The sequence below is a fragment of the Lactuca virosa genome, chromosome 9, assembly GCF_052849685.1.
Source record: "Lactuca virosa cultivar CGN04683 chromosome 9, Lactuca_virosa_CGN04683_v6, whole genome shotgun sequence".
Taxonomy (NCBI): Eukaryota; Viridiplantae; Streptophyta; class Magnoliopsida; order Asterales; family Asteraceae; genus Lactuca; species Lactuca virosa.
The window spans coordinates 93,116,556-93,188,644 of NC_136434.1; positions in this window are offsets into that span (position 1 = coordinate 93,116,556).

Here is a 72,089-nt window from a genome sequence, read left to right on the forward strand (position 1 = left end):
TACAATGAAAGGAATAATAATTATCAAGCTTACAGAGAACGATGCATGCATGCATCTTATATAGTAAACCCTAATATCAAAAACACGGCTGGACTGGCCCAGAACCGTGATAACAATGGACCGAGGTAACAAGCCCAATGACGCAACTCCTAGACTAAAAAATCTCCCCCTTTGCGTCAATTGAGGCGAGAGATCATTTCGGTTGAGTGAGAGTAGATTTCTTCACAGTCTTGAATAACTTCGGTATGATGGCGAGAAGAGTTTGGCGGAAGTCAATATACCACCGAAGCATATCCGGAATTTTTTTCTTATCAGCATCATTGTTTTGCCTACACCTGTGAATGATGTCAAGAATGTGCTCCAGACAAGAAGTGGAGAACAAGTGTTTATCATCAAGAGCGAACAAGCACTATTGGCCTTCGGCTCTGGTGAACATGACTGTGTGATTCTTCGGGTCAATCCTACCCATCTGCATCTTATTAACATTGCTTGCCTTCCCAATTGGTTTGATTATAGGCTTCTTCCTTAAGGCAGAGGCAATATCTTGATCCATCTTGGCAACCTCATGAATGTAAGAAACTAACATTCGCTTAATGTGATCGATGATAGGCTCGTACTGCTGTTGATCAGTTAGCAAAATGTTGTCCAGGAGGATCCAATCGTGTGGGTTTAAGTTCGGCAGATCAGCAAGAGATATCATATGAACCGAGTTGTCAGAGCCTCGGGTAACTTTGAACTTCACATTTATAAAATTCCCCGCTGAAGTTGGTTTCAATACCTTGACCGTTGTGATCTTTTGTGCGCTCCAGGTCAAGTATTGTGGTTGAGAGAATGCAAGATAGTAGTCAATTAATTCTCGGTCAACCTTTGGGTCAGGAGAAGGAACAGTGGCGATTGGTTCAAAGCAATGAAACATAAATTCCTTTCGGGTGATAGGCATGTCGAACTGAGAATCTCTCGAATTCTCACGATCAAACGAGATGATTGGTTCAAGCCAGTGAGTGCTAGGAGACTCGATTGCTTCTTTTAAGAGTTTCTCGAATGACCACAAAGGAAATAGAGTTTTTCTACTTTCCAATGCGTCATGAGCTTCTTTTCGTTTTCTTTCCCTCTCTTCTTCTTCTCTTGCGATGCGAAGATTTTCATTAAGCTCTCGGTCACGTTGCTTTCTTTTGAGAGCATCTTCTTCGGTTTCTTCCTCATCACTATCATCGATTATATTTTTGCTTTTTTCCTTCACACTAGAACCCGAAGCTTCATTAACCTTTGGTTTAGTGGTGAATTTCGGTTGTGAAGAGATTTGAATAGGTTTGCTTGTTGGAGGTTGTGGGGGTGGACCCTGAAGTGCTTCTCCCCCTTGTTTCGGAGGGACACCAGTCTCCGGAACACCTTCTATACAGCTCAAAATTTCAAGAGCAGGTCTCAGCTTCTCAGCAAAGTGTCGTCGGACGGTGAGAGTAAGAACCGAATCATGTGCCTCTAGGAGATTGGACAGAAGAGAGTGCACATCACTAACACAGCTTTTGATAACTGCTCTCTCAGACTTGAGATCATCAATTTCCTTGGTCGCCTGATTGAGCTTCATGGTCTGAGTTTTGAGCTGAGTAGTGCAAAGGGCCAGTTCATCCATGATTATGTTTTCCACAGCTAACCCAGTCTGGAGTTGATCAAGATGGGACTTGACTGAAGATACAAACTCTGCATTATCAGTTTTAATCCCCGTTCTAATGCTTTCAAAATGCTTATGCTCATCCTGAAGCGAAGTGGTGAGATTCTTAATAGTAGCATTCACCATATTAGCATTCTTTTCGGCTGCCGCCTGGAGAGAGTTCAAAAACACTTGAGCATCTGAGATTAGTTTTTTGACATTTTCGGTCGCTTTATTGCATTCGTTGGTTGATTCTTCAACAACGATGGTGGCTTTCTGGCAAGAGGAGGTGGAAGCTTCAATGGCTTTGGAAATAGAGAAGTCATGCTCCTTGACAAAAGTTGTCAACATAGCTTTGATAGCAGCCTCTGAGTAAGTCTCGCTTGGAGTGGAGGATGAAGAGGATATCAGCTTGTCAAGTTTCTCGTTATGATCCTTTAAATACCGTTTCGGTACAGAAGCATCATCATCATCATCATCGCTCTGAACTCTGTAGGGGCTATAATAGAAGGAATCAAAGTCAACATCCTCCCCACCGAGAACGGAGTCAGATTCGTTTGAGATAGGTGGAGATAGAGGTTTAGAGGTAATCGGGGTTTCAGTCCCTAAAGTTGGTGCCCCCGTATCAGATACGTTGACACGAACTTGAGGTTCGGTTGTAGTAGTGGTGGTGGTGGTAATTTTTGTGAATAGGGGGTTGGTATTGGTATAGAAGTTGCAGTTTGAGAAGAGATTGGAGGAGGACATGGAGCAATTGTAATAGGAACAAAGCGAGTAGGAGAGAAAGGAGGTGATTTTCGGTTACCCTGATGAGCTGGTGAAGTTGGAGTCGAATTTCCTCGGAGCGAACTCTCATCTTGAGAATGTTCACTGTCGCTTGACTCTCGTTCGGGCTGTTGGTCAGAGGGAACATAGTCTGAATCACTTGAAGACTGAGCCTTTGGCTTGGGTGCCTTCTTCTTGATCTTTCGCTTCTTAGGAGCGGAAGTAGCTGCTTGTTCTGACTTTCGCTTTTTAGGCGTAGCAGCTTTAGATGAAGGTCCTTCCTTCTCGCTTTTTCGTTGAACAACCTTCTTCCCTTGTTTCGCTGGTTTATCAGCGGCATCCAACGATCTTTGCATTTCAGGGGTTAGCTGCCTCGGTCCTGTAGGAGGAAGCTTATTGTATTCACTAATGAGCTTGCTTTCCCCAGAAACACAGTTGTACATTGTCTCAGGAATTGAACCAATGAACAAAAATTTGGTTGGATCAGCGACAATAATCTTTGTCGTGTGAAAAGTGGCGATTGATGACATCAAAGAGTCTGCCATTCCTGGAATGTGAAATTTCTCCATTGCCCATTGAGTAACTAAGGTCCAAAAACTGCCACATGAGATTTCAGAATAACGAGAAGCTGAGTTTAGGCTTTGTAGCAGTTGAGTCCAGAGAATAGACCCATAGTCCATGTTGATCCCATTGTAAAGACCATAGAGGAGAGTCATAAATGCTTTGCTTGCCCCGTCAGACCCTGTAACCCTCTCCGATAAGCCCTTGAAAAGAAGAGTGAAAAGACCATTCCATTGTGGAGGAAGGCATGACTTCTTGAAATTTGTCACTGTTGTAAGAACTTCGGTGTACCCCATATCGTTAAAAATGGTGAAAAGCTGAGTCGTGTTGATCGAGTCTGGGTTGACCATGGAGTCGTTGATGATTAGCCTTAGCAATTAGCAAAACCTAACCTTTGAAATCGAAGTATTCTGATCAAAAATCTCAAAGAAAATCCTTTCCTTAGCTTTATCGTATGAAGCCGGTGAATAAATCTGAGACAAGAGAGACATCGGAACAGATTCAACCTTGGTGAGGGCAATCACGAGTGGTGACTATTTGAGGCATTCAACCACCTGAAGCATGTAAGGATCATACTAAAAAGGAGAGAGTTCGATGATCAGGTTTTGATTCGGCTTGATGGTGAGAATTGAGGACTGTGCGCTTTGTTCTTGAACGGAGGATGAGTCATCCATTGTTGAAGCTTGAAGTGAAGAAGATGAACAGTAGAGAGAAATCGCCGTTTAATGATCGAGAGGATTTTGTAAGTGGTAAAGAGGTAAAAGTGAGGTGAGAAAACCCTTTATACGATTACCATGAGAGAGAAAAATAAGGAGTGATGATTGCACGATTTTCTGAAGCGACGCCTGAAAAAGCGTGATTTGACAACTATTACCCTGAAAAGTGTGTCCATCGTGTCAGGCGACGTGAGAAAAGGAAACGGTTCAAATTCACGCGTCTTTTAAAGTCTTATCCATTCACCGCCTCTTTAATTTTAAAACTGTTCAAATTCCCTTTGAAATGTGGACTCACCCTTTCGCTTTCATTGGTATTGACTAGCCTTCGCTCTCAAACATAGTCTAACATCATAACGTATTGAACCGAAACTATAGATATGATAAATAGCCATTAGTACCATGATTAAGACTTGTGGAAAATCATAAAGATCTTCGTGCAAGAGTGTTCCAAAGAAAAAGATATAAAACAAAGTATTTGTGGGATATAAGTGATGTCATTTAAGACACAAAACTGTGGATCCCGGACACGAATCTCTTCCTTCATAGTCAAGAGAGACTTAGAAGTGTCTGTGTGGTTTTCCGTTAAAATACGATCAAATGCTTATTAAGAAGCATTGAAAGGCTTCTTTTCAGTATAAGGTTATTAGGGTGGCTTTCGCTTCAATCAGACTACAGGACTTGATATAAGACCGAAAGTTGGATGAACTACTTGTGAGGCCGGTGTAGCCTATAAAACAAGTAGGTTTGATCAATTTTCAGTGACTTGGTGATATTGTAGAAATCTCAAAAACAAAAAATAAACTGGATCTTTTGGGCAGAAAAGTCTTGGTGTTAGACAATTTCATAAAGATCGCTCAAAAAATAAAAAGATATTTCTTGGTACTCCCACTAAAGTGGTTTCGTTAATACTTGGGTGAAAACTAGAACGTGTGATTGTTCACCGTCAATTCATTGTAGGTGTTGGATTTTGGGTTTCACATAGTACGTGGTGAAACGAAACTATGATCATGAACACAGATGCTGTGTAACCGTAAACCTCAGTGGCAAATTATGAGAGACTCAAGGGTTACGTTTATGAACCGAAATGTGATGGAGAAAAGTGTGAAGGTGGTTAAAGAACCGAAAGTACCTCTGCTATAACATAAGGACTGAGCAGAAAACTCTTAACTCAATATGAGAAGAGTAAGGTAGCTCATGACTTGAGTGATTTTAGCAGCCTTATTGGGAAGAAACAATTTGTATATATTGAATCAGTAAGGCTTCACTTAGAGTCGCCGGGGATTAGGACAACATGCAACAACATGCTTCTAGGAACACTTAGCTAGTACAAAGATAAAGAGAGTTATACCTGTTCCAGCTTCATCATTGGAAGTCGTCCATGAGACCTTTTAGTGTGATATTTTTGGTATTTTGATTTTATTTTGAAAAAGAAATAAAACTAAACACAAAATAAAATATTTTTGATCATTTTGATTTTTCTGAAAAATAACAATAAAAACAGAAAAGAAAATATTTTTGGATTTTATGATTTTTCTGAAAAGAAATAAAAACAGAAAAGAAAATATTTTTGGATTTTATGAAAAGAAATGAAAACCATAAAACGAATTTGAGATAGTGTAAAAAATATATAACCGAAGTTTCACCTTAGAAATAATGAAGCAAAATGGACCGAGCGTTCGGTTCATTCCGGTTCCCAAAAAATGTGGAACCGAAATAGACCGAGCGTTCGCTCTATTTTGCTTGTCCAATTTTAATGAGGCGAAAGTGGTTTCGGTACTGATTCAGCTTCCATCATTCCTAAGCCTTGGATTATTTTATTAAAACTTGCTTCTGGTAAGGCCTTCGTGAAGATGTCAGCTAATTGATCAGCGGATCGAACAAAGTGGATTTCAACGTTACCATCTTCTATGTGATCCTTGATGAAGTGGTATCTTAGTGCTATATGTTTCATTTTTGAGTGTTGCACTGGGTTGTGACATATCCGAATAGCGCTTTCTGAGTCACAATAGATGGGAATTTTCTTCATGTTTAGGCCATAGTCTCTAAATTGACTTTGTATCCATATGACCTGTGAAGTGCAAGACGCTGCGGTGATGTATTCAGCTTCGGTCGTAGAAAGAGACACACACGTTTGTTTCTTGGATTGCCAGCTAACGAGTTTTCCATCAAGGAATTGACACCCGCCAGTTGTGCTCTTTCGGTCTAGACCACATCCTCCAAGATCGGTATCGGAGAATGCTTGAACAAAGAAGCCTGATTTCGCAGGGTACCAAAGACCGAGAGATGAGGTTCGCTTCAAATATCTGAAGATATTTTTCACAGCCATCATATGAGGTTCACGTGGATTAGCTTGGAACCTGGCACAATAACAGACATAAAACATAATATTTGGTCTACTAGCTGTTAGATACATTAGAGACCCTATCATTTGACGATAGAGGGTCATATCAGCAGCTGGTTTCTCCAGAGATGGTGTTAGCTTCGTTCCGAATGCCATTGGAACATTTACTTTAGAATCTCCCATCATACCGAACTTCGCCAGTAGAGTCTTCGTGTAAGCCTCCTGATTAATGAATATGCCTTCTGGTCCCTGTCTTATGTTCAGTCCAAGGAAAAAGTTAATCGGACCCATTGAGCTCATCTCAAATTTAGTCTCCATCAACTTCCGGAATTCAGCCGTTAAGCTAGGATTCGTAGAACCGAAGATGATGTCATCGACATAGATTTGGACGATCATTAAATGGTTACCCTCTTTCTTGCGAAAGAAGATTGGGTCAACCGAACCTTGTTTGAATTTTGACATTTTAAGAAAGTGAGTTAATGTTTCATACCAGGCTCTAGGAGCTTGCTTTAGACCATAAACCGCTTTGTCCAGAATATAGCAATGATCATGATACTTCTCATTCACAAAGCCCGGTGGTTGCTCCACATATACAGTCTCTTCTAGTTCTCCATTCAAGAATGCACACTTGACGTCCATTTGAAAAACTTCAAAATTCTTGTGAGCAGCGTATTCCAGAAAGATTCGTACTGATTCCAACCTTGCTATAGGAGCGAAGGTTTCTTCATAATCTATACCTTCTTCCTGACAATATCCCTTAACCACTAGCCTTGCCTTGTTGCGTATCACGTTCCCTTCTTTGTCCATCTTGTTCCGGAATACCCATTTTAATCGAATCACAGATGCATCCTTTGGTGTAGGAATCAGTCTCCAGACTCGGTTTCACTCAAACTCATTGAGTTTGTCTTGCATAGCCTGTACCCAATCAGAGTGATCAAGTGCAGTGTTAACTGTTTTCGGCTCAATCTTGGAGACAAACGAATTAAACATGTAGAATTCAACTTGAGAGAATAGAGCTGTTTGCTTCGCTTTCAGTTGAGAGTGTGTAAGAACTCCCTCAGATGATACACCAATTACTTGAGTTTTCGGATGATCTTTTGTCCATTTTGTGAGAGGAGGGTAGTTAGGATCATAAGCAGGATCCAATTCGGCATTGACTTCTTCTTCAAATTCTGACTGATTGTCGTCATCATTCGTATTACCATTCTCCCCCTTGAATGATGAAACAATTTCAACATCAGGTTCAGAATTCTCCCATTCGATTGGACTTTCATGGTTCATTGTTGGAGATGGGTTCTCCCCCTGGAAAGGCAAATCTGGTAGCTTTGATGTAGACAAACCCTCCCCCTGGAAAGTGGTGCGGTAATTTGTGGGTTCGCTTGGACCTTGAGGTTCGCTAGGATCTTGAGGTTCACTTTCCATGGCTTTTGCAGCTTCGTTGATTATCTCCTTCAGGTTGTCAACCTTGTTATCAGTCGCTTTCGCTTCAGAGAGAATTGGATTCTCCGGTTCATCAAAGAGCAACATGTACTATTCAAACAGATTGGATATAGGAGCCGTGACTTGACCTGTTTGTGGAAAGATCTCCTCCATTAGACTTTTGCTAGATTGAAGTTTCTTCACGTAATTGTCATCAAATGTGACATAGTAGGTTTCTTCAATATTCTTTGATCTTTTATTCAGAACTCTATATGCCTTGGAGGTAAGAGAGTAGCCAAGAAAAATCCCTTCGTCTGCCTTCACATCAAACTTGTTTCGGTTCTCTTTAGAGTTGAAGATGAAGCACCTAGAACCGAAGACATGGAATAATTTAACATTAGGCTTGCGATTATTCAAAATTTCATACAGTGTGATAGAAAATCGCTTATTGAGAAAGGTTCGATTCTGGGTATAGCAAGTGGCAGAAATTGCATCAGCCCAGAAGTACAGAGGTAGAGAAGCGAAGCTGAGCATAGTTCGGGCGGCTTCACACAACGAACGATTTCGTCTTTCAACGACACCATTCTGCTGCGGAGTATAGGGTGCGGAGAAGTTGTGAGTTACTCCCTTTTCGGCCAGAAATTCTTCAAAGTCGTTGTTTTTGAATTCTAACCCATTGTCACTTCAGACATTTCTCACTATCTTTCTCAGCTTTACTTCCACCTGTTTTATGAAGTTTTTGAGTCGTGGAGTTGCCTCTGATTTCTGTTTAAGAAAGAAAACCCAAGTGAAACGTGAAAAATCATCAACAATAACAAGAATGTACTTATTAGCACCAATAATTTCTATGGCTGATGGACCGCATAGATCGATGTGTAGAAGCTCAAGAGGTTCGATGATCTTTGTGTTAACACGTGTAGGATGACTCTTCCGGCTTTGCTTTCCCATTTCGCATGCAGCACACAGATGTTCCTTGTCAAACTTTAGAAGTGGAAGTCCTCGCACATGATCACCAAGAACCAGCTTGTTGATGTCTTTGAAATTAAGGTGCGAGAGTCTTCGATGCCATAGCCAGCTTTCATCAGAATGAGCTTTCGTTAGAAGACATACAACAGGCTTCCCTCGTATCGGGTTTAGATTTAATGGATACATTTCGCCTTTGCACTGGGACTTCAACATAACTGTCTTAGTTTTCTTTTCAATGATCTCGGATCCTTCATCATCAAATGAGACCTTCAGGCTAGTCCCTACAACCAATTGCGAGACACTTATGAGATTGTGTTGTAATCCTTCCATGTAGGCCACCTTTCGAATGGAAAAATCTCTGTTCATTATCATTCCATAGCCTTTTATTGTGCCATATGAGTCGTTTCCATACTTGACACATCCACCATCTTTTAGAGCCCAAAACTCCATCAGCTCTTCCCGTCTCCCTGTCATGTGACGCGAGCAACCACTATCAATATACCATTCATCGTCAAACTTCTTTTCACTGATAACCTACAAAAATTAAGCAGATTTAGGAACCCAAAGTTGATTGGGTTCACGTGAGCCTTTTACAGATCAGGGAATAGAAATAGAAAGATCAACCAAATATGTTCGTTTTATTAAAGTGCTTTCGTCTTTCCTTTTGATGGTGAAAACCTTAATTTTGTTAGCTTTCATTTTATTTGAATCAGATTGTGGAATTTTATTTCGATTCTTAACAAAAACTTTCTTTTGTTTCCTAAGGTTAGCAGGCGTCTTCTTTTCTTGTTCTCCATAGTCCGAGACTAACTTTCCCTTCCCTTTAACATCCGTGACTGGATTCGGCTTCGGTTGATGTAGAGGGAGATGTGATTTAGGACCGGAACTGCTCTTTCGGTTCTTTTGACTACAAGAGTTGCAGTGTGAGCATTGACCTGAGTTTGTCTGTGAGCTTGCTTTCGCTTTTGAATTAGACATCTTTGCTTTACGAAAATAATTGGAGTTTTCAGACTGCCAAAACTGCTTTCGCTCATTGAGATTCTTTTTATATCTTCTGTTCCGCTGGCATTTTTGTTCAGCCTGCTGTTTTTGAGACTTGTGAATGTTTGCTTTTAGCTTCGGTCTTTCTGTATGAGTTTCGTTCTTCAATGAAGAGATTTCGCTTGCTGCCTTTACAAGTTCTCTTTGAATTTCTTTAGTACCACTTGTGCTTGGTACATCAAAGCTTGTCGGCTTGTTGAGTGGTTCTGCCACATATATTCCCTTGACTGTCCATGAGGTTCTCTCCGATAAACCGACTATTTCGTCTGCATTGTCAATTGGAGCAGACCAAAAATAATCATCACAGCCGCCTGCGTTTTCTTCGTTTACTAAGGCTGTAAGTTCGGCGGTGTGTTTCTGAGTAACTCCTGTTGTGGTGTATACCTGATTTGGTACTGTTTGTACCTTTTGATATACCACAGCCTTCTCTTTCAGAACTTTGAATTTGTCTTGGGATATCCGAGCGAACTCAACTAAATTTTCAGATATAAGACCTTTGGTAGATTCGCTTTTGACAAATTTTGAGCAGTCAACTACATCTTCTACAGATATTTCACTCATATCATTGTCCTCGTCAAATTCAGAAGTGTTTTCCGCATTTATTTTATTTTCTGAACTCAACTTGGTACTCAATGAGTCAAATTTCTGTACAGTTTCGGTCTTGATTTTTAATTTATCATTTTCGTCCAATAGGTTTTTAAGCATATCCTTATGGTCTTTGTACTTGATAAAGGACTCGATTTTGTCCAGACCGATTCTGTAGGCATCAGAGATCTCATCCGAAGAGACAATAGATTCACATTTATAACAATCAGCATCTATTTCGTCTTCCTTTAATTCAAGGAAAGACAAAATCATTTTGTGAATTTTATCTCCAATCTCACAATTTAAATACAACTGAGTAATATTGGAATAAAGACGTTTAGCAATTAAGCAAAAAATATTCCTTTGTTTCAAAAACTTTAAATTGTCACGTTGCAAATAAATCAGTTCATCTCTCTCCCTAACCAACTCTAATTCCTTCTTCTCTATCCACATCCTTCACTCCTCACTCTTGGAAGACACCTTGCTGAGTTGATCAGTTAGGTTAGAATTCGTGAGGCGAGTTTGTTTTAGACTACCACTTAAACTAGAAAACTTAAATTTTAATTCGTTTAATTCCTTTTCATAGTTATTAACTGGTATTTTCAGTGATTCGAGGATAGATTGTACCTTCTTGATCAACTGATCACATTCTTTGATCTGCTCACCCATCGGTTTGGCAGTGAAGCATCTGTCTTCTCTTTCCTTCGCCTCATCAGACCCGCCATCCGTTGTGTAGCCTCTTATTTGTGATACTCCAGCAGTCACCATTAAGCACCTTCCAGCAAACTCAGCATTATCTGCCTTGGCCACTCGCCACAAAAGCTCTGCCATGCGAGGGCTTGCAAACTTCTTCGTCCTCGGAGTCGGTAGACCAAACCTCTACTCCTCCGAACTCATCATCAACTAAGTTTTCCTGCACAATCAAAGCATTCATAGAATTGTTAGAAGTTTTCTTTTTCTTTATTTCCTCCAACTTGTGTGAATGGTATGCTTCATCATCTTCTCCATCCTTCTTCTCGGACAGCTTTCTCAACATACAATCTTTGGCAAAGTGATTTTTGCCGTTGCAGAAATTGCAGTCATATCCGGAGTCACCTACAAGCTTGTTCTTGCTGAGGAGCGTTTTTAACCTCCTCTTTCGCCTTTTCAGAACTGTAGCTCCCTTGCCAGTTTCGGCTCTTGAAGGTGGGAAACGTTTTGTGTGGCAACTGTCAAATTCAAGTCAAAGTCAAAGTCAACAAGTCAAACCGGTCAAACTTAACTAGCACTTGTATGATAAAATTTATCCTATATATAAAAATGTGCATTTGTATGTCAAGAATTCAAGTGTCTCGGAGAATTTATGTGGTTAATAATGTAAAACCCTAAGAAGGGAGTTAAATGCACCAAAACACGACTATGGACCCTTTTGGGGACTTAAAACAATCATAAACGAAGCATAACGGGGTTCACGAACCTTGCATTGCGAGATTATACACTAATAATGGCTAAAATTAAATCTCTCCCAAATCTCTCTCAAAATCTCTCTCAAAATCTCTCTCAACTTTTTATAGTCATCCGGGTCATCCCGACCCTTAATTTGGCCAAAAACTGCTTGAATCGGGGAGTTGTATTGAAAAACAGCTAAATAGGGCCGAAACCCCTAGGAACCGAACCCTTAGGGATGGAACCTTAGGGAACCGAACTCACCCCTTTTAGGACCGAAGGTCCCCTTTGAGAACCGAACTTAGCCTTCAGGACCGAAGTCACCAATCTCGGACCGAACCTCAAGAACACCCGAAATGAACCGAGCCCTCTGTCCATTTCGCTTCCCTATCACCTTCGGACCCGAGACCCATTTCGCTTATGTCACCTTCGGGCCCGAGCCTTCCCTTCGGTTCCTTCTCCCCACTTTCGGTCCTCATCTCCAAAGAACCGAACCCCTCGCAGGTTCGCTCCTTATGTCCGGTTTTCGACTACTTTCGCCTGTTAATCCTGTTTTTGACGGGGATTTTTCTCCATATTCATATTTTTACCATTTTAAACTCCCTAAACTCATATTTTATTCATTTCTCAAGGATTTATTAATTATAAATCATTATTTTACAATAAAGAAAATAGCTTAGATTACCAAGTGGGTCAAGTGTGCCCACTTGCCTTCCATGTGTCACCTCCTCATTAGCCCAATCTTATCCACATCACACAAACCAAGGCAAACATCCTATCAATCTTGCAAATTGCTCCATCAACCTCCTATATACAGAAATCCCTGGAGGATTTCTTTGTTTGCCTTGATCATTTCCTTCACCATCAAACACTTACACTTCTCTTACCCCTCAAGAAAGCCTCTTTTTTTCTCTCTACTTCTAGCCACTTTGTGGAGGTGTTCTTGAGCTACTACTTCACTTTTTGGTAACTATTCCATCTAAACTCAAGCGTTATACCATATTTTCATAACACTCTTGGATCATCTACACACATTTTAACACCAAAGATCGTTCTTAGGATCATCCAAGCTTTCACGTGTTCATCAAGTGTTCTTGACTTGATGCTCCTCGTCTTCGACCTTCCATTCTTCAAGAAATTACTCAAGGTGAGTTCATACCCCTATATTTTCCAGTTTTCTTTAGTTTTCAGGGGGGGAATACAAGTTAAAACACCAAAACATATTTAAAACTCAACTTGACAGCTTACAACAGAAAAGTTGAGACCTGTTCACGAACTATTTTACCCAACTTAAATTTAATATTTTTTCAAAACTATTTAATATGAAAATAGTTCAGGGTTATACCTTTAAAATGACTACTTCCACATCTCCATATGATTTTTCTACAATTTATGGTGATTTTTACAAAACTGTCTATCACTGCAGCAACAAAGTCGGACCAGGTTGTGAAGATGAACATTTTCACACTGGTTTGAGACCACCAAAAATTATATGAAAATTTGTGAATACATTAGACTCTTTTTCTAAACTCTCCGAGTTTACGGATTTAGTTTTTGACTTATGATGAGTTTTCTATAAATATTCTAAAACAGTGACAGTTAAGGGTAAAACTGTCAAAACAAGTTTAAGAGTTATTCACACTTTGTAACATGCTGAGCAAGGTGTGTAAGATTTACACTTAGGAGTTTCAATGTCATTTTTATTGAAATACAAAGTCATGCATATCAAGGTTTCATTGAATCATAACACACTACTGATAAACTATAATAGGTATAGTTTGAACACCTCATTTAACAAAGAAACGGTAAAACAATCGATTTACAAAACGGGTATTTCATTACAAACAATGTGAACTTGTTAATGAATAAATTTGTGAGACATTCACCTTCGGGGTACTCTTAAGTACCACAGAAAAGTCCTGTAGTTATAATCAGAATCTCTTGGAGGGAGAGCGTGATAGTTGTGTATAGATCTATATGTTGGGTTTTGAGCATTCTAACACTCTTATGGTGTACATGCAACCCTAAATACCTTGGATCTATGTTTTCTCTAATATACATGCAAATGCTAATATTCCAAGGTATTACCCTATCTAGCATACAATCATAGATACTTGGGTAATAATATAGATAGAATACATACCTTTTGTAGTGTAGCTAGACTCCATGGGGCTTGAGTGCTTAGTGCCTCAAATGTGACACCTCAAATGGCTCACACAACATCAAATGCTCTTGGAATAACTTAGAGAGAAATCCACACTTCAAGAAATCGGCTAGCCCTTCTTTTACACACACTAGTGGCCGATTTTGGTGAATAATATGATGCTTATATAGTATGTTACAATTAGGGTTACACCATGTAAACCCTAATTGTCATGACCTTTCATTTCCATGACCCATGGGTTAAGTAACCTCCATGGAGCATCCATGGAGCATCCTATGGGTTTAACCCAACTTGATTATCCATGGAGCTTTGGCCCACTATATAAGTTATGGGATGATTTACACAATCAACCCATATATTTAATTAGTCTTCTTTTGATCACATAATTAATTCTAAATTAATTCTTGATCAATACTAATTAAATATTATTATTCTTATTATTAATATATTAGAACTTATAATATATTAATAACCATAAGTGTCTTATTTCTCTCATTTAGTCTATCCAAGTGCATGATGCCATGCAACCCAAATGGACCATGCCTGGTCGGGTCAAGTACATACCAAATATAGTTATGGACTTAGACACTAATCCAACACTATATTGGGTCTGACAAACCCGCACCTAAGCTGCTTGCAACAGCTAGACCGGCAGGTCTGTGGTGACAAATGTCATAACATTCCGACGCCTGAAGAACGTCGAGTACGAAGCCTTCGAGTTTTAGCATGGTTATAACAACTAACAAGAGAATTAACAAAACACACAGTTCACGGGGATTTAGGAATTCCACAAGAAGGAGTTTTATTTAAATATAAAATCACACATAAGTATGACGATTTACTTACATATACCTAGTCTTGGTTCAGTTAAGACTACAACAAACCTTTTAGAAAATATTGGATTTTCTGGAAACAAACTTTAAGGAACAACATCCATTTTTCATTCATAAACTGCTTATGAACTCACCAGCTTTAATGCTGATACTCTTTCAAAAACAACTTGTATTCTCAGGTATTCAGTAATACATGTAACCACAAGATTTTTGAAGGCAAGACACTTAGGCGCATATTTCTTTTGAACTATTTTGACATCATATGTAATTTATCTGGAAACATGTATTTTTGCAACGATGTAACCTTTTAAATTATATTTATGATGGTTGTGTTTACTTTCTTCACTATGGTTATGATACTGAGCATGACGTCCTCCGCCCCCGAACGTTTTCGCCGTTCCGGTTTGGGGGTGTGACATTTTACGAGCAAACTTCTTGCGATTAGAGACCATTAATGCATATTCATCATTTGTCAGATCACATTCAGAGAGATCCAACTCTTCTTCTTTTTCAGCCATGTTCTTGCCCTTTGAGAGAAGAGCCAAAGATCCCATACTAGACACCACCTTCGTTTCCTTAGTCACTACATTTTCATGTGACTTGAGTATTCCCACAAGCTTCGCCAACGAATAGGTTTTGAACTGTTCATGAGCTTTCACAGTCAAAACCACAACCATCCATTCGGGTCTTAGGCCATTCATAAAAGTGACCTTCTGTTCGATCACTTTCTTCCAATTCCGTGCTTGATCATCTTACTGAGAAGATGATTGAAACGATCGAACGCCTGAATGAGTTTTTCTTATTGCTTTTGCTTGAAGTCACCGAATTTCGAAAGCAGAAGAGTTTGAATTGAATGCTCCAGATCCTCATCGGTGGAATATAGCTCCTTAAGCCTATCCCAGATTTGTTTTGCCGTCGTGCATGAACTGACCAGACGAAAAGTATCAGATTGCAAGGCAAATATGATATTCCTCATAGCTTTAATGTTGCTCATCAATTTGTCCTTCTCGTCTTGAGGAACATTCTCCACGTTGATCATTAACTGATTGTACTCCTTTTGAGTTGTGATGATTTTATTTGTTCTAGAGTGAGCAAACGGACCCAAGGTGATAGCCTCCCAGATTAGATACCCATTATCCTCTGAACCAATAACATAGTCTTCAAAGTGATGCGTCCAGACTTCATAATCTTGAGTATATAAAATCAGGATTCTCGTAGTAGATCGGATGTTTTTGGATATGTTGATGGGGTTTGTTTGTGAATCTTCGTGAGACATGATGTCCTGTTTTGAATATCTGTCAAGAACTATACTTGTAAAGGTTGAATTAGGGTTTTATCAAAAACGTGGAACAACGTCAATAATGAGATGACGACTCCAACAATTTCAACAAAAGCGAAAACTATAAAGAGATTCTTCCAACATAAGAGATGCGTATGAATTACACAGCCTCCCGCTTTGATACCAATTGATGAGAATTAAATTCTCTAAGATCGATTAGATTCGTAACAGATTTAGACAAACACAATAAAAGCAAAGAACACCAGACGAATCAAACAAGAGCTGAATGATTAATATGCTCCACCTCAGAAGAGCTCGATAAAGAACTTAGACTGTAGAGGTGTGCTAGGGTTACAGTAGAATGAAAGGAATAATAATTATCAAGCGTACAGAGAACGATGCATGCATGCATCTTATATAGTAAACCCTAATATCAAAAACACGGTTGGACAAGCCCAGAACCGTGATAACAATGGACCGAGGTAACAAGCCCAATGACGCAACTCCTAGACTTAACAATGACGATATAAGGTAATATATGATGCTGGTTTATCAAGAGAAGGTGTAAGTTTCGTTTGGAACGCCATAGGGACTTTGACTTTTGAATCACCCACCATTCCAAATTTAGAAAGTAATGCCTTTGTGAAGGCTTCTTGATTGATGAAAATACCTTCCGAACTCTGTCTTATATTTAAGACAAGGAAAAAGTTAATTTTTCCCATTGAACTTGAAAGATCCCCTTTCTAACTTTCGTATTTCTGAAAGACCCAAACTTTCATACTTCACAATATTGTTACTCCAAAACATGCTACATGCATATTTATAAATAATATTTTACATTGATAGTGGGATTACAAAAGACTGGATACAAACCGACTATTTAGACTATTACAAAGTGTTATATATTACATAACTACCCAGGATATTATAGTTTTATACATACGTAAACCCAAGTACAAAAGTAATAATATAAATTATTCTAAATCTTCCAACAATATATGACTATACTGGATTCTCATTTCCTGCAATTGTTAAACACTGAGAGGGGTAAGCGGTGACGCTTAGTGAGTTCAATAATAGATACAATATAACTCTATTCCATATACATATCAATATGACAGAAGCAAAGAGGGACAAAGAACAACAAAGGCAGATGAGTATCATATGACATGCTTTCCATATCAACGAATAATCTGATTCAAAGATTTACAATCAATGAGACATAACAATTTCAATACTTGATACACATCAATAAGACTTTTGCCCATATGGCATAGAAAAATAACCAATTTCTGAATAAACATTTTGCTAGAATACACAGGCTTTCATCCCTATCTTAGCATTCTGCCAATGCCAAAGTGATGCTTATGTCATACACTTCATGGCCAAAGGCTACATACCTGTACCCAAGTGATGCTTATGTCATACACTTCGTGGTCTAAGGTATAACTCATTATCATAATAACACGGGAAAGCACATTGAACATATAACACATAACATACAATTGTTCCTATATATTGAACTCACCGTGAAATAATCGATTGATAAAAATGATAATTTGGGCAGCACTTCGCCTCTAAATATGACTTTCTTTGAGATGAAAACGGGGAATTCTAGTTGAAAACCGGCCTTACGGGGGCAGAGTTTCGCCTTGAAAACATGATTTTCTCGGGAACTTCGGAGCGTCGGTATTTACTTCGGGTGTCGGGAATGATACCGGGACTTCGGGGGGTGTTAGGGTAAATTGAAAGAGAGTAGAAGGTGTAAAAGTATGAAAGAGATTGAAAATTATAACATAAATCCTGAGAGTCTCGCACCCTTTTATAGGTGGCTGCTGATCCCTCGTACGCTGGGCGTACCTTCGATACACAAGGCGTACTCGTATACAGGGCGTACTCCGAGTACGCTGAGCGTAGTGCGATACGTGGCGTTTGCTCGGTTCCCGGTCTCAGAGGTGTCAATCATGTGCGATACGTGGCATTACGCGAAGGAAGGGTCCACGTGGCTGGCTCCGGGTCGCATACGTGCGAAGTACGCTGGGCGTACGAGCTTCAGACGATTTCCGAAGTTTGTCCCCAGAATTTCAAAAATCCATATCTTTTGCATACGAGCTCCGTTTTTGACGTTCTTTATATCCACGTGTAGGTGAAATTATTCTCTACAACTTTTGTTTAGACTCCGTCGGCTAATTTCGAATTTATTTTTAATATTATATTTTTAACGGGCCGGGACAGGAAAAGTCCGTTAAAAATTCATAACTTCTTCATCCGATGTCCGTTTTCGTCTGTCTTTTTATCGTTGTACTACTATTGACGAGACCTTCGATTCTCTTTTAGGTTGCGTCGGCTAAAAATTACTCGATCTTTATTTCGAGTTTTTAGCTGTCTACTGCTATTCTGAAACTTAGAAAAATCATAACTTTCTCATACGAAGTCAGATTTGGACGTTCTTTTTATGAAAAATTGTCGGTTTAACGAATACTACGACTTTCGTTTAGATTACTAAAGCTAAAAAGTAGTTTATCGAAAACTCACTTTTTACGTCATACGGTGTCGTGTCGGTTCTGTCACGGATCTTCGATTGGTCATAACTTCTTCGTTATAACTTGGATTTCGATGAGGTTTTCGCCTAAATGTTTCTAAAAAAATTATCTACAACTTTCAATAATAAAATTTTACTTATTTAAAATTTTATATTTTCGTTAAATTTCAATATTTGACTTTTGATTGGAATCTCATAAGACTTCCAATATTTTCCGAGTGATTCTAAACATAGTTTTACTTCATTTCTAGTAAAAACTATATGTTAGAACTCAACGCTCAAATTCATATAATATTTCATTATATTTTTCACTTTTAAAATTACATAACACGATAACTGAACGTGTATGTTACAAATACCTCCTCCTTTTGAGGATTTCGTCCTCGAAATCATAACGATTTTTAGATATGCGGAGATTTCATTCTTATCTCATTCTTATTTTCCTAAGTATAATTTCATCCGGTGTCCGTTTTCGTCTGTCTTTTTATCGTTGTAATACTATTGACGAGAACTTCGATTCTCTTTTAGGTTGCTTCGGCTAAAAATCACTCGATCTTTATTTCGAGTTTGTAGCTGTCTAGTGCTATTCTGAAACTTAGAAAAATCATAACTTCCTCATACGAAGTCAGATTTGGACGTTCTTTTTATGAAAATTCTCGGTTTAACGGATACTACGACTTTCGTTTAGATTACTAAAGCTAAAAAGTAGTTTATCGAAAACTCACCTTTTACGTCATACGGTGTCGTGTCGGTTCTGTCACGGATCTTCGATTGGTCATAACTTCTTCGTTATAACTTGGATTTCGATGAGGTTTTCGCCTAAATGTTTCTAAAGAAATTATCTACAACTTTCAATAATAAAATTTACTTATTTAAAATTTTATATTTTCGTTAAATTTCAATATTTGACTTTTGATTGGAATCTCATAAGACTTCCAATATTTTCCGAGTGATTCTAAACATAGTTTTACTTCATTTCTAGTAAAAACTATATGTTAGAACTCAACGCTCAAATTCATATAATATTTCATTATATTTTTCACTTTTAAAATTACATAACACGATAACTGAACGTGTATGTTACAAATACCTCCGCCTTTTGAGGATTTCGTCCTCGAAATCATAACGATTTTTAGATATGCGGAGATTTCATTCTTATCTCATTCTTATTTTCCTAAGTATAATTTCATCCGGTGTCCGTTTTCGTCTGTCTTTTTATCGTTGTAATACTATTGACGAGAACTTCGATTCTCTTTTAGGTTGCGTCGGCTAAAAATCACTCGATCTTTATTTCGAGTTTTTAGCTGTCTAGTGCTATTCTGAAACTTAGAAAAATCATAACTTCCTCATACGAAGTCAGATTTGGACGTTCTTTTTATGAAAATTCTCGGTTTAACGAATACTACGACTTTCGTTTAGATTACTAAAGCTAAAAAGTAGTTTATCAAAAACTCACTTTTTACGTCATACGGTGTCGTGTCGGTTCTGTCACGGATCTTCGATTGGTCATAACTTCTTCGTTATAACTTGGATTTTGATGAGGTTTTCGCCTAAATGTTTCTAAAGAAATTATCTACAACTTTCAATAATAAAATTTACTTATTTAAAATTTTATATTTTCGTTAAATTTCAATATTTGACTTTTGATTGGAATCTCATAAGACTTCCAATATTTTCCGAATGATTCTAAACATAGTTTTACTTCATTTCTAGTAAAAACTATATGTTAGAACTCAACGCTCAAATTCATATAATATTTCATTATATTTTTCACTTTTAAAATTACATAACACGATAACTGAACGTGTATGTTACAAATACCTCCTCCTTTTGAGGATTTCGTCCCCGAAATCATAACGATTTAAACAAATGCGGAGATTTCATTCTTATCTCATTCTTATTTTCCTAAGTATAATTTGGCCCTCGATGGTGTTTCCACTTGACACGCACCAATTCTACTTCTTTATTATGTAATTCAATCGTTCTTTCGTTTACGATCTCCTCAGGCTCTTCTACATATCTTAATAACGAAACTATTTCATCATATATGCTTAAACATTTACGCAGATAACTTACATGAAGCACATCATGAATATCTGCCAACTCTTCCGGAAATTCAAGCGGTATGCTTGTTTATCAATTCTCTGGATGATTTTGAAAGGTCCAACAAATCTAGGATTCAATCTTCCTTTTTCCTAAATCACATAATGTCTTTCCGTGGAAATACCTACAATATTATGAATTTACTCACCTGGAGCTCTATGGGTCATCTTCTCTTTACTGCATAGGACTTTTTCCGATCCTGGGCCGCTTTCATTTTGTCAATGGTGTCTTGAATCATTTTAGGACCACCAATGACTTTCTGTCCTATAACATGTCAACATAATGGAGTATGACATTTACGCCTATATAGTGCTTCATATACCTTCAGTATATTTTCTACTGTTTGGATTATTCTCTCCGTTTGACCATCTGTTTGGGGATAATAAGATGTGTTGAGAGTGACACGAGATCTCAATTCACATTGCATACTTGTCCAAAAATAAGAAGTATAGCTACTATCACGATCGGAAATAATCTTTAGCGGCACACCATGTCTCGCAACAGTTTCATCCAAGTATACTTGTGCGTATTTCTCCATTGGATCTATCCGGTGTGGTCTAGGCAAATTTTCAGGGAAAGCGTCAGGATATTCGGGAATATCATTTACAGTTTTCTTCTCCTCTTTTGAGGTATCAACTGTATAGGCTAGATAAGTAGAATACCCCCTTCGATATAAGTTTACGGGTTTCTAGGAAATAGATTATTTTTAAGATTTTAAGTCTTTGTTTACCGTAGACATAAATAGGATTTTTCCCTTCGATAGGGTTGCGTACCATCTTTTCGTAACACAAGAGTTCTTTGTGGTTCTTTGACAACCAATTCATGCCGAGATGTGACAACCGTCAATTTCTGGTTAAGTCAAAGTAAAAAAAAAGTCAACAAGTCAAACCGGTCAACCCAACTAACCCTTGTATATTAGGGTTTACATTAGGTTTTCTATTGTACAACGCACCATCATAATGCAAAGTATCACTTAGAGTTTTCACGTTTTCAGAAAATCTAAACCCAAATCAAGGTAAGTGATGGAACTACTCGATAAAACACTGAAACATACCCTTCGGGGGTGTATAACACTCATACCAAGTGATAACGGGGTTTACAAACCTTGCATTTCGAAGTTAAACACTCGCAAAGGTCGCAAACAAAGCCTCTCTCAATCTCTCTCACTCTATCTCTCTCTATCTCAAATCTCTCTCAAATCTCTCCCAAATCTCTCTCATAACCTCCCTTAACTTTTTTTAATCATTTGGGACATCTCGACCCTTAACGGAGACAAAAACCACTCGAAACGGGAAGATAAACAGAAAAACAGCCCTAAAGGACCGAAACCTCTTAGGAACCGAAGCCTCCTAGACCCGAAACCTCTTAGAACCGAACTCCCCTTATAGGACCGAACTCCTCTTATAGGACCGAACTCACCTTCGAGTTCGCCTCCTTGTACCTTCGGTTTGGATTCCTGAAGCGCCTCTCGGTCCATTTCGCTTCTTCCGCCTTCGGTCTATTTCGCTTCCAAGCCACCTTCGGTCCTACCCTCACTTGATTACCTTACACCTCTTCACTCAAATCATGGGTTCCTTACACAAATATCATCATATTTGTTGCTAGATCTTCGAATCTTCAAGCATCTCCCAAGTGTTCTCGACTTGAAAACCTCTCTTCTTCCACCTTCATCTCAGGGAATAACTCAAGGTGAGTTGATACCCCCACATTTTCATCTTTTCTTCAAGTTTTAGGGGGAGAATACAAGTTAAAATACCAAAAACTTAACTAATCTCAAACATCAGCTTTCAACAGGAAGGTTTAGTTCCATTCACGGACTATTTTGACCATCTTAAACTTAATATCTTTCAAAAATGTTTAATATGAAAATATTTCAGGTTCATACCTTTATAATGACTACTTGCACATCTCCATACGATTTTTCTAGAATTTATGGTGATTTTTACAAAACTGCCTATCATTTCAGAAACGAATTCGGACCAGTCTGTGAATATGAACATTTTCACACAAGTTAGGGACTTCTAAAAAAATCATAATAAAAATTATGAATAAACTAGACACGTTTTCTAAACTCTTTGAGTTTACAGATTCAGTTTTCGACTTCGTATGATTTTTCTATGATGTTTTCAAAACAGTGCAGAAAGGTTAAAAACTAGTTACATAGCTTACTGTATTAACAACACTTTGTAGTATGTTGAGCAAAGTTCATAACAATAAGTTTCTAAATGTTGGATGTATTTCTTGTTAGTTTATCATCATAAAAAGAAATTAGTCATTCATGATAAGGTTTTCCATTCATTTCGAACACATATAATAAACTACAATAAGTATAGTTCATGGATTTTACGATAAAAACATACTACATGAAAAAGGTTTTACTCTCCAAACAAATGGGTTTTTCATATACTACATGATAAACTATAATAGTAATAGTTTATAGATTTCATATCACTAATTTATTTCATAAAGGGTGATTTCACTTCCACCACGGAAGAGGTTTTATATTCAAACTATATGTAAACTAGTTAACGTAAGTTGTGAGACAATTCTTCCATCGTACTATTAGAGTACGGGTTTAAATTCCTGTAAGTTATAACCAGAGTCTCTTGTAGGGAGAGCGTAATAATTGTGTATAGATCTATATTGGGATTGGCACCCCACACCTCGCTGCTAGCTACAGCAGGACCTGCAGGTCTACGGGTGACAAAAGTCATAGGATCTTGACGTCTGAAAAACGTTGTTGCAGGTTAATTCTCGTTATAGTATGGTGATAACGACTCACATAGGGAGTTAACAATCTTTCAAGTTTACGGGGAAAATTCTACTTTAAAAATGGGTTTTATCTATTTAAAACTATAAACATTATAAGTACAAAACACACACATATTCTCGGTCTTGGGATTTAAGGCTACATAACTTTTTATAAGGAAAATAAGGGATTTTTCTTGAAATATACATTATAAAGCACCGGGTTTACACAAAACGGCTTTCATGACATCAAAACTACGTTTCATCTAGAATTGTTACACTTCAGTTATAATTGATAAGTGTACATGTTAGAGTTATATAAGAATTTAGTCACAATCGACTTAGAATTGGTGGGCCCGCCTTACTTCCTGTTCCTTGTTTGGTTGTGGGCCTAGGCCAGACCCATTATATTCGACGGTTTATTTAACTTAAATTTTATATAACTTATATACATTGGGTGATTATAGAAGGAATCTACGGGTCTTTCTAGGGTACATTATTGCATAACATAGGAGCATTCATTTCACACTTAATAAAGAAAATATGAATTTTCTGGAATCATACTCTATCGCTTTTACAAGGAAAACGGCTTCTTTCTCAAATAAAACTCTTATGAACGCACCAACTTAATTTTTGACACTCTTTCAAAACTACTTGTATTCTCAGGAAATCAGTGAAACAGGAAATCAACAGCTTTTGAGGATGGGACGTTAAATCATCAAACATTTCATTTTGTCATCATAGTTTAATTGATTTGAAACATGTAAACACATACTATGGTGTAACTTTTTCAATTATATTTATGATGGTTGTATTTACTTTGAGCACTATTATACTCATTGTTGTGATACTATACATGAAGTCCTCCACCCCCGGACGTTTCCACCATCCTTGGTTTGGGGATGTGACACGAGAATAATTTCAAAGTTGGGCAAAGAGATAGGAATCAGGTTAGCAAGAAAACTATAACCTTCAATTTGTATGACACAATCTCTATAGACTTTATCAGCAAGTAATGATATACTTCCCACGGTATCTCCTCTGTGGTAATCTAAAATGTACGACTTTTAGCTTTTGGTTTGCCAAACGATTGTCAAACTCTTCAAACTTCTTAATTGATGACGGTGCTCAAATATGCACTTGCTCTTCATTTCTCTATTGGGACTTCGGTTCTAATCTCCGAGTTAAAACCTCAATTATCATTGCAGAATTCTTCTCCTTCTTGGTTTATAGACTCAACCCAGATAAGGTCTTAACTTTTGCTACAACAACAACTCGAATGGTCATATTTTAATGACCTTTGATTTTATAACGCAAAAGACACATAACGAACCATACTCTTGTATTAGAATCAGATCGAACAGATCGAGCTGATGGAATAAAGAAAACAAAGACAGTTTGATCAGCACGTGGATGCTTTGGAACAGAAAGAGTGGCACCACGTATTTCTAAGTCATGATCACACTTTTGTGCATACTCAACAACTTTGTCGAATGATAGAATATTTCGATTAATTATGAATTCACGGATTTCATACCGTAATCTTTCCATAAATAACTAAATTTTCATCGTCTTCATAACAGGTAATATCTCTGACTAATGGTTGCTCAATCCTTTAATGAAGATCATTATATTTCTATCGACTACCTTGACCATCTCCTTCTTCAATCTTCTGACTGAAATTTCGTCACTACACAAGACATGGTTCTCTGAACCAATCAACTCACTTCGCAGATTTATATTAATCGGACTCGATTCTTTATGACCAATAAGGTCTGAACGAAAATCATCTTCTTAGTCATCACCAAAACGAAGGTAATGACATACTCAAACAAAAATGGAATCAATTTTCTAGCTTCTTGGTCACCTTGTGATTTTCCCTGATCCAAGTGTGAGTCCTGTGCTTCCAGTAGTATAGGCCTCTACTACTATTCACACCTACTCATACTCATCCCAAGTACTGTCTTGTAGTTCCCAAGTCACCATTCAAAAGTTTTCACAAAGAAAAACTTTTCACATCTGAGTGTGTTCATACAAGTATATACAACAATTTCTCCCAAACTCAACTAGGGATTTCACGTTTCTATCAAACATATTTTGGGTTTCTTTAATTCATCATCTAGAATTATTTTTATGCATAAGCTCGATCTATCATATCCTAATATTTTTCTTAGGTCGATGAGAATTTCATTTCCAAATTCTTCATATAAATTCTTTCTCGGGTAGTGTCTACTTTACAAGATACATTATACCAGAATTTACTCTGATGTGAATACGAACGATCTCCCACTTGCATCATTTTCTAACTCATGCAAGTCACCATGCACATTTATTCATTTCATTATCCTTCAATGACATCGTCATTCCTGTATATGATTAAGTCTTCTTCTTAGGAGTCTATCCAAGGAAGTCTGGATTATAGCTGCATCTCAGCATGTTCTACTAGCTTCAACTTGATTCTCTGTCATTCCTAACTACAACATCTCTTCTCATACAATAATATGAGTGTATATTCTTTTTCAAATAAGTATTCTACCTTACTCTAACAAGTCACTCAATCTTTTCACAACCAAATAACTTATTTCACTATTCTATTCATGTATGTTAATGTTGACTTAACACACAATGGAACTTTCATAAGGATGTGATAAAAGTCAATTGTCACTTAGTATTATTAAATACTAAGTCTGAACATCATGTATTGGGTTACTACTTGAACTACATACTACATCAAAATGTTTAGGCAAAGTCTTGGCCTATTGAGTCTGAAAACTTCATTAGCCTTTCCTTTGATCTTCATTTAATTCTTCTAAATCTTGCACAAAATCAATTGCGTTACTGCCGAAGTATTGAGCACCATCTTCGGTTCTTCCTACTCTATAAGCAATTATTGCTTCAATCTGGACAGCGGTGGAACAACTTCATCGGTTATGCCAAAACATTAATCTCGTCCGAATGTAATTCGAATACACAAGATTCTTCCAACGGTGTTATTATTTCATCAATTATACTTTGAATGTACAATACCACTCTATAGGTATTAATACACTATTTACGATATCACTTGATAAATATTATTTTACGATATCCCTCGATCGTTTATCTATAAAATTATCGATGTTGACTATCATAAGTCTTTTTATCACTTCGAAAGGTTTCATATTAGTTCTAATACAGAAATTTTAGAATCTGGAATATATAAAATTTTCTCTTCCAGACCAAGGTCGGCAACAGAGCTTAAACTTTCTCAAGTAATAGCAATATAAGCAAGCAACCTAAGGCATGCTATATCCATTTATCATTTAGCACATATTAGAATATAAGGCATATCTCCTCTAATATTCTAGTGCTTGTCTCCATTTAGGTATTCAACCTAAAATATATTAGGCACACATCGTACCATCATCCCTTAGCAATCCATGTTTAAGTCTAGAAATTCTCAAAATTCCTAGTTCACTTAAACTAATTCTCTAAAATTTTTGAAGTAATTTAATATTTTAAAATACTAGGGTTTATCACTACCCAATACCCCACATAAATCTTTCCTCTGGTTTGTATCCATATACTTACAAATGACTCCGTTCATATATTGAACGTTAGACAGTTTAAGTATAAATACCAATCCGTGATATTTAGTTCGCTTAAACTAGTGCTCTGATACCATGATTGAAAAATCCCCTTTCTAACTTTCGTATTTCTGAAAGACCCAAACTTTCATACTTCACAATATTGTTACTCCAAAACATGCTACATGCATATTTATAAATAATATTTTACATTGATAGTGGGATTACAAAAGACTGTATACAAACCGACTATTTAGACTATTACAAAGTGTTATATATTACATAACTACCCAGGATATTATAGTTTTATACATACGTAAACCCAAGTACAAAAGTAATAATATAAATTATTCTAAATCTTCCAACAGTATCTGACTATATTGGATTCTCATTTCCTGTAATTGTTAAACACTGAGAGGGGTAAGCGGTGATGCTTAGTGAGTTCAATAATAGATAAAATATAACGCTATGCCATATACATGTCAATATGACAGAAGAAAATAGGGACAAAGAACAACAAAGACAGATGAGTATCATATGACATACTTTCCATATCAACGAATAATCCGATTCAAAGATTTACAATCAATGAGACATAACAATTTCAATACTTGATATACATCAATAAGACTTTTGCCCATATGGCATAGAAAAATAACCAATTTCTGAATAAACATTTTGCTAGAATACACAGGCTTTCATCCCTATCTTAGCATTCTGCCAATGCCAAAGTGATGCTTATGTCATACACTTCATGGTCAAAGGCTACATACCTGTACCCAAGTGATGCTTATGTCATACACTTCGTGGTTTAAGGTATAACTCATTATCATAATAACACGGGAAAGCACATTGAACTATAACACATAACATACAATTGTTCCTATATATTGAACTCACCGTGAAATAATCGATTGATAAAAATGATAATTTGGGCAGCACTTCGCCTCTAAATATGACTTTCTTTGAGATGAAAACGGGGAATTCTAGTTGAAAACCGGCCTTACGCGGGAAGAATTTCGCCTTGAAAACATGATTTTCTCGGGAACTTCGGAGCATCGGGATTTACTTCGGGTGTCGGGAATGATATCGGGACTTCGGGGGGGGGGGGGGGTGTTAGGGTAAGTTGAAAGAGAGTAAAAGGTGTAAAAGTATGAAAGAGATTGAAAATTGTAACATAAATCCGGAGAGTCTCGCACCCTTTTATAGGGGGCTGCTGATCCCTCGTACGATGGGCGTACCGAACTCGTACGCAGGGCGTACTCCGAGTACGCTGAGTGTAGTGCGATACGTGGCGTTTGCTCGGTTCCCGGTCTCGGAGGTGTCAATCATGTGCGATACGTGGCATTACGCGAAGGAAGGGTCCACGTGGCTGGCTCCGGGTCGCATACGTGAGAAGTACGCTAGGCGTACGAAGTGAAGTACGCTGGGCGTACGAGCTTCAGACGATTTTCGAAGTTTGTGCCCAGAATTTCAAAAATCCATATCTTTCGCATACGAGCTCCGTTTTTGACGTTCTTTATATCCACGCGTAGGTGAAATTATGCTCTACAACTTTTGTTTAGACTCCGTCGGCTAATTTCAACTTTATTTTTAATATTATATTTTTAACGGGCCGGGACAGGAAAAGTCCGTTAAAATTTCATAACTTCTTCATCCGATGTCCGTTTTCGTCTGTCTTTTTATCGTTGTACTACTATTGACGAGACCTTCGATTCTCTTTTAGGTTGCGTCGGCTAAAAATCACTTGATCTTTATTTCGAGTTTTTAGCTGTCTACTTCTATTCTGAAACTTAGAAAAAATCATAACTTCCTCATACGAAGTCAGATTTGGACGTTCTTTTTATGAAAATTCTCGGTTTAACGAATACCACGACTTTCATTTAGATTACTAAAGCTAAAAAGTAGTTTATCGAAAACTCACTTTTTACGTCATACGGTGTCATGCCGGTTCTGTCACGGATCTTCGATTGGTCATAACTTCTTCGTTATAACTCGGATTTCGATGAGGTTTTCGCCTAAATGTTTCTAAAGAAATTATCTGCAACTTTCAATAATAAAATTTTACTTAATTCAAATTTTATATTTTCGTTAAATTTCAATATTTGACTTTTGATTGGATTCACATAAGACTTCCAATATTTTCCGAGTGATTCTAAGCATAGTTTTACTTCATTTCTAGGAAAAACTATCTGTTAGAAGTCAACGCTCAAATTCATATAATATTTCATTATATTTTTCACTTTTCAAATTATATAACACGATAACTAAACGTGTATGTTACAGAACTCATTTCAAATTTTGTTTCCATTAATTTTTGAAATTCAGCAGTTAAGCTGGGATTAATTGATCCGAAAATAATGTCATCAACATAAATTTGAACTATCATTAAATGGTTACCTTCCTTCTTCCAAAAGAAAGTGGGATCAACAAAACCCTTTTTGAATTTAGACTGTTTAAGAAAACGATTCAGAGTTTCGTACCCTGCCCTTGGAGCTTGTTTAAGACCATAAACTGCTTTGTCCAGAATATAACAATGATTTGGAAATTTTTCGTTCACAAAACCTGGAGGTTGTTCAACATAGACTGTTTCCTCAAGCTCTCCATTCAGAAGTGCACACTTCACATCCATTTGATATACATCAAAGTTTTTGTGAGTAGCATAAACGAGAAATATGCAAACTGATTCAAGTCTATCCACTAGTGCGAATGTTTCTTCATAATCGATTCCTTCTTCTTGACAATAGCCTTTAACAACCAAACGTGCCTTATTGCGAATAACGTTCCCTTATTTTTCAATCTTATTTCGGAATACCCATTTCATACCCACTATAGATGCATCTTCCGGAGTAGGAATAAATCGCCATACTTTGTTACGATCAAACTCATTCAGTTCTTCCTGCATAGCTTGAAACCAATATGCATGATCAAGAGCAACTTTAACAATTTTAGGCTCAATTTTCGAAATAAAAGAGTTAAACATGCAAAATTCCAATTTAGAAAATAATGCAGTTTGTTTTGCTTTTTTTTAGAACGAGTAAGAACTCCCGAGGAAGAATCTCCGATAACTTGAGATCGTGGATGATCTTTGGTCCATTTTTCCATTGGAGGATAGTTCCGATCATAGGCTGGATCAATTTCAGCAAACACTTCTTCAAATTCGGATTGTGTATCCGAGTCATTATTTTCATTATCCCCCCCCTGGAAATTTGCATGTGGCGCATCATTCGGAATTGAATTCTCCCACTGGAGAGAAATATCGTTATTGAAGTCTTAGAATTTGCTTTTTCAGGTTCATCAAACAAATTTAGAAAATCCTCATATAAATTCATAAGAGGAATAGTCTTAGAATTTGTTGATGGAAGGATTTCCTCAGATTGACAATTTTCCTTTTGATATTTCTTCATGTAGTTGTCATCAAACGTAACGTAGTAGGTTTCTTCAATATTTCTTGACTTCTTGTTCAGAACTCGATATGCCTTTGATGTCAGTGAATACCCAGAAAAATTCCTTCATCAGCTTTCACGTCGAATTTGTTCCTATTTTCTTTGGAATTAAATAAGAAGCACCTGGAACCAAACACATGAAAGAATTTACTTTAGGTTTCCGATTGTTCCGAATTTCATATGGAGTAATCAAAAATCATTTGTTGATGTAGGAGCGGTTATGAGTAAAACAAGCGGTGGTAATAGCATCAGCCCATAAATACATAGGAAGATTCGCAAATGACAACATTGTCTTTGCAACTTCACAAAGAGAGCGATTTTGTCCTTCAACTACATTGTTCTGCTGTGGAGTGTAAGGCGAAGAGAAATTGTGAGAAATACCTTTTCCGGTCAGGAATTCTTCAAACACATGCTTTTTGAATTCTGATCCATTATCACTGCGAATTTTCCAAACTAGCTTTCGTAATTGTAGCTCAACTTGCTTGATGAAGTCTATCAGCTTCTGTGTTGCATCAGATTTCTGTCTAAGAAAGAATACCCATGTGAATATAGAAAAATCATCAGTAATAACCAAAATATATTTGTTACCACCAATACTCTCGATTGCTGAAGGACCAGAGAGATCAATGTGCAATAGTTCCAATGGCTCAATGATTTTAGTATTTATGATGGACGAATGACTCTTCGTACTTTGTTTTCCGAGCTCACAGGCAGCACATAAGTGTTCCTTTTCGAATTTCAAAAGAGGCATTCCGCGTACAAGGTCACCAACTACGAACTTGTTAATATCCTTGAAGTTCAGATGAGATAGCCTTCTGTGCCATAACAAACTATCATCCGGAGAGGCTTTCGTAAGTAAGCAGATAGAAGTTTTTCCTTGGATCAGATTTAGATTCATATGATACATCTCTCCTTTCCTTCTAGACTTCATAAGAACAAATTTAGATTTCTTTTCTATGATTTATGATCCTTCTTCATCAAAATACACTTTCAGTCCAGTACCTACAACCAATTGAGAAACACTAATTAGATTGTGTTGCGAGCCTTAGACATAAGCTACCTTCTGAATCGTGAATTCTCCATTTGTGATCATGCCATATCCTTTTATTTCTCTAGTTGTGTTGTTTCCATACTTCACTTTTCTGCCATCTTTTAAAGTCCGAAACTCTCTCAATTCGTCTTTCCTTCCTGTCATGTGAATAGAACAGCCACTATCGATATACCATTCTCAATCATATTGTTCGTCATGCATAACCTACAAAATTTAGAGATTTTCAGGAACCCAAAGCATCTTGGGTCCTTGTGAGAATTTCTTTTACACAGGAAAGATCTTATTTTTGTTAACCCAAAAAGATTTTCTTTTCAAAGTATGTTTAATCCCTTTTTCCATTTTAAAAACTTCAACTTTGTTATCACAAAGATTAATTTCAACAAAATTAGTTTTTCGTTGAATATATTCTTTGAACTTTGGAGCCATTCTTTTTGAAAACTCTTTTTCTTCCTTTTTCAACTTTGCTTCGTATTCCTTGAGAGTAATTTCTGGTTCTGAAGCAACTTTGTTTTCAACCGTAAAATCTTTTGCTTTAGCAATTGGTTTTGAAATGTTTGATTTTGATGAACAAATTTGATTGGAATAACAACTTAACTTTTGTTTCGGAATTTGAGATGAATCTTTATTTTGATCAGAAAATCTTGACGTACTGACAAAATTTTGATTGGAATTCATTTTCTTCCAAAAACGCTTTCTTTCACTCAAATTCTTCCTGTATCTAGCATTCAGTTGTATTTTCTTTGCGATTAACTCCTCGACAGATTTATAAATTTTAGCTTTTGGTTTTTCCTTTCTGATTGGAGTTTCATTCTGTTCTGAAGAAGTTTCACTGGAAACATCTTTTATGCCACTTGGTCCGATCATTTCGTAACAAAGGTCCACACGATTCAATGGTTCTGAAACGTATTTCCCTTTTGTTTTCCAAGAGGTCATTTCGGAAAGACCTTTTGTTTCATCTGTGTTGTCTATGGGCTTTGACCAGAAGAATTCATCGCACCCTTTCGTATTATCATCGGCTAAAAAGGACGTTAATTCAGAAGTATCATTTTTGTTCAGTCCTTTCTTAACAAAAACTTGATTCGGAACAGTTTGAACTTTAGGAAAAACGGTTGCTTCTTCTTTCAAAACTTTTGAACCTTTACTTTCAAAAATTCGAACAAATTTGATTGAGTTTTCAGAAATTAAATTTTTTCTTTGGTTCATTAAAATTTTGCACAAAAGCACACACAATCAATTTCGTCCTCTACAGATATTTCACGCATTTTATTTCATCAAATTCAGACATATTCTCATAATCAAGAGCATTATCTGAACTCAATTTCTTGCATAATAAGTCATATTTTTGTATAACACTTAATTTTATTTCTTGTTTATCTTTATTAGTCAAAATTTCTTTCAACATGTTTTTATGTTCTTTGGACTGAATATATTCTTTAATTTTCTCAGTCCTACCATGTAAGAATCTAAAACATCATCAGAAGAAACAACTAATTAACATTTATAACATTCAACATCAATTTCATATTCCTTTAATTCAAGAAAAGGTAAAATCATTTGATGCAAACCTTTACCAATTTCACAGTCCAAATGAAGCTGAGTAATATAAAAATATAAACGTTTAGCAATCAAACAAAAAATGTTTCTCTGTTTCAAAAGTGGTCTATTGTCTCTCTTAAGGAAAATAATATCATCGAGTGATCTAGTAAGCTCAACTTCCAATGCTTCTATTTTTATTCTTCTCTGTTCATCTTAAAAGTTACCCTGTTAAGTTTATCATTCTATTTAGAATTACTTATGCGAGTTCTTTTTAAGCTATCACTAAAATCAGATATCATATAACGTAAATCATCCAATTCAGAATCATAACGTGATGAAGGAATATTAAGAGATTTAAGAATTACATATACCTTTTCGACCACCTTCTCGCACTCCTTCACCTGCTCTGTAACGGTCTTTGTAGAAAAACAACTCTCTGATGCTTTTCCACCATCAGTTGCATATCCCATTGGTTCGGAATTGCCACTCTGAACCATCAAACACTTGCCTGCATAGCCTTCCTTCTCGGACTTCACCACAAAACACCTGTCATGGGTAGGTTTCCTTACCTCATCGTCCTCAGAGTCTGTAGACCACACTTTGACTCTACCGTCATCACTTTCTTGTTGCACTATCAACACAAGTTTCGCATTTGATGCACTTTCCTTTCGTAGTTCCTCTATTTTCTGAACGTAATAAGCTTCATATTTTCCTTTTCCTTCTTCTCATTCTGCTTACGTAGTATGCATTCCTTTGCGAAGTGATTCTTGCCATGACAATAATTGCAGTCATAACCAGAGTCACCCAGTAACTTCTTTTCTTTCTTTTCCTCATCATTCTGAGAGGTCTGAAAACCCTCCTCTCTTGGCATTTCGGAACTTGAGTTTCCCTGTTTGTATTTGTTTCTGAAACGAGAGAAATTCTTCTTAAAGAATTTCTTTGGGTTGGACACCATTAGAGCCTTATCTTCTTTTGAGAGTTCTTCATTCGAAATGTCAGATTCGGAATCATCAACTGTTGACTTCTTACCTTTAGCAACCAATGCCAAAGATCCAACACTAGAGACAATTTTAGCTTCCTTAGTAACCTCATCTTCGTGAGACTTCAGAATACCCAAGAGTTTTTCCAATGAATAGATTTTGAATTGTTCGTGTGCTTGAACAGTGGAAACTATAGCCTTCCATTCGGATCTGAGACCATTCATGAACGTGACCTTTTGTTCTGTAACTCATCGCTCAAGATTGTATTTAAGCATTTTGCTTATCAGGTAATTGAAATGATTGGCTGTCTTTTCTAAGTTCTCATCTGGTTTTTTTATGAAAGAACCAAATTCCGATAGAAGTGTCGTCAACACAGAATGTTGCAAGTCATCATCACCCGAATACAATTCCTTTAATCTATTCCAAATACCTTTTGCAGTATCACATGCACTAAAAAGACGAAATGTGTCAAGAGCAAGAGCACATCTAATAATTCTCATTGCTTTTAGATTGCACATCAGCTTGATCTTCTCATCAGTTTCAGGATTGTCTACAATGATTATATCATAATCCTTTTGGGTTTTGACTTCTTTCTTCGTTACTGAATACTTGTAAGTTTCTTCTGTCATTGCATGCCAAATTGTTGAGCCATGTTCTTCGATTCCCATTACGTAATCTTCAAAGTGAAGCGCCCAAACCTCATAGTCTTCTGGAAAAAGGATAGGAATCCTTGTAGTTGAACCGATGCTACTTGGGAGATTGAATGAAAGAGAGTGAAGATCCTCGTTAGCCATAATAACAATAAATCAGGAAAACAAAATATAGAATCAGATATGTAAACTAGAATCAAGTTCATGGGTAAACTAGAGATCTAGATCTGGAATCTACAATTGATTGAAACGATTGAGACAACAAGAACATATCTATAAATATCGTAAAACCCTAATGCAAAACCCTTTACTCGATAGCAGAATAGCGAATCGATTACACTATCTCCTGCTCTGATACCAATTGTGAGAACAATAAAGATCGATAAATTCAATATTTATGAGACGTAATAAAGATAAGAAACAATAATGATCAAAAGTGTGCTGAATGATTGTATTAAACACAACTCTAGAAGAGTTCTTGAAAACGGAACTCTTTTGTGAGAGCTTCAAAAAATGTAACCATAATGAGTTACATGCACGCTATTTATAGAGACCATTTAGATACAAAAACCGAACATGGACATGCCCATTTCGGAATAAACAAACCCTAACAACATACATTTGACATAACACATTATTAGACCTAACAGGTACGCTCCTTGGATGCTTCGCTTGCATTAAAGTAATTCGACTCATATTATTAAGTCTACCACCATCTCCTACATGAAACCACTCATGTTAGTGCACTATAATTTAAAAATGAATGTCCATATAGGCTATGACTCAGAGTCATCTCTAAAATTCATGTCACTATAACTCTTCTCAAATATGTTCTCTACTGTCTACAAGCAACCATTATTTGGTATTTTTCAATACCTCAAAATGTTCTTGACAGTTGTCTAGCGATTCAGTCGAGTCAATTTATGATACAATCGGATGATGCTCAAAATAATTGAGGCTACAGAATAAGCACAAGTCATAGCATTCAAGATCGATCCTATATCCGAAGCATATAAGATTCTCACGTTGGATTAAGATGTCTAAGCCAATAACTAAATTGATATATTCTTTTAATTAAAAGCAAAGTCCTTTTTTGGTTGCCCTCATAACTAGAACTAAGTTAGAATGACATTTTGAGAGAGAGGATATATATATATATATTAGTTTATTATATGATTAATAAATTATAATAAGTGATTTGTTAATATATTATGATTAATATATTAATTGGAAATAGATAATTGATTTGTTAGTTTATTATGTGATTAATAAATTAATATGAGATTAATTGTTAAATAATTGATTTGTTAATTTATATGATTAATTAGTTAATGTGAAATCAATAGGAATTGGTTAATTATTGATCAGAATTAATCTGAAAGTAATTCTGGATTAATTGGAATTAATTAAAGGTCCAATGGTTGAATTGTAATTGTCCATAATTGAGCAATGAAGGAAGATTTTAGAACCCATAAAGGTGGTGAACGAAATTGAGAAGTATTCTAAGGTTTCTGGAATATTCCTAATGCTGATAAGGATGCCATATTTGAATAGATAAAATAGTGTTATTTTATTATTCAAATCTAGGGTTTTCCTTTTGTCATCCACACTATAAATAGGACCCCGAAGACTTGGAATTTTGGAGCATACTCTTCCCAAAGGGTTAATCTAGCCGAAAATCTCCCTTCTCTCTCCTCTTGTCTTCTAGTTCTAGGGTTTGAGTTTGATCCATTAGAGACATTATCCTTTTGGTGTTAGGCTTTCCATGACCAACAACTACAAGGGATTGAAGTTATTTGTTTACTCCAACAAATCAAAGGTATGTAATCCTAATCCCATCCCATGATTTCGAATTCATTAGGTTTTATGCTAGTTTTGTTGTTCATAGTATGTTGCTTTCAAGGTGTTATGACATAGACCCTTTATAGGATGCATGTACCCTATTAATTGTTAATTGTTTTCTGCATTGTACATGATTTTGCATTCTATAAAACCCATCAATGGTATCAGAGCTTAGGCTTGTCAAACATTAACTGCACATGAGTTGAATTGAACCAAAACATATATTCGCAAAAGACTGTTCTCATGACGTGACAGTGCTTCTGTCATGACGTGAGAATCGATTTTATAGATTTTTGGTTATTATCTTCCTAATCTGACTTATGGTATTATTATTGGTAATTATGTGGTATTAATTTAACTTGATTCCGAATTTTGAATGCCTTGTGTGATAATTAACAAAACCCACAATATTAGGAGATATCCTTAATTTGGTAATTTTTAATTAGATAAATTAAATTGAATTATCTCTTATGAATTTAATTATAAGAATAATTATAAATTCATTTTAGGTTTAAATTAATTAATTATATGATAATATAGATAATTAATGTTTCAACCTTGTATTTTGAAAAGATTTAAAATACACCTTATACTATATATGATTAAATATTTAATATATTATATGTATATGACAAGTCAGTCAAATCAATAATAGGCCTCATTTAAAAATCCATAATCTAAGGGGGTATAAGGATAACGGCCTATAAAATGACCATTGAATGGGTGTCCACTCTCACCCACCACTCCCTTATTTGGTGGATGGTAATTAGCCGAACGGATTTAATAGGACATAACCTCTTAAAAGTATAATACTATTAAAGTACTAGAACCTACTTTATAGATCATACTCTAGTTACTTTTAAAAAACTATATATAATCCGCATTATCTGAACACCGAATTCGATCAGTCCTAAAGCCTACGTGAGAATCATGGAAATCAATAATATTTTGGGCATGGTATGTTTTGAACATTTCACATCTCAATTAATAGGTTCCCATCGTGGGAGCATGTTACATTGATGATATAATATACAAACGTATATGTGTTAATATAAAGGCTTTAAAGCTTGTAGGAAATTGTCGGTTTTACCTAAAGTCGTTTTTTGTCTCCATTAACACATTAGATTTTTGTAGATTTTATGTTAATCCATGAAAACACACATCATTCTTTATATGTGGTTAGTGAAGCGTATGTGGCTAACCGGCATACTAAATTTGGGACTATAAAGTTGAGGTGATGGACAAATCGAAAATTATCATTATTGATGGAGCGTGTACCGACACATCAATTCGAGATGATAAATGACCTTGAGGTTGTCAAGCAAGTTTGCATTGTTATTCACATCTTAATTGTGATCCTCGGCATCAGTCACAATTTGTAAGAGCATAATCCTAGCTTAAACATGTCATGGATAAGATTCAATGAATCTCAAAAGATCTAGTAAAATTCCTAATATTTAAATTGGTAAAAGCCTTACCTACCTAAAATAGATTCATGATTTGATTACGACATCCCTCTTCGAAGTTCGAATCGAAAATATGGGTCGTAGCCTTAATTTAATTTATAGGTTAATAATTAAGGATTAAAATCAACTAACTTGAATTCACTCTTCTCCCACTTTATATGTCTTATGAAGATAGAAATGATCTTCCTCGTTCTTCTGGAAATGTTTTTCCTCGTTCTTCTGGAGATGGTCTTCCACATTCGAGCCAAGGTGAAAACATTTTCCCTTATTTGGTTAATGGTGGAACTGGACATCATCTATCTCTTCAATTCTTCCACCTCCTCCTCTTGTGACTCTCCCAATGTCACGTTTTCCTTGAGTTGAAAGATACGAGACTACTTCTGCCTTATTGGCATGTAAACATTAATATGGAAACTCTGTATGTGTGCATGTTCTGAAAATGAAATCGTACATTGACAAATTGGGTAGAATTGGTTTCATTTTTTCGAAGGAGCAAGCCATTGACTTGGTTCTTCTTTTCTCTTCTAAAGTCATATAGTCAGTTTATAGAGAACTTTTATGTGATGAATCCTGACGTGACCCTAATTGATTTGACCAGGATGTTGATAGTTACTGAAGCGCAAATGCTTAAGAACACATTTGAAGCAGGGTTGCTTAAAAGGTCTAATTCCAAGAGTTCCACGGGCATTGAAAATGGTAAGATTGGTGATCCAGAAAGTATTTCTCTCCCAAATTGAAAGGGGTCATCCAAGATTAAACCGTTTGATCGTATTGTAAAGAGAAAGTTCAATTATGAGATCATTCCATGTGCTAAAACCTGAGAGTCCATTTGTTTCTACTGCCAATTGAAGGGACATTGGTTGCGAAGCTGCCCAAAATACTTGGAGGATCTTAAAGACTGGGAAGTCAATTTGTATGACTCTACTTTAGGTACATCTATTATCTAACTCCATAACTTCCTATTCTTAGAATCTTAATACACGATGTGATTATCACATTTTGATGGCACAGGATCTAAAAGAAGAAAGGAAGCTTGAGTAAGGTGAGCAAAATCTGATCGTGAGAAATGGACTTTCTTCATATAGTTCGATGATCAGAATTTGGAGTTAATAATAAGGAGTCAGGATAGTTTTAATAGATTGCTATTATTCTTCGGAGATGTCTAGAAATATAGTTTTTCATTTTTATGATTTGTAAGGACTTGTTCCAATTTTCCTTTTAAAAATAAAATGAGGTTTTGGTTTATGCAGTTGTATTATCTTATATTTCCTTGCAATGGAATTAATGAAAACCGTTAGTTATGTTTCTAATAATAGCAATATTAATAGTGGATATTGATCCTTCAGGAACGTGCTTGTGGTACTATCATAAGTGACCAAGTGAAGGATTGATGGATCTAACACATGTTGATATGGACCCTTCATATTCACCACAAGGGACGAAAACTCTATTCGTCATGATTTACTGATGATTCAGTAAATATGATTATGTTTATAAGATTAAGCATAATTATGATACTTTTGAAAAGGTTCAAAGAGTACCGGAATGAATAGAAGAATCTATTAGGCAGAAAGATAAAAGATTATCTAATATGAAAAGAAAGGAGAGTACTTTAGTATCATGCCTTATGATCATCTTGGTAATTGTGGAATTGTATCACAATTTATCCTTAAAGAACATCTTAGTGCAATTGTATGACTAAGAAAAGGAATTGAACATTGTTGGAAATGGTTTGATCGTAGATGAGTCATACGTTGTTCAAATCCAGTTTTTCATCCATGCTCCGGTAACTGCAAATCGTATCTTGAAACTCATTATAAACTAAGAAGGATGAAGACACCTGGTAGAGCACGTTTAGAATTGGAGTTTTGATATTTTTCGTTAATTGAGAAACAAAAGATAAACTGAGATTAATTCTATGAAGTGTTTTCTTGTCGGGAATCCACACGAACTTTTGAATATTTGTTTTAGCTTAATAAGGAATGTTCCTTGAGAGAAATCTCATAGGTCAAGAAGTCAGTGGGATTCATATTGATCTTGAGAACATACAAGAGTCAACCGACAATGATCTTTTTTGTTATCACTAGCACGCGACCTGAGGTTTATAACCTGTTGTGTTTAATTGACATACCCTAATTTCTGTGCACTTCCAGTTGAGTTGGCAATGTGTGTGAGTTCTATGATCTTCAATTAGCTACAAAAGGCAAAGCACGCTAGTCAGTAAAAGTATATTGGTCAATATGAGTGAGATACTAACAAAATGGAGGCACTGGTAGGCCCTTGAGCTACCAGAAGGAAATAAATTCATAAAGTTCTATCCATGAAGGAAACTAAATCTGAATTTGGTTTATCCTAAACCTTGTCTTATGATTGTAGGTTGGAAACGATAGATTCAGAAGGATGGTAACGTATGCACCATAAAATCTATGTGGCAAAGGTTTCGCTCTAATTCCTAAAAATGATTATGAGGAAATACTTTTGCTAATTGATTTTGAATATCTGATCTATATGGATGTTGGTTGTGTAAATTGCATTCTCAAATTCATAATATGATTACGACATCCCTCTTTGTATTTAAAATTATGAGGAATAGCAAGGAATTGTTTGAACTTTCGAGGGATAAATCTATCTGTCTTGAAAGGGTTTAAACACACACACAAACACTATCCAACTAAGGTGTATAAGCTTAAGAAGTCTATTTGAGACATATCAAAGCATCGCGTAACAGAGATCTGCACTTCCTTAAGAAAGTCAAAGGATATTGATTTCTATAAGTCCAGTTAATTTCTGGGTACATGCGAAAGCTAGTGGGAGCATAATTGTTATGTTGGTATTGCATGTTGATAATATTGTTCGTAGGGAACTATGTCTCTTTTTTTGCAAGTTGCAAAGTTCGGAAAATGTTTCGCTACAGTGGAAGGGAGATGACACTCATACTTCATTTCGAGTCTAAAGGTTTATATCGTATGGTTTAATAGAACTTAGTCAAATACATATATGAATATCATGTTGAAATGTTTTCTACATATAAGATTCAATATATAGAAATATTATAGCAAGAGATTGAACATATATCAAATCCTTGTGTTGGACATAATGAGTCGAGTCCCAAATGTTTCGGATATAGGATCGATCACATATGTTATAATGTTTGCTTATTCTAATTTTTCAAATGCCTTTATCATTGTTTGAAAAGGATTAGAATTTCATATGACTAAATTTGTTAAACTATTGTCAAGAACATTCTACGATTTACCAAGGAATGGTTGCTTGCGGACAGTTGAGAGTATGATATTGTTAGGACGGACCATAATGACATGTTCTAGATTGATATGATTCTTGGTCAGAATTGATTGTCATATGGAAATATGGAAATGTTTCCATTATGGAAGATGCTTATAGAATCTACATGTGAGTTGGAACCTTTAATACAAGAGAGGTATTCAAGAAGTGTATCTTGAATTTGAGACTTCGTTACCATGGAATTGTTCTGAATAATAAGTTCGAGTGAACATTCTATAATATCGTAAGGTCAGTCTCTATGACTTTAGAACCTCGACATCACAGGAGACAATGCATGTAAAGATGAAATTCCACTACATCTTAGATAATAATAAAAATTTGGAATTGTGAAATGCGCATCATTGGAACAATGTCGAGTGGATCTGTTCACAAAGGAAGGATCATAGAGAGGCATAGTATGCATGTTCATAACATAGGCATGACTGATGTTATCTAATCCAACTGGTTAGTTGATTACTCGAAACATTATACTATAAATAAATTCGTAATTGCTATGGTGATTAAATAATAGGAATTATTTATATTCAGTAAGTTTGAAACCATAGTTAATTAATTTGTTATTGTGTTTCACTTTGCATGTTTACTTCCTTGAGTAATTTTAATATTATTCATAATTCCACGGTTGCTCATACTTTTGGCAGTAAGCAGTGATTTAAGATTGTCATGAGTTGATTGTAGATTATTGATTGAGGTTAAGACATTGCAATTGGAATTGCTAGAATATTCATGAGTACTTTGAAAATAGAGATTTTAAGTATTATATGAACCCGCCCTTAGAGATTACTTCATAGATTTTATCACGAGTAATTCTAAGACGATAATATCTACTATTCTTAAGCGGATATATATAGTTCATAGTTTATGAATAAGGTGTGCATTAGTTTACCCAAACACATCTCGTAACTGAGTGTTATAAAGAGTAGCTCCATGCATGATTTGGTTTGAAAAATATATGCATATATAGTCAAAGTAATTCGTTCATTTTTCCTTTACTTAAAAAGCGATATCTTTGGGCCCCTCAATGATTTGTTGCCGACATCTGAAGTGCTTGGCCGAGCCCAGACTAAATTGATGCGATCAATTAGTACTCTGAATTCAGTCGTCATAAATCGGTAAAATTGAGAAACAGAATCTTGGACTATGAGATTGATTCTAATCTATGTCTTATGTCCATACGATATCTTGTAGAATGAATGAATAATTGATCACTTATCTTAGGTCCAACGTTTGATTTGAATCATATTTCGGTAGTGGCTTTGGAAATCACACTTTGTTGTTTAGTTCAAGGGTTATACTTGCAATTATAGTTATAGACTTATCCAAGTGGGAGACTGTTGGATTAAAATGTCTAAGCCAATAACTAAATTGGTATATTCTTGTAGTTAGAATCAAAGTCTTTTTTAGGTTGCCCTCATAACTAGAACTAAGTTAGAATGACATTTAGAGAGAGAGAGGATATATATTTATTAGTTTATTATATAATTAATAAATTGTGATACATGATTTTTTAATATATTGTGATTAATATATTACTTGGAAATAGATAATTGATTTCTTAATTTATTATGTGATTAATAAATTGATATGAGATCAATTATTAAATAATTGTTTTGTTAATTTATATGATTAATAAATTAATGTAAAATCAATAGGGATTGGTTGATTATTAATCATAATTAATCTGAAATAATTCTGGATTAATTGGAATCAATTAAAGGTCCAATGGTTGAATTGTAATTATTCATAATTGAGCAAGGAAGGAAGATTATAGAACCCATATAGGTGTTGAACATAATTGGGAAGGATTCTAGGGTTTCTGGAATATTCCTAATGTTGATAAGGATACCATATTTAAATAGATAAAATAGTATTAATTTATTATTCAAATCTAGTGTTTTCCTTGTGTCATCCACACTATAAATAGGACCCCAAGACTTGGAATTTTGGTGCATACTCTTCCCAAGGGGTTACTCTAGCCGAAAATCTCCTCTTTCATCTCTCCTCTTGTCTTTTAGTCCTAGGGTTTGGGTGTGAGCCATTAGAGGCATCATCCTTTTGGTGCTAACCTTTCCAAGACCAACAACTACAAGGGATTGAAGGGATTTGTTTCCGACAACAAATCAAAGGTATGTATACTCCCATGATTTTGATGTTATTAGGGTTTATGCTAGTTTTGTTGTTCATATTATGTTACCTTCAAGGTGTTATGACATAGATCCTTTATAGGATGCACGTACCCTATTAATTGTTAATTGTTTTCCATATTGTACATGATTTTGTATTCTATAAAGCCCATCATATCATCCTATCATTTTCATGACTAGTACAAAGGACTCTTGAGATTCACTCAACTCTTTCCTATGAAGCATACAAACCATCCCTTTGGAATTTTCAATGTTGAAACATTTACAACATTTTGTGCTTTAACTGAATCCTATTAAACATTTTGTTTTATATTTCTAAATCTTAATACCAATTATCAATGTTGCTTTCCCATGTCCATCATAGCGAAACAATTCTAGAGTTTTTGCACTTTGCAACTCAGAGACATTGTTTCATATGAGTACTATTGTCATCAACATGCAATACCAGGAAGACAACGACACTCCCACTAGCTTTGACATGTACTCAGAACCCATGTAGACTACTAGAACACATCACTTTTTGACTTTCTCATGGAAGCACATAATCCGTTTACGCGATGCTTGTCTAAATCTATGAAAAAACTTCTCAAGCTTACACACTTTTGGTTGGATATTTTGTATGTTTAAATCCTTTCAAAATATGTCATACACCCTTCGAAAGTTTCATGTTAAGGAAATTTGTTTAAACATCCACTTTACTGTATCTTATAATCAAAGAAGGCAACAACAGTAACAAATAACCAAATAGACCCTTTCTTAGCTATTGGTGAGAATGTTTCCTTATAATAAATTCCTTGAGTTTAAGTGAAACCCATTTCTACCATTCTAACTTTGAATGTGTGTACATTCATATCCATGTTAGTCTTCATATTGATGATCTAATTGCAACCTACTTTCATAAGGATGGCCTTTGGATAAACCAATCTCATACTTGGTTATCCTTCATGGACTGAATTTCTCTATCCGTAGGCTCTTCTAATGGCAGCCATAGGGCCTTCCATTTCTTCCTAGTAGCAATTAGGCTTATCCAAATTGATCAATGTTTTATCACTAATCAATGTATTTCCTTCCATGATGAAACTCATAAAATATAGGAGGTGCTATAACTCTACCAGATATGCGAAGAGGTAAGGAAATGCCATTTGACTCAACTAGTATTTCAAACTCAGGTTGAGAGTTGGTGCCAACTATAGGTTCATTTTCAATCATATCTCGAATTTCTTCAAGGTTAATATGACTCCTAAAGACTTCTTGATGTGTATATGTTCTTTCACTCAAAGAACATTACTTTTGAGCTATAAGCACCATATTCTCGTGGGTCGTTAAAACAAATATCAAAAGTCTTTAGTGAATACCTAACAATGTAATACTTCTTAGATATCGATTCAAATTGGTCATTGGTTTCTTGTCTAACGAAACACATCACACCACCAGGTCTAAAAGTGAGGGAACCTTTCAACTCCACATTTCAAGAGGTGTCTTCAAAATCTTCTTATTCGGTTACAAGGTTCAAGAATGTTCAAATATTTCAAGTGTATATTCCCCAAAAATTTAATTGGTAGCGAAGTACGATTCATCCTAGATCGAACCATATAGATTTTGATTCTCCTTTTAGAAACACCATTACCTTATTAAGTCCTTGGAGAAGCCAATTATGGAAACCATTCCATAATTTCTAAGATGATCGTAGAACCCAATACTAAGGCATTCTCCTTTCCTTTTAGATTAGAGATTTTTTTATCTTCATGCCTACTTAATTCCCTATTGTGTTCTACTAATCTTTGAACCCTTTCAAGTTATCAAAATTATTCTTAATCATATAAAAACAATCACATCTACTGAGGTTATTAGAAAATACATCATAGTAGTATATGTTGTCCCTTGTGGTGGATTTGATGGGTCTTGAAAGTCCCAAAAATTTCATTTTAATTCATTAATAAAAACCATAAGTATCATCGATCATATAAAAGTCATAAATCGTGTATCTCGAAAATATCATAACATCTGTCAATGTATCAAAATCATATGACAAAACATCATAGTGAATCCTCCCAGGCTAAAAACGGTGGTGTGTGGCATGCAATTGTCCCGAGCTCTTCCCCTTACTAGCGGAAGTACCTGAAACAAAATTGAAAATTGTAAGCACGAAGCTTAGTGAGTCTCCCCAAACTACCACATACCATACACATAATCACATAATCGCATATAACATACATTGGGCCCCACCCTGCTACATCGAGCACTGTCCGACATCGGCTTGTCCGGCATCGGGCCCCGCCCGGCATCAGACCGCATCTGGCATCGGGCCCCGCCCGACATCGAGAAAAGCTCGGCATACATATGAGCATAACCACTAATACACATAACAAAAGCATAAACACTTAACTATAGACATATAAACATTCCTCGGGCCCCACCCGACATCGGACCGAAATCTGGAACATACAAATACATACACATGCAAGAATCACAAAGACATCAAGCATACTAACATTCTTCAGGTACCGTCCCAACATTGGATCAAAATCCGGAAAAACATATAAACCTACATCGGGCCCCGCCCGGCATCAGACCTTAGTCCGGAACATGCTAACATACATAAACGGGCCGGCCTTGGTGCCTTCGACCCGTTCCTACTGGAGGAAAACTCGCCTCGTAAGCTAGCTGTAAAATCTCGCGTGAGGAATCCCTGACGGCTGCTCCAACGACTCCCCGACTATTATTATCACGATAACACTTAGTCAAAAATCTGATAATGTTTCTTAGGGTAAAATGACCATTTACCCCTGGTCAAAGTCAACATTCTGGTCAAAGTCAACGTTCTGGGTTGACTCAACTCGCCGAGTTGACTCATCAACTCACCGAGTTCTATAAATCAAAAACCCTGAAATCGCGATCCAACTCGTCGAGTCACCCCCCTGAATCACCGAGTTATGTGGCTACTCATGGTCGCGATTTGGCGAATCAACTCATCGAGTCCCTTCTCAGACTCGCCGAGTTCTACCTTGTACTAAATCGGGACAAAACGAATCAACTCGTCGAGTCCCTCTCTGGAGTCGCCGAGCTCCTCAATCTGTTTGGGAAATCTTAAAGGATTAAGCCCTTACTCTTCACATCCAAACCCCATACTTCATCTACATACTGGAAATTCCCTTTTAAGGGTAAAGTTACCAACTTTACCCGTTAATAGTCCTTCTCAATGGGTTTAGCTCAAACCCTAGTTCTCTAGGTCATAGATCTTGGTCCAAATGCCATAATACTCCAAACCACAACATGAAAACTGAGATCTAGGTCCTAGACACCAAATGAACACGTAAAGTCTCATACTTTCCTTCCATGCATGGCCTTTTCGGGCTTAAAAGGCCAAAATAACACCTTAAAGCTTGCATGGTGCTTCCATGGCCATAAAGTTTGCACCTTTATGCCATGAAACCCCTTATAAACCCCAGATCTGAAAGGTAAACCACTTGGGACGTCCATTTCCCAAGGACTAAGCTTCTTGGACCAAAAACCCCATAAAGTGAAAAGAAGGAGATCTATCAAGCTACTAAGCAAGGTTAAGACTTGCTTACCAGAAAATGAAGAGGATGAGGAGTTGTTTCTGGATCTACTAGCTTCCTTCTGAATCTCCAAGCTCCTCCTTCTTCAACAAGCTTCAAACCACACAATCTTCACTCAAAACAACTCACAAGTTCATACAAAGCACTAGGGTTTCGTGGATTAGGGTTTGGGACTTGGAGGCTGGAAATGAGGCAAGCAAATGGGGATTAAGATGCTTAAATAGGGTGCAAAACCCTGAAATTAGGGTTTCATTCTGTCCGACCTACTCGCCGAGTCGAGGCTCTCAACTCGTCGAGTAGGTGACTTAAAATCCCGCGTCCAATCTCATTTCTACTCAACGAGTCTGGGGCTCCCAACTCTTCGAGTAGCTCTTCAAAAGTGAATAAATTATAATTAAATGCGTACCAGGAATCAAGTGTTACAATTCTCCCCCACTTGACTTAGACTTCATCCTCAAAGTATGTTGCGTCGAGAAACAACTCTGGGTAGTGCTACGTCATTTCCTCCTCGAGCTCCTTAGTCCAGTCCGAGCCCTTGCGGTGCTGCCACTGAACCTTTACTAGCTCAACCCTTTTGTTCCTTAGCTCCTTCGTTTTCTTGTCGAGAATAGCTACCGGTCTCTCGATGTAATTCAGGATGTCATCAACCTGAATATCCTCTAGGGGCACAACCGTTGAGTCATCCACTAAGCACTTCCGTAACTGAGAAACATGGAAGGTGATGTGGATCTGGATGAGCTCTACTGGAAGATCGAAACGGTAAGCGACCCGGCCCACCCGAGCCAACACCATGAACAGACCGATGTATCTGGGGCCCAGATTTCCCCGCTTTCTGAACCAGATGACACCTTTCCAAGGTGACACCTTCAGGAGGACCATGTCACCCACCTGAAAATCCAAGTCTAAACGCCGCTTGTCGGCATAGCTCTTCTGCCGACTCTGAGCAATCTGGAGCCTGATCCGGACCTGCTGGATCCTCTCAGTGGTCTTGAGTACTACCTCAGTACTCCCCATGACTCTTTGACTGACCTCTCCCAATAGATTGGGGTCCTACACTTCCTCCCGTAGAGCATCTCGAAGGGAGGCCGATCTATGCTAGAGTGGTAGCTGTTGTTATACGAAAATTCCGCTAACAGAAGATACGTATCCCCACTGCCACCGAAATCCAATACACATGCGCGTAACATGTCCTCGAGAGTCTGAATCGTCCTCTCGCTCTGTCCATATTTCTGAGGATGGAAAGCGGTGCTGAAGTGGAGACGAGTACCCATCTCGTCATGAAACCGCTTCCAAAATCGAGAAGTGAAACGAACATCCCGGTCTGACACCACCGAGACAGGCACTCCATGTCGTGCTACTATCTCACGCACGTAGATCTCGTCCAGCTTCTCAGCCGATATACTCTCCTGGATCGGGATAAAGTGAGCATTCTTGGTAAACCGATCCACGATGACCCATATCGAATCTACTCCACGTGTGGTCCTCAGAAGTTTTGTAATGAAGTCCATAGTGATATCTTCCCATTTCCATACGGGAATGTCTAACGGTTGCATCTTGTCGTGTGGTCTCTGGTGCTCGGCGTTGACCTTTTTGCAGGTTAAACATTGCTCTACATACCATGTTATGTCCCGCTCTGGCAAAGTCAGAATCGGTGCCTTGCATAACCGCTGTCTGAGAGTCTCGAACGCTGCATGCTACTCAGGCCCCCAGCGGAATGTCACCGACTTCTTGGTCAGTCGGGTCAAAGGAACAGCAATCTTGGAGAAATCCTCGATGAATCTCCGATAATAGCCCGCTAGACCAAGAAAATTCTGAATCTCAGTTGGAGACCTCGGAAACTCCCACTGCATCACGGCCTCTATCTTGGTCGGATCGACCAGAATACCCTTCTGGTTGACAAGGTGCCCCAGAAACTGAACCTCGCGCAACCAGAACTCACACTTGGAGAACTTTGTGAAAAGTCTCTCCCTCCTCAGTGTCTCCAGCACCTCCCTCAGGTGCTCCTCATGCTGCTCCTGAGTCTTGGAGTAAACCAAGATGTCATCAATGAAAACTATCACAAACCGGTCCAGCATCGGTCTGCACACACGGTTCATGAGGTCCATGAACGCGACTGGAGCATTGGTGAGCCTAAACGGAATCACCACAAACTCATAGTGACCATAGCGAGTCCTAAAAGCTGTCTTCTGCACATCCTCGTCCCTGACTCGCATCTGGTGATAACCCGATCGCATATCAATCTTGGAGAACCAAGATGCACCCTGTAGCCGGTCAAAAAAATCATCAATCCTCGGGAGGGGATAACGGTTCTTCACCATTACCTTATTTAGCTCTCGGTAGTCTATGAACATCCGATGTGACCCGTCCTTCTTCTTCACAAACAGGATCGGGGCTCCCCATGGCAAACTACTCGGCCTGATAAATCCCTTGTCTAGCAGCTCTTGCAGCTGTGTAGACAGCTCCTGCATCTTGGGAGGAGCCAACCGATATTGTGCCTTAGCTATTGGAGCCGCACCAGGGACTAGGTCAATCCTGAACTCAACCTGTCTCTCCAGATGTAACACCCCGATTCTCAGATATTGTTTAAATAAGAATTTAATTGGTTTCAAGGCCAACTCAACGAGTTGTTGCCCTACTCGTCGAGTAGCAGCGGGTTGGTTCGCGTATTTCGTGGCCTACTCGCTGAGTCCATGAAGGGACTCGACGAGTGCCTTGTAAGGTTGAGGACTTATGGGTATATTCCTACTATGGTAATAGGTGGTGGAGTTTGTGGCAGTGATCCGAGGGTTGAAGTTTATCTACTGAGTCGATATCTGCAAGGTGAGTTATCCTCACTATATTGATAGGGTCTAAGGCACCAAGGTCGGCCCTTTAGTTGTTATCGTTATGGTATGCTACATGTGGATATGATATGTTAGATCGGAATCAGGATAGACAGTATGTTATGCTCTTATGATCCGTAGGGATTGATATGTTAGTGACCTGCTAGGTCAGTACTCTAGGTATGAGAGATTGCTATGTTTGGTGGTCAGTGAGATATATAGGTTTGATGTTTGTATATGCCAGTATATGTTAGTTATGCGCACATGGTTATTTGTTTGTTGCTTGGGTTGAGGCAGTCCTGCTCTGTGCTGAAGGCCAACATACCCTATGAGCGGTCCGGGGAGACTGTAGGCCCACGTGGCGGTCCAGTTATGTCGAAGGCTCGGGACAGATTCAACTAGACTGTAGGCCCTGCAGGGCGGTCCAGTCAGGCCAATGGCCCAGTATGCATGTTGTTGATTGTCTGTTACTGATATGGTATTATCAGCGGGGTATTGGTATTTTGGGGGTAGCTCACTAAGCCCTCGGGCTTACAGTTTTCAGTTTATTGTTTCAGGTACTTCAGGAGATCATGGCAAGGCGAAGGCGTGACCGTACCGCTCCTCATCCTTATGATCTAGTTATTGGGACACTCTGATGAATAATGATTGAAAACATTTTGTAAACAATTACTATTTGGTTTTATTTATGATTGAAAAAGTTTAAATTTGGCATAAAATTTTTGGATGTTACACCAGAGGTATTCCAGGCAAATCCTCCGGGAATACATTCGGGTACTCTCGCACGACCGATACATCATCCACTGTCGCCTTAGTACAGCGTTCCATCCGCAGACCGATGGACAGAGTGAGCGAACCATTCAGACCCTCGAAGATATGTTGAGGGCGTGCATCATTGATTTCGGAGGGAGCTGGGATTCCCATCTACCACTTGCAGAGTTCGCCTACAACAACAGTGTGACATCCCCAAATTCACGGCCAGAAAAGACCGGTTTACTTTATGCTTTTGAAATAATTTCAGAGTAATCATTTGATTAAAAGTGTTTGCGGAATTTGTTCCCAGAAAAAAAAAACATAATAAATATGTTATCAAATCATTTCCGAAGAAATGTATTTTATTCACTTAAACCATTGGGATGTCATTGTCAATACAAAAACATAAGCATAAACAAAACTTACATTCATTTACACTAGTGATCTACTTCTCTTTTAATCTCTCAGTGTAAAGCAACTTCGTATCGATACTTGTGATACAAATAAACTGAGTGGGTCAGGCTTGGGAGCCTGGTGAGCATATAGGGTTTTCAACCCACAATAAATAATAAACTTATTAAGTTCTCAATCAATAAATTTATTAATTTCATCAACCAAAATAACCCTAATTGCCCATTCCCATTATCCTCACTTTACGTCCCTAAAACAACTATCACAAGGGACCTAGCCTAAGGATTATCACTAAGGGTGACAACATTGCTTTGGGGGTTCCTCAGCAAGTTATGTCAAATAAAACAAATATCGGGGTGACAACATTGCTTTCCCTCAGCAAGTTGTGTCAAACAAGACATCCTAACATAAAACAACCAACAAGTTGACAACATTGCTTTCCTTCAGCAATTTATGTCAAATAGGCACGAAGTCACATCGTCGCCATGTGCTAGTCCATAGCTCTTATTCATCGACGGTATTTCCCACGGGAGTTTCCCCCCGCAATACATGTCAATGGGTTTTCCATATGCTAAGTCCATAGCTCTTATTCATCGACAGTATTTCCCACGGGTTTTCCCCCGACAATACATGTCAATGGGTTTTCCATACAGCTGATGAACATACTAAGGGGTTTCCCCAGCCATACATGCACTAAAGGCAATCATGAGGGGAATAGAGTATAGCGAATGAACACTCTAGTCCATTAACACCTACAGGTTGCGGGCCTGCTAATGTTTCCCACTGGACTGTCTAGAACAGTCCATGGTTGTCATCCCTACTCTGCTGAATGACAGAGGTCAACGTTGGGTAAGGGCTTTTCTCATATTGCACCACTCACGCCAACATTTGGGTAAAAGCTTTTCCCATATTTCACCACTCACTTTCAACTCATGATCTATATCACTGATCATCTCATCTATCCAACTCACTTTTCATCACACACCCACTATTTAACTCATGATCTATATCACTAACTCATGAAGCTGGTCCGATCACTTCATAAAAGAACAAAGACTCTAAAGCTCTTCCAAATAAAAGTATAGGGAAAATACTGATAAAGTACTCCCGTACGCTCCCGTACCCCGACACGTAATAGTGTCAAAAGGAAGAACTAATGGATGAGCACATAGTTCAAAAATACCTAATGAACATATAGTTCAAGAACACTTTATGAACATATAGTTCAAACATACGTACCGATTACAAGTCTACTAACGTTCCACTGGACTATCTAAAATAGTCTGTGGCCGTTGTCTATACTCTGCTAGATGACTAGATCATCTTAAACATCGATACCTCTCATCACTTTTATTTCATCACACATCATCTAATTCATCTACCCATGTTTTATCCAACATATTTGTAGATAAAAATATATATACAGTTTAAAACTTGTATAAAACATCAATTCAACAGTCACCTCAAATAAACAATTAATATATTTACACATAGCACGTATTTTAAGGTAAATACTTCATATCTATGTGTAAGGTGAAAGTGACTATACACTCACTTGATTTAACGATAACCGGGCATCACTTCGTTGCCTAGAATGATCGTTTCTAATAAAACTGGGAGTTTTATTGAGAAACCGGGCTCTGTGAGGGTCGAGCTTTGAAACCGAAAAAATAAATTTCCCGGGCTTCTCGGGCACTCCGGGACATGTTCCGGGCGTTGGAAATGATCTCGGGGCACCGGGGGAAGTCAAAATAGCTAAAATATTGAAAAATGGGTGAAAAATGACAAATTTGGAATTTCCCCCGGAAGATCTCGCATGGATTCTATTTATAGGGGTGAGCTTGCGAGGGTTCGGCCAAGAAGGAGGAGTCAGCGAAGGCGAGTGGCATCCGCGGAGCGAGGCCAGGTGGCGGGTGCGAGCTTCAGACACGCGAAGGGCACGCGACACCTTCGGATTGGGCCAGCGAAGCTCGGATGATGAGGCAGAAGCGAGCGCGTTGGAAGATCATTGGACCGCACCCTCGGTCAAATCAGAAAGCGACACGCGTGTTGCGCACGGGCTACGCATGCGAGGATCACGTGGCCAGCACCATTCCTTGCGATTTTTCTCGAAAATTGTGCCCATTCTTGTAAAATCCATAACTTTCTCATACAGGCTCTGTTTTTGACGTTCTTTATATGCATGCGTAGGTAAAATTATGCTCTACAACTTTAGTTTAGACTTCGTCGGCTACTTTTGAATTTAATTTTTATATTATTATTTTTAACAGACCGGGACAGGAAATCCGTTAAAAATTCATAACTTCTTCATCCGACGTCCGTTTTCGTCAGACTTTTTACCGTTGTGCTACTATTTACGAGACCTTCGATTCTCGTTTAGGTTGTGTCGGCTGAAAATTACTCGATCTAAAATTCGAGTTTTTAGTTGTCTACTGCTAAGCTGAAACTTCGAAAAATCATAACTTCCTCACACGAAGTCAGATTTAAGCGTTCTTTTTATACATACTCTCAGTTTAACGAACACTACGAGTTTCGTTTAGATCACTAAGGCTAAAAAGTAGTTTATCAAAAACTCACTTTTTACGACATTCGGCACCGTGCCGGTTTCTCGCGAAACTTCGACAGGTCATAACTTCTTCGTTACAACTCGGATTTCGGCATTCTTTATATATCCGTAATCCTTATCACGCCCACTACAAGTTTCTTAATAGATATCAGCTTTATCTAATATTTAATTTTGACGCTCATTTTTATTCTTAATTATTTAAACCCTAATAATTAAGCATAAAACACATAATTTTCATATAATATTTACATAATTCCTTTTCATTTCTTCTAAATGAGTTACAAAGGTTAACCTCGACTATTATGTCAATATTAATGCCTAGCCGAGAAACACGAGCGTTACAAACAGCTATCATTCCAATATTGGTGTCGCGCCTTTTGAGCTGTTGTATGGTCGGAGATGTAGAACCCCGGTCTGTTGGGGTGAGGTTGGACACAGAGTGATGGGTTGGACGGAGGTAGTCTTGTAGACTACCGAAAAGATCCAGCAGATCAGACAGCGGCTGCAGACCGCTCAGAGTCGGCAAAAGAGTTACGCTGATAGACGCCGATCGGATTTAGAGTTTCAGGTTGGTGACATGGTACTTCTGAAGGTCTCGCCCTGGAAGGGTGTGATCCGCTTCAGGAGGAGGGGAAAATTGGGTTCCCGTTATATTGGGCCATTCAGGATTATTGCCAGGGTTGGCAAAGTGGCTTATAGGCTTGAGCTACCGGAGGAGCTCAGCCGAATTCATAGCATGTTCCATGTTTCGCAATTGCGAAAGTGTATTATGGATCAGGAGGCAGTAGTATCGCTAGATGATATTCCGGTCGATGAGCGTCTGAATTACATGGAGAGGCCTGTAGCCATCTTGGAAAGGAAGAAGAAGATTTTGCGGAACAAAGAAATACCTTTGGTAAAAGTGCAGAGGGAGCATCGGAAAGGATCCGAGTGGACGTGGGAGCCGGAGGCGGAAATGCGAGAGCATTACCCGGCGTTGTTTATTCCAGCAGACTTCAAGGGCGAAGTCTAGTTCAAGTGGGGAAGAATTGTAACGCCCTGATTCTCGGGTATTGTTTAAATAAGAATTTAATTGGTTTCAAGGCCTACTCGACGAGTTGTTGCCCTACTCGTCGAGTAGCAGCGGGTTGGTTCGCGTATTTAGTGGCCTACTCGCCGAGTCCATGAAGGGACTCGACGAGTAGGAGCTAGCAGATGAAACCCTAAATCCCGGAGTTTTGCACCCTATTTAAGGAAGCATAAGCCTCCTTTGGCCTCTTTGCAGTCCTTTGAGAGCTCAGAAAACCCTAATTCATGTGGTGCTTCACTCTTGTGTGTCTAAAGCTTTGGAGAGGAGATCTTTTGAGAAGAAGAGCTTGGAGAACAAAAGGCTAGGAGCAAGGAAGTGTGGGAAATCAGAAATCTACCTCAGATAGCATCATTTGGAGGTATCAAGTCGTCACCTTTTCTTCTTTTCCTTCTAGACCTCTTTTGGTTAAGATCTAGGGTTTTTATGGTTTGGTTGAGATAGTAATGTGGGATATGAGTTAGATCTGAAATTGTAACTTCAGATCTGTACTCTTCTTGGGTCCTAGAGTCATAAAGCTCCGAATTTGGTCATGTATGAAGCCTCTTTGAGTATGAAACCCCCATTGTAAGCTTGGATTTGACATTAAGAGCCTTTGTAGCTATGCATGCACGTAAAGTTTGCAACTTTAAGTGAAAATCATGCCTTAGCAGCTTGGATCTGTAGTCTGGAGCCGCTGCATGGCTCAAATGAGTCTGTATGGAAAAAAGGACTGGAGGGACTCGGCGAGTCGCATGGGCGACTCGGCGAGTCATATGAAGATAGGCATGAAATCGGCGAGTGGGAAGAACAACTCGACGAGTCCAATGAAGATTGTCGTAGACTCGACGAGTGGATGAACAACTCGGCGAGTCGGTTGAGGTTTCCCCAATTTATGTATATGTGTATAACCGTCGAGTTGCAAGAAGGAAGCTCGACAAGTGGCCTTAGGGTCTCGATCGTAAACCAAAGGAACTCGACGTGTCACCCAGGTGACTCGGCGAGTTGGTTAGTACTTCAAGGAACTCGGCGAGTAGCCGAGGGTACTCGACGAGTCAAGGTCAACATGGACTGTTGACCTTGACTGATGACTTTGACTTTGACCAAGGGTTGACTAGTAGGTTTATGGAGTGCCTTGTAAGTTTGAGGACTTATGGGTATATTCCTACTATGGTAATAGGTGGTGGAGTTTTTGGCAGTGATCCGAGGGTTGAAGTTTATCTACCGAGTCGACATCTGCAATGTGAGTTATCCTCACTATATTGATAGGGTCTAAGGCACCAAGGTCGGCCCTTTAGTTGTTATCGTTATGGTATGCTACATGTGGATATGATCTGTTAGATCGGAATCAGGATAGACAGTATGTTATGCTCTTATGATCCGTAGGGATTGATATGTTAGTGACCTGCTAGGTCAGTACTCTAGGTATGAGAGATTGCTATGTTTGGTGGTCAGTGAGATAGATATGTTTGATGTTTGTATATGCCAGTATATGTTAGTTGTGCGCACATGGTTATTTGTTTGTTGCTTGGGTTGAGGCGGTCCTGCTCTATGTTGAAGGCCAACATACCCTATGAGCGGTCCGGGGAGACTGTAGGCCCACGTGGCGGTCCAGTTATGCCGAAGGATCGGGACAGATTCAGCTAGACTGTAGGCCCTGCAGGGCGGTCCAGTCAGGACAATGGCCCAGTATGCATGTTGTTGATTGTCTGTTACTGATATGGTATTATCAGCGGGGTATTGGTTTTTTGGGGGTAGCTCACTAAGCCCTCGGGCTTACAGTTTTCAGTTTATTGTTTCAGGTACTTCAGGAGATCATGGCATGGCGAAGGCGTGACCGTACCGCTCCTCATCCTTATGATCTGGTTATTGGGACACTCTGATGAATAATGATTAAAAACATTTTGTAAACAATTACTATTTGGTTTTATTTATGATTGAAAAAGTTTAAATTTGGCGTAAAATTTTTAGATTTTACACCAGAGGTATTCCAGGCAAATCCTCCGGGAATACATTCGGGTACTCTCGCACGACCGATACATCATCCACTGTCGCCTTACCCTTATCCTATGTAGCCATAACATAGGCGGCTTACCCTGTGCACCCCTGCTGAAGGTAGCGCCTCGCCCTCGCTGCTGAACATAAAGTCGGTCCATGTTGCGGCCTCTCGCCCTGAATCACTAACTCTCCCCCACTTGGAGTCTGAACTCTCACTAGCTGCTGCTCGCAGTCGATCACTGCCCCATTGGGGCTCAACCAGTCCATACCCACTATAACCTTAATCCATCGCAGGGTAATGGGGACCAAATCCATGGAAAACTGCTCATTGAACAACTATAGTGTGCATCCCCGATGCACCCTCGCAACCCGAACTGTCCTATCATTTGCTATCTCTATGTCCAGAGGACAGTCTAGCTCCCCCGGAGCTCCAACAAATCGCCTGCTAAGTGCAAGCGACACAAAAGATCGGGTGGCCCCCAAATCGAACAATATCAGGGCTGATATACCGTTCACTAAGAACGATCCTATAACAAAACAAGTAAACATAAGAGATAATCAATATAAAAAAAAGAGATAAGGAGAAGATCCATACCCGTCACCACGTCGGGTGCTGCACGTGCCCTTCCGGCCGTCTGTAATCCTCAACATAGCAGGAGCAGGCACCGCCACCTGTCCTACGGCTGCTAAACTCGGACACTGGGCCTTTTTGTGGCCCCTCTGATTGCACTGAAAGCAAATCAGATCTGAAACTGCGGTGGTGGTGGTGGCTGTACAGTCTCTGCTCATATGACCAGTTCGTCCGCACTAGAAGCAGCCCGAACTCCCTGTCTTGCACGTTCCCACTTGCAAATTGCCGCATTTGCCATTACGGTTGTGACCCTGCTGGCTCCTAGGTGTGTGATCTGATACCTTGGGCTTCTTGCCCAAACTACCTGTCTGAACCCCATCTGGTTTCCTCTTCCTCTCCATCTCCAAATCCATCTCTCTCTCCCGAGCCCTAGAAATCATATCCTCCAGCGTCTTCCAGCTGGATCGGCTCACAAACTGGCGGATATCACTCCGCAGCATCTCATGATATCAGGCCTTTTTCATCTCCTCGTCCACCACGTACTGAGGGTTGAGAAGGGCCCTCTCCCTGAAGATATCGGTGATCTCGGTCATCGTCTCGGTCGTCTGCTGGAGATCCCGGAACTCCCTAGCAAGCTGCTGCACCTCTATCACAGGTGAAAATTCGACGTTGAACCTGGCCGAAAAGTCACTCCAAGTCATGGCATCTAGAGCTGTGTCATCACCAATGGCATGTCCGACCTCCTCGCACCAGTCACGTGCCCTGTCCTTCAGAAGACAGGACACAAGTCGGACCTTGTCCCCCTCAGGACATCGGCTCGTACGGAAAGTATTGCCGACATCCGCCAACCATCTGCTGCTAGCAATGGGGTCCCAAGCCCTATGATAGTTTGGAGCTCCGTAAGCTCGGAACTCCCTGAACGTCAGTGTGCGCGACCCCATCATGGCCGCCACCTCGGTGCGGAATGCACTCAGTCTTTCATCCAAATGCTCCATGATGCCATCCTTGATCATACTGAAGATCACATGAGTCTGGTCTAAAATATTACGCGTGATCTCAGATGAAATGAACTCTCTCGTCTGCTCATCCAGCTGCCCGGCTCCAGAGCCCGAGCCTGATCCCTCACCGACACCTGAACTGCCGACTGGCCTAGTGCGTAGCGTCACCATACTAAAAATACACCATAACAAACATCAGTATACACATCATAACTCGAGGGATCTCACATACTACAAGTTCCCTGGATTCATCTCAGGCTTCCTTGATTCGAGTACGGATCCTCTGCTTTCAGTAGTACGGTCCCATACTATCTTCCACATCTATCCGTACTTTCCTCAAGAACTGCCTTGACTCCACCAAGTCCCTTCTACTGCTACTATTGTTCTCACGCTAATCTCATCCTAGGCTTGCCCTAGGGTAATCACCAACCCACTCTCCGCCATCAGCTGTATTAGAAGTCCCTGCTATCTCCCCCTAACTATCTCACGAATACTATTACATATCACTAATACTAGATAATTCTTCGAATGAGAGGTCCTACCCTACAAGGGTTAGACTCAAACAAGAGCTGCGAAATAGAGCTAAACCTAACCTTCTGAAATTATTTAGTCCTCGCAATATGTAACTTAACATATTCGTTTACTAGTTAGTTAAAGATAACTAGAACTCCTAAAAGCACAAAGCAAGCAACATTCGATCATTGAGTAACCAAAATCAAGCATACCCTAACCAGGCTATCATATCACTGACTAGTCAGTACTATCATGCAGCTCAATAAGCACATAAAGCAGGCATATAAGGCATCTTCCTAGATCCTTAGCCCTAATCTAGCATGCAGTTGTCATAAGCATATCATTACATAAACTTGTATGGGTAATTTGAGAGTACTTACTTGAGCTCGGCTGATTGCATGCACCACACCCTTTTCTCTTTTCAAAATTATTTTCTCTTTTTAAAGTTCTTTTGATAAAAATGATTTTCATTTGAATATTTTCATACCAAGTCCTCAGTTTGAGTTCGGACACACCCGAGAGTGTGCCCGAATCCCTCAAACCAAGGCTCGCATACCAACTTGAAACATCCCAAAAATTTCATTTTAATTCATTAATAAAAACCATAAGTATCATCGATCATATAAAAGTCATAAATCGTGTATCTCGAAAATATCATAACATCTGTCAATGTATCAAAATCATATGTCAAAACATCAGAGTGAATCCTCGCAGGCTAAAAACTGTTGTGTGTGTCATGTAGTCAACCCGAGCTCTTCCCCTTACTAGTAGAAGTACCTGAAACCAAAACTGAAAACTATAAGCACGAAGCTTAGTGAGTCTCCCCAAACTACCACATACCATACACATAATCACATAATCGCATATAACATACATTGGGCCCCGCCCTGCTACATCGGGCACTGCCCGACATCGGCTTGTACGACATCGGGCCCCGCCTGACATCAGACCGCATCTGGTATCGGGGCCCCGCCCGGCATCGAGCAAAGCTCGGCATACATATGAGCATAACCACTAATACACATAACATAAGCATAACCACTTAACTATATACATACAAACATTACTCGGGCCCCGCCCGACATCGGACCGAAATCTGGAACATACAAATAGATACACATGCAAGAATCACAAAGACATCAAGCATACTAACATTCTTCGGGTACCGTCCCGGCATCGGATCGAAATTCGAAAAAAAACATATAAACCTACATCGCCCCCCCCCCCCCCGGCATCGGACCTTAGTCCGGAACATACTAACATACATAAACGGGCCGGCCTTGGTACCTTCGACCCGTTCCTACTGGAGGAAAACTCACCTCATAAGCTAGCTGTGAAATCTCGCGTGAGGAATCTATGACGGCTGCTCCAACGACTCCTCGGCTATCATTATCACAATAACACTTAGTCAAAAATCTGATAATCCTTCTTAGGGAAAAATGGCCATTTACCCCTGGTCAAAGTCAACATTCTGGTCAAAGTCAACGTTCTGGGTTGACTCAACTCGTCGAGTTGACTCATCAACTCGCCGAGTTCTATAAATCAAAAACCTTGAAATCGCGATCCAACTCGTCGAGTCATCCCCCTGACTCGTCGAGTTCCCTGGCTACTCATGGTCGCGATTTGGCGAATCAACTCTTCGAGTCCCTTCTCAGACTCGCCGAGTTCTACCTTATACTAAATCGGGACAAAACGACTCAACTCGTCGAGTACCTCTCTGGACTCGCCGAGCTCCTTAGTTTGTTTAGGCCATCTTAAAGGATTAAGCCCCTACTCTTCACATCCAAACCCCATACTTCATCTACATACTGGAAATGCCCTTTTAAGGTTAAAGTTTCCAACTTTACCCGTTAATAGTCCTTTTTAATGGGTTTAGCTCAAACCCTAGTTCTCTAGGTCATAGATCTTGGTCCAAAAGCGATAATACTCCAAATCAAAGCATGAAAACTGAGATCTAGGTCCTAGACACCAAATGAACACGTAAAGTCTCAGACTTTCCTTCCATGCATGGCCTTTTAGGGCTTAAAAGGCCAAAATAACACCTTAAAGCTTGCATGGGGCTTACATGGTCATAAAGTTTGCATCTTTATGCCATGAAACCCCTTCTAGACCCCAGATCTGAAAGGTAAATCACTTGGGACGTCCATTTCCCAAGGACTAAGCTTCTTGGACCAAAAACCCCATAAAGTGAAAAGAAGGAGATCTATCAACCTACTAAGCAATGTTGAGACTTGCTTACCAGAAAATGAAGAGGATGAGGAGTTGTTTCTGGATTTACTAGCTTCCTTCTGAATCTCCAAGCTCCTCCTTCTTCAACAAGCTTCAAAACACACAATCTTCACTCAAAACAACTCATAAGTTCATACAAAGCACTAGGTTTTCGTGGATTAGGGTTTGGGACTTGGAGTCTGGAAATGAGGCCAAAAAGTGGGGATTAAGATGCTTAAATAGGGTGCAAAACTCCAAAATTAGGGTTTCATTCTGGCCGACCTACTCGTCGAGTCGAGGCTCTCAACTCGACGAGTGGGTGACTTAAAATCCCGCGTCCAATCTCGTTTCTACTCGACGAGTCTGGGGCTCCCAACTCATCGAGTAGCTCTTCAAAAGTGAATAAATTATAATTAAATGCGTACCAGGAATCAGGTGTTACAGGTCTACACACATTAGTGTGTACAAGATCAAACAATCTATCACCTCATGCACATACATATGTGAATAGTGATTTAGCCGTCTTGCAAACAAATAAGATTTGCATACATTATCCAACCCAAGTTCGAATGATTCCAAGTCCGGTCCAATTGGAGCTTGGTGATGCGATTCTTGCTTTTTTGGCCAAGGCAATTATGCCACAAGCACGATTGTATCTAAACTAATAGAGGAATAAATATTAAAGTTAACCTTATTATTGCATGGAATAGAGGACACACCAATTTCGTTCCTTCATAATGGGAAATTCCGTCCGAAACCGTTCCTTTCTATTTAGGATTCGAACGTTCCCTCTTCTTTCCAACAACATTCAGAAAGGCGATAACTAGAATTGGATATGAAATCTAATTCCTTTCTAGTTTCCTTAGTTTGGAGAAGGTTTAAGAATTCCATCAATGTCTTCTCCATACTATTCATATGATAAATCAAGTTAAAATTATCATAAGAACTAATGAAAGATCTAAGCACAAGATCTATAATAAGACTCTTGTCAAGGGTAACATTAAGTGATGTGTATATTTAATGCACTAGTTTTTTTATTTATAATTCCTAGTCTATCACATCTAAACCACACCTTACAAGCAGTGAACCCGATCGAGTATATAATAGTTTTGATAAGCAATGGTGTCGAACTCAAGGGGAACAGTAGTGAATTAATATTAGAATTTTTGATTATAGGTTATACTAAATAAAAGAAAGAAATAAAGGGGGGTTTTGATTATTAAAACTCAATTAATAACTAAACTAAATGGAAACGAATCACTTCGGGTACTTTGGTTTAGTTTTGATTACTTATCAAAATCATGGTTCACTTCGTTAATAGTACAATGGATCTATTAGTTGGTTACTGCATTCTAATGTGACTAAATTTCTTGTTCGGATTTCCTAGTACTAAAAATTAATGAACACATAATTAAATTAATATATTCGGATTATGAATGATATGATCTAGTGATTTCTCATCAATGGTCATAACAATCAATCAAAGCATAGCGTGGATATCTAAGCTCTCTATCACAACTAAAGTCATAGATTAACATTACCTAACCCTAGGATTTGATCAATCTCTAGCCCTAACAGTTTAATGATCATAAACTAATTAAGATTCAAGTTAATGTAATTAGATTGGTCCTCTTAACTACACATAACTCAGCAATAGGCAATAAAAATCATAACTTTAACATAATAGGTGATGATAAATCAAACACAATTAATAGCCAAACTAATAAAATCCAAAATCATTGAAATCAACACATTAAATCGAGTTTCATCTACTCCAAACGAAAGTAACAGGTTTTAACACCTGGATTCAGAAATTAAAAACAAAGGGAACATAATTGGAATACTAATCATGATCATAAAAGCAAACAGAATGAGTCCCGTCATGAATCTGCTCTCGAATCCTTCAGATCTTTTCTCCATATCAGCTTAACGGCCCTCCGGCCCCCTTCTAGACCCTCAAAATGACTTCTCTGAGGTTTATAATCATAGGGAACAAATTAGGGTTAAAGATATGTCACTAGGGGTAATTTTCGGCTCTATTTATAGATTTTAAAGTCACCATGACATGGTTGAGATCCGTCATGTAACATCCGGATTTTCAGGTATGTTATTTTTAATTATTTATTTTCGAGGATCATTGATCTACTCGACGAGTTGGTGCTATAACTCGTCGAGTAGAAGCGGGGTGGCGACGCGAGTTTAATGAACTACTCGACGAGTCCAAGAGTAGACTCGCCGAGTAGGCGCTGTAAGTGGAAACCCTAGATCCCCGGGTTTGGGACCTATTTAAAGGCACTTATAGCCTCATTTGCGGCCACACCTCTCTGAGAAGAAACCCTAATCGCCCCTTGAGCTTGTGAGAGAGTCTTGAGCCTTACTTGAGATTGTGAGTGCATTTTGGTGTGATTTTGCAAAGGAAAAGAAGGGTTCCAGCAAGAAGGACCAAATGAGGTTGTCATTCTGAGGTCTTGGAGCAAGGAGCTTCACCTTGAGGTAACAAATCGGCCCTCTCTTTCTGTATGGTGTAGATTGCATAAATCTAGGGTTTCTTGACCCTTGTCTTCAAAGGATTTTGGAGTATATGAAGTCCCATTGTGGAATAAGCATTTGATCTGGACCTTAAGAGGTCCAAAGAGTCCCAACCTTCCAGCTTTATGCAGTCCCTTTGGAGTTGTGGACCTTGGTTGCCATTTTAGGAGCTATTTCACCAAAAGAAGCCCTAGGAGTGTTGCATGAGTGTAAAGGTTGGACCTTTACGTAATTATTGTGTAGTGGAAGGTCAGATCTATAAGTTAGAGAAGCAGATCTGACCTCCTAAGGTTATTTGAGTAATCTCATGGACGAAACTCGCCGAGTCCATGAGCGGACTCGACGAGTCGGGTTGTGTTGCATCACGATTCGTGATCAGTGGTAACCGTTGAGAAAAAGGTTAACTCGATGAGTCGAGTGAGGCCTTAGGAGGATTCATAGGACACATATGGACTCGCCGAGTCACCCGAGTGCACTCGACGAGTCTGGTCAAAGTTGGACCGTTGACTAGGGTTGACTTTTAGGGTTTGGTCAACATTTGGACATTGGACCATTGGAGGGGTAAAATGGTCTTTTCCCCTTCTGAGAGAATATAGGGAGGGATTAGTTTAGCCTTTGAGAGCCGTATTAATTAGATATAATTACTTTATGTGATTAGGTAGAGGCTAGATCAGATATTCGAGTTCGAGACTTTCCGAGATTACCCGCGGTGAGTCTTCTCACTATACATTACCTAGAGTGGTATCTATGTGCAGACCGGAGGGTCTTATGTGTTATGTGTATGTTTGAGTTTATGTGCATTTTGTTATATGTATGCTATATGTTATATAGACCGGACCGGAGGGTCCAACGATTTAGACCGGACCGGAGGGTCCAACGGGCTAGATCGGACTGGAGGGTCTAACGAGCTACGGGACTGGAGGGTCCCGCTGAGACACATTGACCGGAGGGTCATACCGATTTATAGCCTCGAGTGGCTTATGTGTTGTATGTGGTATTTTGGGGGAACTCACTAAGCGTTTATGCTTACCGTGTTATGTGATATGTGTTTCAGGTACCAGCGCGGATCGCGGGAAGGCGCCGGCATGATTTGTACGCACTGGCAGAGGATTATGTTTTGAGATCCTGGGATATGTTTTATTATGATAACCTTTGACACATGAGATCTTGAGAATATTATATGAGTTTTATCATGTATGAAAAATGAAAAATTATTTTAAAATTTACGTCGTTACAAGTTGGTATCAGAGCCTTGGTTTGAGGGATTCGGATGCACCTTCGGGCGTATCTTAACTCAAACTGAGGATTTGAGAAATTTTGCATAAAAGAAACAATTTTTCTAAAAAGAGAAAAAGATTTTTAAGAAACGCAGAACGAAGCAGTGTGCACAAGCAGCCAGCGCCCGAACGGTGATTTCCCAAAATACGTTTACATTATGTGTTATGAGATATTATGTGATATGTTATGCATGCTAGAGTAGGCTAGGTATTCATAGTTAGGACTAGAGTGGGCCTGATTTGTGATGCCTTAGCCTAGGAGTTACTGCTACTATGAGATACTTCGTGAGTGAGTAGGTAGCAGCGAGGAGCCTATGAGTGGTCTACTGGAGAGTAGCCAGAGTTTAGTGAGATATAGAGCACTTGTGATCTGGGATCCTAGGAGGAGAACTTGGGGTGAATACCGATGCGTTGTGGAAGGTAGTATAAGGGCCCGTACTACTGGAAACACCGGATCGGTGAGCAGTCCAAGTAAGAATCCTTAGGGGACTAAAGAACAAGTAGGGTTGAGTATCGAGTGCGAGTATACTCGAGCGAGTCTCTGACTTCTTTTGTGTTGTACTTCAGAGACATCATGGTTGGGACACGCCACCACCCAGGAGGCAGTGGTACCAGTGGTACCAGTGATGAGGAGATCCGTAGGTTGATTCACGAGGAAGTGGCCGCAGCCATTCGAGCTGAGATTCCTGAGATGTTTGGGTCTATCAAGACCAATTTGATTGAGACGTTTGACGAGCGGTATGCTTCTCTTACCGAGGTTGTTGTTGCTGCAGCCACCGCAGCCGTCGCCACTACCAGGCCACAGGGGGGTGACTCGTTGCTGTACCGAGAGTTCAGCAACACGAAGCCACCAGAGTTTGATGGGACTCAGGATCTGATAGCCGCGATGAGGTGGATCTCTGACATTGAGGGATGCTTCTACACCTATTCTTGTCAGGAGCATCTGAGAGTACGGTTCGCGTTGAACCAGCTTCGCTTGGGAGCGAAGGACTGGTGGAAGTTTGTTACGGCAGACTTCACTCCTGCAGAGATTACAACGGTGACCTGGGAGAGGTTCACCACCATGTTCCAAGATGAGTATGTTCCCCCGGTGGAGAGGGAACGGTTGGCACAGAAGTTCTTGTCCCTCAAGCAGGGGACGGAGTCCGTGACTGTGATTACACGGATGTTTCATGAGAGGGCGTTGTTTTGCCCTGAGCATGTGTCTACCGAGCAGGCACGTATGAGTCAATATCTGAGCATACTGAGGAGAAACATTCACGAGTTCGTGGCGAACTCGACGTACCGGACATTTGTCGAGCTTCAGGCAAATGCTCGGAAGAGGGAGATCGAGCTGGAGACTCAGGCCAGGGAGGAGGACGAGTCTCAGAGGAGGGATAGGCGACCGGTACAGTCTCAGCCGGCAGCCAAGCGAGTAAAGCCCGCTGATTCGAGGTCTGGGGGTCCGAAGGGCCGCACTTGCGGGAAGTGCGGCAAGAGCCATGATGGGACGTGCAGAGCGGGTGTGTGCTACAAGTGTGGGAAGGAGGGGCATATCGCAAGGGATTGCCCCAAGGGATTTTCGGTTTGCTTTCACTGCAACCAGACAGGCCATCGGAAGGTCAAGTGCCCGCAGCTACTTCAGGGATCAGCACAGGGATCTGCACCTGCTGCTAGAGCTACTGAGGTTCGGCTAGCGAAGGCCGAGGCATCGAAGGCTCGCGGGAGAGCCTTTCAGTTGACAGCGGAGGAGGTCCGCGCAGCGCCCAATGTCGTGGCTGGTATGTATTCTTTTATTTACTTATAATGAGTTTGAGATATTGTGCTTATTCTGTGATATGAATAGGTACTTTTCTTGTGAGTTTTGTACCTGCTTTGGTGTTATTTGACTCGGGTGCGAGTCGTCTTTCGTGTCATTAGCGTTTAGCCAGCACATCAGTACCCGACGACAGGCGTTGAGTCGACCTCTACGAGTTTCTATAGCTGACGAGCGAGCGGTAGATGCTACTGATGTGATTCGAGGATGTGTGCTCGAGATTTTTGGTGTTGAGTTCCCGATAGATCTGGTACCGATTGCGATGGGTGATGTCTGTGTCATCGTGGGCATGGACTGGTTGAGCCGATTCGGAGTTTTTATAGACTGCGAACGACAGCTGGTGACCATACGAGACCCTAGTGGGGGAGTACTTACGGTGTATGGCGAGGGTACCCGATCGGGGTCAGCATTTTGTTCGGCCGCCAGAGCGAGGCAGAGTCTACAGCAGTGTTGTAGAGGGTTTGTAGCCTATGTGATGGATACACGAGTTGCCGCAGAGAGGCCGAGTTCTGTCGGTGAGTTACCGATAGTGCGAGAGTTTCCGGATGTTTTCCTCGAGGAGTTGCCGGGTGTGCCTCCCGAGAGGCAGGTGGAGTTTCGCATCGATTTGATTCCGGGGGCAGCACCTATTGCCAAGGCACCCTATCGCCTTGCGCCACCGGAGATGCAGGAGTTATCCTCGCAGCTTCAGGAGCTGTTGGGGAAGGGATTCATCCGACCGAGTAGCTCGCCGTGGGGAGCGCCGATCCTTTTTGTCAAGAAAAAGGATGGTGCACACCCGATGTGCATTAATTACCGGAAGTTGAACAAATTAACGGTCAAGAACCGTTATCCATTGCCGAGGATCGACGATCTGTTCGATCAATTGCAGGGTGCGTCTTGGTTTTCCAAGATAGACTTGAGGTCTGGATATCACCAGATGAGGGTGCATGATGAAGATATCCAGAAGACCGCTTTTAGGACTCGTTATGGGCATTACGAGTTCGTGGTGATGCCTTTTGGGCTCACCAATGCACCAGCAACATTCATGGACCTCATGAACCGAGTATGCAGGCCGATGTTGGATCGATCGGTGATTGTGTTCATTGACGACATTCTAGTGTATTCGAGGACCAGAGAGTAGCATGAGGAGCACCTGACGGAGATCCTTGGAGTATTGAGATCGGAGAGGCTTTGTGCCAAATTCTCCAAGTGTGATTTCTGGTTACAAGAAGTCCAGTTCCTGGGACATCTCGTTAATCAGAATGTGATATTGGTCGATCCGGCCAAGATGGAGGCTGTCATGAGTTGGGAGGTGCCGAGATCCCCCACCGAGATCAGGAGTTTTCTAGGGTTGGCCGGCTACTATCGGAGATTTATCCGGGATTTCTCCAAGATTGTCGTTCCCCTCACCAGATTGACCCGGAAGGGCGTTGCCTTTTCTTGGGGTCCAGCGCAGCAGACCTCGTTTGAGACCCTTCACCAGAGACTATGCGAAGCCCCAGTGTTAGCCCTTCCGGAGGGAATGGAGGATTTTGTGGTTTACTGTGATGCATCTATATCGGGGTTGGGTGCGGTGCTCATGCAGAGGGGGTACGTGATAGCATACGCATCGAGGCAGTTGAAACTTCATGAGACGAGGTATCCCACCCACTATTTGGAGTTGGGGGCAGTAATGTTCGCCCTCAAGATATGGCGTCATTATCTGTATGGGGTTCGGTGTACTGTATACACGGACCACAAGAGTTTGAAGTATCTGATGGATCAGCCCAACCTGAACATGCGTCAGAGGAGATAGTTAGATGTGGTAAAGGATTATGACTGTGAGATCCTTACCACCCGAGCAAGGCTAATGTGGTAGCCGATGCTCTGAGCCGTAGGGCGAAGAGTGCCCCGATTCGAGACATATGTCTGAGGATGACGGTGATGACTCTGGTGATGGATAGTATTCGAGAGGCCCAGGCAGAGGCTGTGAGACCGGAGAATCACAAAAGGGAGCGGGTGATTGGACAGGTGTCCGAGTTTGTGACGGATAGCCGAGGGCTCATGACCTTTCGTGGTCGGATTTGGGTGCCGTATACGGGCGGGGCACGTAGCACCTTGATGGAGGAGGCGCATAGATCGAGATTCTCGATGCATCCCAGGGCCACGAAGATGTATTTGGACCTGAAGAGAGACTACTGGTGGCCCTGTATGAAGAGGGATGTTGCATGGGTAGTAGAGAGGTGCTTGACCTATCGTCGGGTCAAGGCTGAGCACCAGCGCCCGCATGGCAAGTTGCAGCCACTGGAGGTTCCCCAGTGGAAGTGGGAACAGATTTCTATGGATTTTATAACCAAATTGCCGAGGACCGCGAGGGGTGTTGATGCAATTTGGCTGATTGTGGACCGGCTAACGACGAGCGCTCACTTCCTTGCTATCAGTGAGAGCTCTTTTGTGGAGAGGCTGGCAGAGATATATGTGAGGGAGGTGGTGTCGCGGCATGGAGTGTCGGTCTCGATTGTGTCAGATCGAGACGTACGTTTCACTTCCAGGTTCTGGAAGAAGTTCCATGAGGATTTGGGTACGAGATTGCACTTCAGCACTGCTTACCACCCCCAGACGGATGGACAGAGTGAACGGATGATTCAGACACTTGAGGATATGCTTCGAGCATGTGTTATGGACTTCGGTGGAAGTTGGGATACATACCTACCTTTGGCTGAGTTTTCCTACAACAACAGCCACCATTCGAGTATTGGTATGCCTCCCTTCGAGCTTTTGTATGGGAGGAGGTGTCGAACTCCCATCTGTTGGGGAGAGGTAGGGCAGCGAGTGATAGGTAGCACTGAGATAGTGCTTAAGACGACTGAGTAGATACAGCAGGTCAGACAGAGGTTACTGACAGCCCAGAGCCGTCAGAAGAGTTATGCGGATAGACGGCGATCCGAGCTCGAGTTCCAGGTTGGAGATTTCGTACTCCTGAAGGTATCTCCTTGGAAAGGAGTGATCTGATTCAGGAAGAAGGGCAAGCTGGGGCCCCGATACATTGGTCCGTTCAGGGTGGCCGTGAGGGTGGGTAAGGTAGCATACCGTCTGGAGCTACCCGAGGAGTTGAGTCAGATCCATGATACCTTCCATGTATCCCAGTTGAGGAAGTGTATAGCCGATGAAACGGTGGTTGTGCTGCTAGAGGATATTCAGGTGGACGCAAGTTTGAATTACATTGAGAGGCCGATCGCGATCTTGGATCGGAAGATCAAGGTGCTGAGGAACAAGAAGGTGCCCCTGGTTCAGGTCAAGTGGCAACATCGGAGAGGGTCCGAGCTGACTTGGGAACCAGAATCAGAGATGCGGGAGCAGCATCCAGAGTTGTTTGCGAGTAAGACTTCGAGGGCGAAGTCTGATTCTAGTGGGGGAGAATGGTAACATCCGGATTTTCAGGTATGTTATTTTTAATTATTTATTTTTGAGGATCATTGATCTACTCGACGAGTTGGTGCTATAACTCGTCGAGTAGAAGTGGGGTGGCCACGCGAGTTTAATGAACTACTCGACGAGTCCAAGAGTAGACTCGCCGAGTAGGCGCTGTAAGTGGAAACCCTAGATCCCCGGGTTTGGGACCAATTTAAAGGCACTTATAGCCTCATTTGCGGCCACACCTCTCTGAGAAGAAACCCTAATCGCCCCTTGAGCTTGTGAGAGAGTCTTGAGCCTTACTTGAGATTGTGAGTGCATTTTGGTGTGATTTTGCAAAGGAAAAGAAGGGTTCCAGTAAGAAGGACCAAAGGAGGTTGTCATTCTGAGGTCTTGGAGCAAGGAGCTTCACCTTGAGGTAACAAATCGGCCCTCTCTTTCTATATGGTGTAGATTGCATGAATCTAGGGTTTCTTGACCCTTGTCTTCAAAGGATTTTGGAGTATATGAAGTCCCATTGTGGAATAAGCATTTGATCTAGACCTTAGGAGGTCCAGAGAGTCCCAACCTTCCAGCTTTATGCAGTCCCTTTGGAGTTATGGACCTTGGTTGCCATTTTAGGAACTATTTCACCAAAAGAAGCCCTAGGAGTGTTGCATGAGCGTAAAGGTTGGACCTTTACGTAATTATTGTGTACTGGAAGGTCAGATCTATAAGTTAGAGAAGCATATCTGACCTCAGAAGGTCATTTGAGTAATCTCATGGACAAAACTCGCCGAGTCCATGAGTGCACTCGACGAGTCGAGTGAGGCCTTAGGAGGATTCAGAGGACACGTATGGACTCGCCGAGTCACCCGAGTGCACTCGAAGAGTCTGGTCAAAGTTGGACCGTTGACTGGGGTTGACTTTTAGGGTTTGGTCAACATTTGGACATTGGACCATTGGAGGGGTAAAATGGTCTTTTCCTCTTCTGAGAGAATATTGGGAGGGATTAGTTTAGCCTTTGAGAGTCGTATTAGTTAGAGATAATTACTTTATGTGATTAGGCAAAGGCTAGATCAGATATTCGAGTTCGAGACTTTCCGAGATTACCCGAGGTGAGTCTTCTCACTATACATTACCTAGAGTGGTATCTATGTGCAGACCGGAGGGTCTTATGTGTTATGTGTATGTTTGAGTTTATGTGCATTGTGTTATATGTATGCTATATGTTATATAGACCGGACCGGAGGGTCCAACGATTTAGACCGGACCGGAGGGTCCAACGATGTAACACTCGTGTTTCTAGCCTAGGCATTAATATTAAGGTGATAGTCTAGGTTAACCTTTGTAACTCGTTTTGAAGAAATGAAAAAGGAATTATGTGAATTCTATGTGTTTTATGCTTAATTATTAGGAGTTAATTAATTAAGAATAAAAATGAGCGTCAAAAATAAATATTAGATAAAGCCGATATATATTAATAAAGTTGTAGTGGTCGTGACAAGGATTACGGATATATAAAGAACGCCGAAATCCGAGTTATAACGAAGAAGTTATGACATGTCGAAGTTTCACGACAAAACTGGCACGGTGCCGAATGACGTAAAAAGTGAGTTTTTGATAAACTACTTTTTAGCATTAGTGATCTAAACGAAACTCGTAGTTTTCGTTAAACCGAGAGTAGGTATAAAAAGAACATCCAAATGTGACTTCGTATGAGGAAGTTATGATTTTTCGAAGTTTCGGCTTAGCAGTAGACAGCTAAAAACTCGAATTTTAGATCGAGTGATTTTTAGCAGACACGACCTAAACGAGAATCGAAGGTCTCATAAATAGTAGCACAACGGTAAAAAGTCTGACGAAAACGGACGTCGGATGAAGAAGTTATGAATTTTTAACGGATTTCCTGTCCCGGTCTGTTAAAAATAATAATATAAAAATTAAATTCAAAATTAGCCGACGAAGTCTAAACGAAAGTTGTAGAGCGTAATTTTACCTACGCGTGCATATTTTCCTTCGTTTATTGTAACAAAAATCGAGAAAATTCGCATAGCCACGTTTTTGCCACGTCACCCTCGCTTAGAACGTGCCACGTGTCCGAAATTGGTGAGTCATGCGAGCCACGTGTCCGAGTTGCTGAGTCATTTGATCTCGTGAGCTGATCCGAAGTGGTCCACTGAGAAGGCGACACATACCCTCTAGCACATGTCCGAACCCTCGCAACATGCCACGGATGCCCCTACTTCGGACCTAGGCTTCGGTCCAATCACAAGAGGCCAGCAGCCCCTTCGCACGCGGAGCCCTCCCCTGCAAGCCTCGGATCTTCGCCACCTGGAGGCTTCTCAGCCGTCCGATCAGAAGCTCCTCCCTATAAATAGAAGGCTGCGAGCCTTCTCGGATATTTTTAAGAAATTGCCACTTTTAGCCACTTTCTTCATATTTTCTTCATTTTAACATCCCCCGAAGCCCCGGTATCAATTATAACCCCCGGAATACGCCACGAAGTGCCCGAGAAGCCCGGAAAATTTATCTTTTCGGTTTCGAAGCCCGACCTTTGCAGAGCCCG